The sequence below is a fragment of the Heteronotia binoei genome, chromosome 7 (genome assembly GCF_032191835.1).
Source record: "Heteronotia binoei isolate CCM8104 ecotype False Entrance Well chromosome 7, APGP_CSIRO_Hbin_v1, whole genome shotgun sequence".
Taxonomy (NCBI): domain Eukaryota; kingdom Metazoa; phylum Chordata; class Lepidosauria; order Squamata; family Gekkonidae; genus Heteronotia; species Heteronotia binoei.
Window position 1 is genome coordinate 57,993,025 of NC_083229.1, and position 72,089 is coordinate 58,065,113.

At 42.8% G+C, this 72,089-nt stretch overlaps 2 protein-coding genes across 3 annotated transcripts; both read right to left on the bottom strand.

The window, feature by feature from the left end:
• Nucleotides 1–6,442: 6,442 nt before the first annotated feature.
• ADHFE1 (alcohol dehydrogenase iron containing 1) lies at nucleotides 6,443–55,337 on the bottom strand. Of its 2 annotated transcripts, XM_060243681.1 has the most exons (14): nucleotides 55,177–55,337; nucleotides 50,236–50,273; nucleotides 33,355–33,398; nucleotides 31,584–31,637; nucleotides 30,616–30,770; nucleotides 28,212–28,408; nucleotides 27,437–27,514; nucleotides 25,596–25,701; nucleotides 22,967–23,119; nucleotides 22,167–22,265; nucleotides 17,774–17,852; nucleotides 17,444–17,540; nucleotides 15,776–15,933; nucleotides 6,443–6,832 (listed from the first exon to the last, which is right to left on the bottom strand). In XM_060243681.1, the coding sequence occupies exons 1-14, from the start codon at nucleotides 55,230–55,232 to the stop codon at nucleotides 6,749–6,751; spliced, it is 1,398 nt and encodes a 465-aa protein (XP_060099664.1). In that variant the 5' UTR covers nucleotides 55,233–55,337; the 3' UTR covers nucleotides 6,443–6,748. The 2 variants fall into 2 exon arrangements, with proteins under 2 accessions (XP_060099664.1, XP_060099665.1); XM_060243682.1 differs by lacking the exon at nucleotides 33,355–33,398 and having other exon boundaries at nucleotides 55,177–55,249.
• A 4,650-nt stretch (nucleotides 55,338–59,987) lies between these two features.
• Nucleotides 59,988–61,654, bottom strand: RRS1 (ribosome biogenesis regulator 1 homolog). Its single transcript, XM_060243683.1, has one exon. It carries the CDS (start codon nucleotides 61,558–61,560, stop codon nucleotides 60,484–60,486), a length of 1,077 nt encoding a protein of 358 aa, XP_060099666.1. The 5' UTR covers nucleotides 61,561–61,654; the 3' UTR covers nucleotides 59,988–60,483.
• Between the last annotated feature and the right edge of the window lie 10,435 nt (nucleotides 61,655–72,089).

The window sequence follows — 72,089 nt, forward strand, 5'->3', positions numbered from 1 at the left end:
ACTGTAATTTGTGAGTCAAGCTACAGTCTCAAACAAAAAGAGTTTAAGGGAATCTTTGCCTCATTAGTTGACCCTCCAAACCATGCCAGCAAATCTATTATGGTGTGAGGAAGAATGGTTGTTCTAGAAAACACTGGCAAGTTTAAAATGTTCAGATAGCGATCAATACAATCGGCTCAAAGTTCAATTAGTTTTTGATTTATTATGCCACATGTTCTGCTTGTATGACTGATGCCATTAACATCAGACGTGGCTGGCTTGTTCATCTGTCTCTGTCCACTTCTTCCTGAACACAAACACACTAAACAGATGGGGAATTTCATGGCCACAAATGGAATTGTTTATCCTTCCATTGTTCTTGTGTCAAGCAATCAAACCAAATCCATTACTGACTAATAAAAAGATCAGCCCCCGCCATCCATTCAGTGGTGAGCTGAGTGGAGTTTATGCAGAAGGGATTTCAGAGTTTTTGAAAATGATCAGAAATAATAGGGGCTCACATGAAACCACAGACAAAAATAGAAAGCTGTAACAAATTTAGTCTCTTTCTCCCACCTGCTAATTTCAAGGTACCCAGTAAGGAAAATGGTCACAAAAGAGCAATATTAATATTTCCATTAACATAAGGCAGTAGAATTCCCCCCCCCCCTTGGAAAGCATTTTTCAGCCTGTGTGGTACAGTGGTTAGAGTACCAGACTAGGATCTGGGAAAGCTGGGTTTGAATCCTCATTCTGCTGTAGAAACTTATATGAACATATGAAGCTGCCTTATACTGAATCAGACACCTTGGGCCAGTCATACCCTGTTTCAGCCTCATCTTTCTCAGAGGGAACTTCTTGTTAGGATAAAATGGAGGAGAGGGAAATGATGTGTTTCTTTAAAATGCCATTATAAGCAAGCCTTGAAGTCAGCAGGAGCTCACAGGAACAAAGCTCCTGAACCTTTCTGAGGGTTCCCCCTCCTCCTCCCCACCTACCTACCTTGTCCATTGAATAGTAGGTGCAGCTGCATAACAATCCCTGGATGAGCTCCTCCACTACCTATTTTTCTACAAAATGATCCCTGATTATAAGTATAGTGAACATCAGTTTAAAACTTCTATGTCCACTGATATGTGAATATTGGCTATCCCTTGGGTTCTTTTCCTAATCTTAAAGAGTAAATGTTCAATTTTCCCAGAAAGAACATTCCTTTCCTCCCTTATTAAGAAGAATCTGCAATTTTCTCACTGGTATAAATACAGGAATTTATCAGCTGATCAAAATCAGATTGTAGTCCACTGCTAAAGTACCTGTGTGGTTCTCTTGTTCTCACTATCAGTTATTAAAGGACTAATGGCAACAAGATTTGCATTGCAAACATAGGTGAGCATGCGAAACATATATAAAAGCAGTATCATTTGTTGTCAACACATTTCTATCAAATTTGATGCATGACTTTGCAAAAGAGCGATGCATGAGACCTAATAATTTTTCCTTATCGGTAAAACCACAACCAATCCTATCGATACAGATTTTTAGTTTATTAATTTTCTGTATTTTAATAGGTTGATTGCAAAACCAGTTCTAGCTAGGACTTGTGAATTTATATTGTTTCTGGGGGGAAAAAACCTACATGATGTTGAGGATGCTCAAATGTGCAACCAAGGTGCAACAAGCTATAGGTCAGAGCACTCAGCATGGGTTCTGTAAGGGAAGATCTTGCCTCACTAACCTATTACATTTCTTTGAGGGGGTGAACAAACATGTGGACAAAGGGGACCCAATAGATGTTGTTTATCTTAACTTCCAGAAAGCTTTTGATAAAGTTCCTCATCAAAGGCTCCTTAGAAAGATCGAAAGTCATGGAGTAAAAGGACAGGTCCTCTTGTGGATCAAAAACTGGCTAATTAATAGGAAGCAAAGGGTGAGTATAAATGGGCAGTCTTCGCAGTGGAGGACAGTAAGCAGTGGGGTGCCGCAGGGCTCAGTACTGGGTTCCATGCTCTTTAACTTGTTCATAAATGATTTGGAGTTGGGAGTGAGCAGTGAAGTGGCCAAGTTTGCAGATGACACTAAATTGCTCAGGGTGGTGAGAACCAGGGAGGATTGTGAGGCACTCCAAAGGGATCTGTTGAGGCTGGGTGAGTGGGCGTCAACATGGCAGATGAGGTTCAATGTGGCCAAGTGCAAAGTAATGCACATTGGGGCCAAGAATCCCAGCTACAAATACAAGTTGATGGCGTGTGAACTGGCAGAGACTGACCAAGAGAGAGATCTTGGGGTCACTGTAGATAACTCAATGTCAAGACGGTGTGCGATTGCAATAAAAAAGGCCAACAACATGCTGGGAATTATTAGGAAGGAAATTGAAAACAAACCAGCCAGTATCATAATGCCCCTGTATAAATCGATAGTGCGGTCTCATTTGGAAAACTGTGTGCAATTCTGGCCACCGCACCTCAAAAAGGATATTATAGCATTGGAAAAAGTCCAGAAAATGGCAACTAGAATGTTTAAGGGGTTGGAACACTTTCCCCATGAAGAAAGGTTAAAATGCTTGGGGCTCTTTAGCTTGGAGAAACGTCGATGCGGGGCGACATGATAGAGGTTTACAAGATAATGCATGGGATGGAGAAAGTAGAGAAAGAAGTACTTTTCTCCCTTTCTCACAATACAAGAACTCGTGGGCTGAGCAGTCAGGTTAAAACAGATAAAAGGAATTACTTCTTCACCCAAAGGGTGATTAACATGTGGAATTCACTGCCACAGGAGGTGGTATATATATATATATATATATATATATATATATATATATATATATATATATATATATATATATATATATATATATATATATATATATATATATATATATATATATTTGGCCACTGTGTGACTCAGAGTGTTGGACAGGATGGGCCACTGGCCTGATCCAACATGGCTTCTCTTATATTCTTACTGTGCTAGAAAAGGGTTCTTTCTCTCCTTTTCTTTAGGACCCCTTCCTTGATTAGAGAGTCTTTCTCCCATGAGCTGCTTTAAACCCAGGAGGGAAAAATGCCTATTTCCTTTCCCTCCCTGGACTTGGAAAAATAGGCATTTGCAATGAGAGAAACAGTGCAGGGGGTAAGTGCAGATTTTTCTGCACTCCTTCCCTACTACCATGGGCCAGATCCATATTGCCCCACAGTGTCTTTTTCCAATTCAATTACACATCTGGAGATCCAAACACTAATTCTCAGGATCACATGTCTCTGACTTTTAGACAACTTTAAAAATGTCACCAATACATCACATTTTTATTTGATCTGGACAGATTCACTGAACATACATACATCAGACAAATACTGCACTGAAAGAAAAAAAGGGGAAATCTGATTCTGGCTAGGAAAAAACAACACATGGCACATATTTTGCTCTAGGCATTGTGAAACTTGAAATTCAATTCAATGCAGAGTACTAACTACTATACAATCACGGCCAAAATTCAATTTCTAATTCCTAAATTTCAAGGGACATCGAGAAATGGTAGCCCTCATACTAAACATAATATTATTTAGGAGTGCTGTTTTGCCAAACGAGATAAAAACTGTGGTAAACCCTCCACTAATCTAACCATACATCAATTAAAATGTTTGAAATATTATTGCAGAATTAGCTTGCTTTTTCACACTTTAGGTACATTTCTTTGTTAAACATTTGTAAATAGCTCTGTCTATTTAAGCGCGTTTGAGTCAATGAAAGCTTATGTTAAAACAACAACTTATATATTTTAAGGTTCTCCACTACTTCTGTTTATTTCTGTCTGCAAGGAAATTCCTATCAATGACAGAACAGATCAAGCTATAATTCCATCTCTTATCTGATCACCCATAGCCTCTCTACTGATACAGCTCCAAAGAAGGCGGAAGTGCTAGGTATGTTACTGCTTTCTACGAATCTGGTTAAAGAAAAACATCTCAGATAACAAGATCTATAATGGGGCAATACATTAGGGAGCAGGATTTCCAATCTCATGTGCAAATGTTTGGGATAAATTGTTGGCTTTATGCCACCTGACCCCAATGTTGTTCTTCACTCCCCTAACGAGATCATCTCCTTTTGTCTGCTTCTCATGCCTTTCAAATTTCAAATTATGCATTCATTGTTATATTATAAGCAAATAGAACTAGGCATGGATTGAAGTCTGCATTTAGAAAAGCTGTGAAGTCTTTTGCCCCAAATATGCCCACACTGGCCCTGATCCAGATGCACACATGCAAGTAGACCTAATATGCATCAAATGCTGTTGATAGGCAAATCCAAGAAAGGCAGTCATTTCTCTGCCTCCAGAAGCAAGTATCTGCTTTATAGATGGAACATGGATAGCCCAACTGGGTGAAGTTGGTGACTATGTAATGATAGACGCATCAGCTGGATTCTGCATTGGTTAGTTGTGTGTTTGGGTGAAAAATACAGAAGATGGCCTGGCCATGTTTGGCAGGTCTCTCTACCATTGTCAGCTGCTTGATATATTGCTATTGCTTGACTGCAGTCACACACACTAAATAATGCACTTTCAATCCACTTTCCAACTGGATTTCTCTCAGTAAAATCCAGTTGGAAAGTACATTGAAAGACTATAGGTTTGGCATGTTAAATCATCTACTCTTTTTATACATTTCTAGACAGATGTAGGACCATGGTCAACAACATCTACCTCCTCATCCTATCTATGCACTTCAGAAATGAATCCATAGTTTATGTAACAAGCTAGTTTGGCAAATATAGAAACGGCATGCTTTCATATATATGCAGAATACATACAACCAAATAACCACTGTTATGGCACACAGCTCTGCAATGTTACCTTGCTCTGCTACAAAATGGTTATAGAAGCTGCAGGGCATTACAATAGCATTCTCACTAGAAAGTTCTCTTCAGTGCTGGGGATAGTAGTAAAGACAACTACTGCAGCTTTTATGACAGATCTTTTTATAAAGAATTAGATGAAGCAAATCTTTGGCAGAGGTTACTAAGACTGTGTGTTTGCAAACAAGAAGCAACAGAATTTTATTTCTCATTTCCTTCCTGTTGCTATTTAATCTAAATTTAAATTTAGATAAAAGGCCCCATATCCCCTCATCTTTCAGTTTTTCTGCAAGAAATATGTGTTTGCACGTGTGTAAATATAGCCATACTTTCTAATCTCAGTTTTGCACTACATGAAGTCTTTTTCTAAAGAAAGATGAATATGTACACACACACACACACACACACACACACGCAGGGTGAGGAATACAGCTGTGTCCACAGCAACACCGACAATGATTGGTGCCCTTCAAACACCGAGAAGCAAGTGACATTACAATGAAAAAGGGCAGCAGCATGTTGGAGCCCCTGACAATCAATCTTCAAGATGTGTTATCCATTTTAGCTGCAGCTGTAAATCAGCATCTGAATGCCAAGTAGTGAACTTAAGGCCTTTGAAACCAACATTCAAGTTTGTGTACCTCATTAAAAGTGCAAAATTCAGCTCATAGGTCATTGGGGTGACTGAGGACTCTGCTATATGCAAGTGAGACTTCTGACAAAGTGAATACAACCAAATAACCAAGGGTGAATGTGATTGAAACAGACAATGTTTTCTAAAATAACTGGACTTGAGACTGTATCTGTGTAAATCTATCATTGGAATTGAGAAACAAATTTGCAAAATGAATGACTCTTGTTAGGGCGCTGGCACTGGCTATAGCTTGACAATTATTTTTGCCACTGTGTGATCCATTAAGGGATCCTCAGCCTGTTGTTATGACACAAATAGGTTTCTTCCAGGCAGATGATTTTAAAGGATGAATTACATGTTGGAAGATCTGATCACAGGCCTACAATATGATGTAGCCCTAATACAACATTGGAACATTAATCCTGCCTCAAACCATTTGTCACGGCTTCTCTAGACAACTTTGTAAATGATCCCTTGTGATCGTTCCCCATTATAACTCTTAGAAAAGTATCTGTGACAAACCTGTTTTAAGTTTGCAGTATATCTCTGCCCTAACTCATCTTGAGCTGTTACCTACTATATATTTCTTGAGGCAGTAATGGTTTTGTATGAATTATTTTATTTATATAATTATCTTACAGATACTTATTCAATCATGTTGTACTAATTTTTAAAAAAACTTTTTTCTAAGGTAAGGCAGTGTGAGCCCAGGAAGTTATCAAAGCTGGCTGGTGCAGTTTGTGTGCCTGATACCTGCACAATCTGGGGATAAATAGACATGTTCCACCTCCTCCTCCTTCCAGTGTCCTTTACAAGCAATAAATTGGCTTTGAGCCCCACATCCGGAATACTGATGTACAAATCCCAACACTGAGTGGGTGGAGAACAGTCTCGCTGAGCCAAAAGTACAATGCAGTCGTAAAAGGGCTTCATTGTGTGACTGGTTGTGAACGAGAAACAGAATAGAAGGCAGCATTTTCAAACTTGTAAAGTTTTATTTTGTATCAGAGACTATTAAATGACATGCTAGAAAGTTCATTTAAGTACACTGTTTTTTGCATGGAAAAAAATCTCCATAGATTCATTCTACTAATAAGTAAAAGCAAGACAAGATTTTATCAGATTATACCCAGGAATAAGCATGAATGATAAAAAAAAAAAGCTCTGGATAGTGGGGTTGCATTCATTATCATCACTTCCCATTTTTTTTTTTGAGTTTTCTGTCACCCTAGAATGGCAACAAACTTTAGAGGTTTTTAAAAAAAACTTAAATATTTTAAGCTAATAGAGTTTCATAGAAGCTTCAAACAAGGCAGATAATTCTTCCTCAGTTTGGGGGCGAGGAGACAACTTAGTCACTCGTTCCTTAAAAAGTAAAAGTAAAGTAGAAATATATAAACTTTAAAGCAAATATTCATAGTTAAGAACATAAGAACATAAGAGAAGCCATGTTAGATCAGGCCAATGGCCCATCCAGTCCAACATTCTGTGTCACACAGCGGCCAAATATATATATATATATATATATATATATATACACACACATACACACTGTGGCTAATAGCCACTGATGGACCTCTGCTCCATATTTTTATCTAACCCCCTCTTGAAGGTGGCCATGCTTGTGGCCGCCACCACCTCCTGTGGCAGTGAATTCCACATGTTAATCACCCTTTGGGTGAAGAAGTACTTCCTTTTATCCGTTTTAACCTGTCTGCTCAGCAATTTCATCGAATGCCCACGAGTTCTCGTATTGTGAGAAAGGGAGAAAAGTACTTCTTTCTCTACTTTCTCCATCCCATGCATTATCTTGTAAACCTCTATCATGTCACCCCTCAGTCGACGTTTCTCCAAGCTAAAGAGCCCTAAGCGTTTCAACCTTTCTTCATAAGGAAGGTGTTCCAGCCCTTTAATCATTCTAGTTGCCCTTTTCTGAACTTTCTGCAATGCTATAATATCCTTTTTGAGGTGCGGCGACCAGAATTGCACACAGTACTCCAAATGAGACCGCACCATCGATTTATACAGGGGCATTATGATACTGGCTGATTTGTTTTCAATTCCCTTCCTAATAATTCCCAGCATGGCGTTGGCCTTTTTTATTGCAAACGCACACTGCCTTGACATTTTCAGTGAATTATCTACCACGACCCCAAGATCTCTCTCTTGGTCAGTCTCTGCCAGTTCACACCCCATCAACTTGTATTTGTAGCTGGGATTCTTGCCCCCAATGTGCATTACTTTGCACTTGGCCACATTGAACCGCATCTGCCACATTGACTCCCAGCCTCAACAGATCCCTTTGGAGTTCCTCACAATCCTCTCTGGTTCTCACCACCCTGAACAATTTAGTGTCATCCGCAAATTTGGCCACTTCACTGCTCACTCCCAACTCTAAATCATTTATGAACAAGTTAAAGAGCATGGGACCCAGTACCGAGCCCTGCGGCACCCCACTGCTTACCGTCCTCCACTGCGAAGACTGCCCATTTATACTAACTCTCTGCTTCCTATTACTCAGCCAGTTTTTGATCCACAAGAGGACCTGTCCTTTTACTCCATGACTCTCAAGCTTTCTAAGGAGCCTTTGATGAGGAACTTTATCAAAAGCTTTCTGGAAGTCAAGGTAAACAACATCTATCGGGTCTCCTTTGTCCACAAGTTTGTTTACCCCCTCAAAGAAATGTAACAGGTTAGTGAGGCAAGATCTTCCCTTACAGAACCCATGCTGAGTCTTCCTCAATAACCTGTGTTCATCAATGTGCCCACTCATTCTGTCCTTGATAATGGTTTCTACCAACTTTCCCGGTATTGAAGTCAGACTGACTGGCCTGTAATTTCCTGGATCTCCTCTGGAACCCTTTTTAAAGATGGGGGTGACATTTGCTACCTTCCAGTCCTCAGGAACAGAGGCAGATTTCAATGAAAGATTACAGATTTTTGTTAGAAGATCCACAAGTTCAACTTTGAGTTCTTTCAGAACTCTCGGATGTATGCCATCCGGACCCGGTGACTTATTAGTTTTTAATTTGTCTATCAGTTGTAGGACCTCCTCTTTTGTCACCTCAATCTGACTCAGGTCTTTCAACACCCCTTCCAATATTAGTGGTTCTGGGGCGGGCAAACACTTCTCATCTTCCACGGTGAAGACGGAGGCAAAAAATGCATTCAGCTTCTCAGCCATTTCCCCATCCTCCTTCAGTAATCCTTTTACCCCATGGTCATCCAAGGGCCCCACTGCTTCCCTGGCTGGTTTCCTACTTCTAATATATTTGAAGAATATATTTTAAGTTTCTTATCTTATGGTGAGTGATACTGTACGGACCTCTATTTGTTAGTAATTAAGCTGTGATATTCTCCTCAGTAATCTTTATGAAACCCGCTAGCTTACTCCAGAGAATGTGGTTGTGATACTAATGTGATGAAAACGATGGTTTATACATGTTCTGTTTCTCTTTTGTTACTCTTTGGCATTGTTCTTCAAAATACTTTCCCATCCAACTTCCCAACTGGGGCCTGAGTCCTTTGGGGGACCATTCAGGTAGTTTAATGAGTACAGTTCCATTAAGGTTTGCTGGGTTTAGGGGGGTTTTGGGGGGGAGGGGGTGTAATAGCATGCTGTGATGCAAAACATCCCAAAATAAACAATAACTTATTAGGGACTAGCTGGAAACCCGTATTTTGCTATGGTATTTAGGTACATTTAATTTAGGTACATTTGAATTCTGAGTGAGCTCCAGCCCTCACTTGGAGATTTGCAACAATGGTTCCCCAGAAGGAAATGGCTAGTTTGGAGGATGGAATATATGGCATTGTACCTGTCTGAGGACACATCCCTCCTCCAACCCCACCCACTCCAGGCTTCACCCCTCAAATCTCCTGGAATTTCTCAACCTGGAGTTGGCAACCCTATCTCATTCCCAGCTAGCCATCAACCTACTTAGATCTGGCCCTTTGACTCCAGCTTTCTATTTCCTCCCCCCTCCCCACAGCCTGTAGGAAAAGGACAGTTTTTCTCCACAGTGAGGACAAAGAAGCTTACATCATTCTCCTCTCCCCCTTTTGATCTGCACAACAACCTTGTGAGGTAGATTAGGCTGAAAGTCTGTGACTGGTCTGAAATCACAGTGTGGAGCAAAGCAGGACAGGAGCAACCTCAGCAGGATATAAGGGCACAGAGTCCAGCCTGCAAAGCAGCCATTTTCTCCAGGGGACCTGATCTCTGCCATCTGGAGACCAGCTGTAATTCTGAGTGATCTCAGCCCTCATTTGGAGAGTGGCAACAATGGTTCCCCAGGAGGAAGTGGCTGGTTTGGAAGGTGAAATCTATGGCATTGTACCTGTCTGAGGTCTCATTCCTCTTCAAACCACATAATCTCCAGGCTCCACCCCTGCAATCTCCAGGAATTTCCCAACCAGGAGTTGGCAGCCCTTTCTCCTTCTCAGCAGCAGTAGCACTGTTATTACACAGGTCCAAGAGTTTGGGCTAGGTGTTAATGAGTCAGTCAGGACATCTGTTTAGCAGCAGTAGCAATGTTATTACACAGGTCCAGGGGTTTGAGCTGGGCATTGATGAGTCAGTCAGAATACCTTTACAACTGTCTGTAGTCTCCATTAACTGATTTTCACAACAAAACACAGAGCTCTGCAGCTGACCAATCAAAGAGAGGGGTGTGGAAGCAAGTAGCACCCTGCCAGACACACAGCACTGCTTTACCCCTTAGGGAAAATATGTTACCTCTTTTTACCTCCTTAGGGGTCAAATTTCTAAAAATCTCTTTAGAGTGTGTGCTTTCATCATGGAAGGAATGCACTCACTGAATTTTGGGTTTCTAGGTCCAGGGGTTTGGGCTGGGTGTTGATGAGTCAGTCAAGACACTTGCTTTTATATATATATAGATGGGCATGGACCAGAAAATTGGAGGTTCATGAAGGTTTGTGGTTCATGAATTTCCCAAACTACAAACCATGAACTTCTATGGACTTTTCCGGTTTACAAACTAGGTTGTGGTTCGTGAGGTCCATAATGTGGCACAATCTGGAAGTGGGCTCAGAAGGCATTTAAATGCCTCCTGAGCTCATGACACCTCAAAGGGTTCCATAGATGCCAGCATACCTGGCCCATGGACCACTAAAAAAACAATTGTGGTCTGTGGATGGTCCATCAAAACAGATCATGAACTGGCCCCCAGTCCATGACAAAATTAGGTCCGTGGACTAGTTCGTGCCCATCCCTAACTGTTATGTCTGTTTCTAGCAGATGGCTCCACTCAATTGATCTGTGGTGTACTGCTGTATCTAAACAGTTTCCTTACATGATCCTGGAGTCCAGGATTCAACATAATGTCATAAGTGATCCTCTCAGCACTCAGATGCTTGGGCAAAAGCTAAGTAACCACTCTGTGACATCAGTGTAACTAATCCAATAGCAGCTAGCATTGTACCATTACAGCAGATCAGCCAATAAAATCAAGAGAGGCAGGGCAAGAAGAGAAGAAAGAGGAGAAAAAGCAAAAGTGAGAAAATGATCGCCAGGATGGAAAGTTAATAAGAATTCTCATCAGTTTGAATGTATTTTATAAAACTAAATTCTATTGGTATTGTACGTTTTATATAAAATATGTTACTGCTATTAGGGAATAGGTGGCCAGTAAAGAAATAGTGGGGGATACAGTGGAAAGTCAGGAGCTCTGTGGAAGTCATTGCAGGTTCTCCACCATGCAACTGGATCCAGCCTGGTTAGCTCCATGAAACAGGTTCCAGCCCAGTGGCCAGAGGCTGCAAGGGGAGGGAAGGAAGGAAGGCTGAAGATGGGGTGCAGCCAGTGGATCAGAAGGTGCTGTCTTCCTTGTCTTAGCCCCCTGCAATTGTTGTTTTGTCCCACAGAACTGGAAGGCCTTTCCCCCAGTCTTGAATTTGCCCTTCTTGGGCAAACTTATCGAGAGGGCAGTGGCGTCGCAGCTACAGGGCTTCCTGGAGGATGCTTCTGTCCTTGATCCCCGCCAGTCTGGTTTCCACCCGGGCCATGGGACGGAGACAGTGCTGGTTGCCCTGGTGGATGACCTTCAATGGCATCTGTATCAAGGCGGCTCGGCGGTGCTGATGTTGTTAGACCTATCGGCAGCGTTCGATACGGTTGACCATCGGTTGCTGGCTTGCCGCCTTGCTGACGCGGGGATTCAGGGGCTAGCCTTACAATGGCTTTCCTCTTTCCTTGATGGTCCGGGGACAAAGGGTGGCGATTGGGGACGAACTGTCCTGGAGACACACGCTTGATTGCGGAGTGCCTCAAGGGGCGGTGCTTTCCCCGATGTTGTTTAACATCTATATGCGCCCCCTTGCCCAGATTGCCTGAAGGTATGGGTTGGGTTGTCATCAGTATGCTGACAATACCCAGCTCTATCTACTTATGGCCGGCCGGCCGGCCTGCCTGCGCCCCAGAAAACTTGGACCGGGTGTTACAGGCGGTGGCTAGGTGGCTTAGGCTGAGTGGACTGAAGCTGAATCCGGCGAAGACAGAGGTCCTTTGCTTGGGTCGTTGTGGCCCGGGAAGAGAAATCCCCCTGCCAGTCTTTGACGGGGCGCCGTTGACAGCGGCGCACAGGGTCAAGAGCTTGGGGGTACTATTAGAGCCTTCACTGACAATGGAGGCTTAGATAGCAGCCACTGCCAAGTCTGCATTTTTTCATCTTAGGCGGGCGAGGCAGTTGGCTCCTTTCCTGGAGCACGACGATCTAGCAACGGTGATTCATGCCACGGTCACCTCGAGGTTGGACTACTGTAACGCCCTCTACATGGGGCTGCCCTTGTGCCGAACCCAGAAGTTGCAGTTAGTGCAGAATGCCGCTGCCTGGCTGTTATTAGGGCTCCCAAGATGGGAGCACATTTGGCCAGGGCTTCAGGATCTGCACTGGCTGCCAATAATATACCGAGTCCGGTACAAGGTGCTGGTCATTACCTTTAAAGCCCTATATGGCCTAGGACCTGCCTACCTTAGGGACCGTCTCTCCCCACATGTTCCCCAGAGAGTACTGAGATCGGGTTCTCAAAACCTGCTTGTAATCCCCGGGCCAAAGGAGGCCTGTTTGAAATCTACCAGGGATTGGGCCTTTTCGGTAACGGCGCCTTGCTGGTGGAACCAGCTGCCGAAAGAGGTGAGGGCCCTGTGGGACCTTGGGCATTTCCGCAGGGCCTGCAAGACAGTCCTCTAACTAACCGACTTACAACTAACCAACACTGGGGATTTTGGATTGTGGTAGTGTGCATTCTGACAGACCGCTGGTTTTTATGTTTTATTAACTTACTGTTTTAAACTGCTGCTAATTGATGTTTTAAAGCCAAACATGTTAGATTTTATATGCTGTAAGCCGCCCTGAGCCACTCCGGTGGGAAGGGCGGGATACAAATTGAAATATAAATAAATAAATACATACATAAAAATTAGCAGTTACTAGACAGCTGCAGAACAGTAATATAGTAATGCTGTATTGTTACTGTCTACTAGCTTATCTGAAAAAGTAAGTCTCTAGCCCTTTTTGCTGTGGTGATACAAGGGGAAAGATGAACCCCTTATATTTTTGCAATGAAAAAGGGCTAGAGACTTAATTTTGTTTTTAATGAAAGTTGGGAATTCAGAAGAGCTAGTCAGTCATGGCAATACATTGTTATAGCTTTATTGCATCGTAGCAGTCAAACGGCAGTTTTAAAAAGCTTCCAAAAAATTGCTGATAGTGGGATGTGGTTGAGGCAAGAGAGTACAGGAAAAACTGCCACGTGGATGGTCTCTGCAGTTATGAATTTGCAGCAGCAATGAAGAAGACTGCAGATTTATACCCTGCCCTTCTCTCTGAATCAGAGATTCAGAGCGGCTTACAATCTCCTTTATCTTCTTTCCCCACAACAGACACCCTGTGAGGTAGGTGGGGTTGAGAGAGCTCTCACAGAAGCTGCCCTTTCAAGGACAACTCTTGAGAGAGCTATGGCTAACTCAAGGCCATTTCAGCAGCTGCAAGTGGAGGAGTGGAGAATCAAACCCAGTTCTCCCAGATAAGAGTCTGCACACTTAACCGCTACACCAAACTGGCTCTCGGTTTGAAAACTACACTGATGATCACACCAGTACAGGAGCTCCAGAAAATAAAGACTTCTTTCTCCAGCATCTTTATTGCCATATTTAGTACTTTACATCATGTTTGAACTTCATCAGACCATTATTTTTTTGTAATGATTAGTTCAATATAGTACAATTTTTTCACTCAAAAGGAAGTCTTAGCCAAACTAATTCTGTCAGTCAACATAAAGTTCCAGTTTTGTCTTGATGGAGTTCAGACTTCCTTGTTACACTAACAAATTTGATATGGACTAGAAGGGTAAAAATCTGTATCATAATTTGTCAAATCCCCAAAAACCTTTGAATTAACATATCCTCAATTTATTTTCTTTCCTGATGGCAATATATTCCTGCAGTTAGAATTGTAATCTTATTGCTCTAAGCTATTTTGTCCTAATTTGTAAATGCTGGTTCCGTTCCAATGTCTCCCTCCTATCCAGTTCACACTGAAGATGGGATTAGAGAACCCTTCTGCAAGTAACTTAACATGAAGCCTTCATCTATTTAGCTTATTTATATATTTAATAGTGAAGGAGACTTTGAAATCAATAAACTCATATAGTATTTAATGCTACAGTGAATGTTCTAAATAGAAAAAAAAATCAATACCTATTAATTCAGCAAGATTTCCTTTGTAGCCACCCTAGAAAAATGTCTGGAATGTTGTGTTTCTAACAATTATGTAGAGACCAGTGGTTTCCATCAATAGTAACCAGACTATTATTATGTCTCTGCTCACCTGCCCTTCAATTCAAGTAGCACAATGAATTATTACTGGTTTGCTATCTGTTTAAAATTGGATTCAATTGTTTAAGGTATTATGATGTGGTTTTATGGTTCATATTTCTGTTATGACCAGTCCTGAGCCTGCTTGTGGGGGAGGGCAGGATAGAAATAAAACAAATAATCAACCAGTTGGAATGTATTGATGTGCTAGTGCATTGTCTATCTGATCATGCAAGTGATGTAATATGACAAATTAAACAGGAGCTAGATTCTGCCCTATGACCACTGTAGTGTGACCTTCCTTTGTCCATTCTCCAGCTTTCAACAAGAGATATCAACTATTTGTACATAAAGAAAGTCAGAATGGCATAGTGGTTATAGAGTTGCACTAGGATCTGGGACACACAGGTTAGAATCCCCACTCTGAGTATCCTTGGACCAATCATAAACTCTCAGCATAACCTACCTCTCAGGATAAAATGGAGGAGAGGATGATGATGTAAGCAACTTTGGGGAGAAAAGTGGAGTATAAATTTAAATTAAAAAAAAATAAAAACAGTGGAGATAGTTGTACTAATATTTTTGAAACAGGTTTCAGAACCAAGAAATTATAAATCAGAGACAATTTCTTTGCTTTAGCTTGGCTTATTCATCTCATAATTCTACTTTACAGCCTGTAAATTTGGTGTCTGACAAAAGTAGTTGTATGAATCAGCCTTTATTGATGGATTTCTGTCTGCTTTCTGATTCAGATGTCAGACAGAATGAATCAATAAAGGTTAATTCACTCAGCTGTTTCTGACATGGAAGAGTCATTCTGAAATGATTTTTCCCCTTGAAATTTCTCTGAATAAAATGTTCTTGTGAAAACTTCTTAATGTAGTAAAATTATAATGTACGGCAAATATCTCCAACATGATATTTTACAGGATGTAGTAATTTGTCAATTTAGCCCATGTAAAAAGTAAACCAGATGGAAAAAAATCTCACCTTCTAGAGATCTAAAAATCTCATCTACTTAAAAAAACAGGGTCAGGGCTAACTTCTCACAGAAAACTATATATATATACACACTTTTCTGTGAGAAGTTAGCTCTGTCTCTATTTTTTTAAGTAGATGAGTCTTTAGCAAAGCAAAGAATTCCTCACAGTAGAACCTTCTGGGCTTTCTTCCCATCTCTTAAGCATATCTGAGAACAAGAAAGAGTACAGCTGCACTGGTGTAGCCATTTTCACAAGATAAGATTATTTTTCATTAGCCATTTTTTCAGAACATAAACACATGATATGGGGGAATTTCAGAAAAAAAGAACTCCCTCTACTGTTAAGAAAATTCTGTTGCATAAAAAAGATTATAATTTTATCCCATATTTACTTTTACTTCTTTGCTATCAACAGGACAACAAAGCTGACAAAGCAAAATATATGAGTGAACATTTATTTAAAAGAAAAAGTCTTTTCCATTTGTCTTACCTGAGGTAGGGTGCCTTTGACTAAGGATGGGATGTCTGCTTTAGAATAACCCAGAGCAGCTAAGCCATCATCCACATGCAGATCAAACAATAATTTCCGGAGAGTATCTGCCAAAATAAGCCCAGCATCTTTCATTCTGGCAGTGCTGATATTAGCTCCTGAAATAAGAGAGAGGCTTTCAACGAATAAGAGGACATTCATGTAACATCAACTGAACATACTACTCGTCAGGCCTCAGGTTCAGTGGGAGCTCACAGGAGCACAGCTCCTGAACCTTTCTGAGAGTTCCACCTTCTCCTTGTCCATTGAATAGTACTGCAGCTGCATAACAATCCCTGGATGAGCTCCACCACCTATTTTTCTACAAAATGACCACTGCTACTCATGCACACCAGCTACTTGTGTAAAAACAACTTCAAGTGAATTTTATTTATTTACAAAATGTGTATACTGCCTTTCTGCCTCTACAAGAGCCACCAAGGTGGCTAGCAATTTAAAACATACATAATAAAACCACTTTTAAAAACCTTTACAATCAGTCCACCCAAACACACATCTGATTTAACCAATTTTTAAAAAGAGTTAAAATACATACAAATAATAAAAACATCAATTAAAACATTAGGAAGGAGGCATCACTAAGGGAACACCAAAAGAAACAAAAGTTTTCACTGCTGTCAGAAGATGGCAACAGAAGGGGACAGACAAATCTCTCTGGGGACAGAGTTCCAGAGCTTTGGTGCCTTGACTGAGTCCGCCAATCTTAACCACTGCACCACACTGATACTGTCATACTTTTTAGTTTCTTCTCTTTCTCTCAGGTTGCAACCCGCCTAATTTCAGATGGCAGGGTCACCCAAAGTAGTCTATCTGAAGATAATTGTAGTGGTCAAGCAGGTTCATAAGGGAGTAGGTAATGAATATCACATTATTCCTCAGATTAGTTTTTGTCTGTGTATGCTTGTTTAGGTTCAAAGTACAACCAACTTTTTATTCATGTTTGAACTATTCCTATTTTTACTAATATTTGAATGATATGTACTTCATTAATGTTTCTCTTTACTGTTTAACATTTTTGTGGGCTGTTTTCCCCTATTCTTCCCTTTTGAAATTTTATATTTATTTTTTTATAAAGTTAAAAAGCAGTTTGATTTTGGAAATTAAGTTGGAAGAACAACTTCAAAAACCAAATTAAATGCTCTTTTTGTGTCCTTTAGGCTTTTATTAGCAAAGTACTTGATGGGCAATGTGAATGATGGAGAGAGTGACTCACCCTGTCCTCTTGTGGCTCGCTGGTCTCCACAGAAACAAGCCAAATGCAAAGGTAAGGATCCTGCCCTGCCAATGCTTGCTCCTATTGTGCACAAGCTCTCTAGAGAATGGAGGGACCCAGCACAATAGAAGGTCACTGTGGGCTCTGGCTTTTCTGAGGTGTCTCTCATCATTCCCTACACATCCCCAGCTTCCATTCTGGAACTTTTGGGCAGTGTCTTCTTCGTAAAACTCCAGGTTCCTTAACTACTCCTACCTAAACTAAGCAAACTATTTTTGGGGGGTGGCATTAGCATGCTGTAAAGTCATAAAGCCTAAAATGGCTGAAAAGGTTTTCATCTACTGATTCTGAATGACTTTTCTTTGTTTTCTCATGTTTAAATAACATAAACATACCCAATATCTGGGCGGCCTCCAAGTGACGCTCAGGGCACATGGGTGCTGTGAAAGTAAATACTGCTGGAGATGTGAGCACCACAGAGAGACCATGTGGCTAAAGGAAAGCAAAGGATAAGGCATGTTAATCATAATTTTGATAAATCAGTAGGAGGATTTGGGATGACACCATGACTCAGTGGTAGAGCTCTCCAATTGCAGGTCAGAGTAGAAAATACCAACTCAGATAGACCAGCGGTCTGACTCACAATAAGGTGGCTTTATGTTGTACTTAAAGGTATCTCTAGCAATAACTATACAAATGACAAATAGATATATGCAAATTATTACCACCAGGGAATGATCCACATGATAATCCTTTGCTTTATAATTCTTCACCAAGCCGGAAATAGGATAAGACATGCCATGGCTATAGGAAAAAGAATTTTTTTTAAAAATTAAAATATTCAATTTTTTAATGGATTAATACAGTAAGCACTAAAAAGTGTGACAATATCAGTGTGGTGCAGTGGTTAAGAACAGCAGACTAATCTGGAGAACTGGTTTGATTCTCCACTCTTTAACAAGAAGTAGGTATTTTGGGGTAGGTATTTGCGAGTTTCCTGCATTGTGCAGGAGGTTGGACTAGATGACCCTGGAGGTCCCTTCCAACTCTATTATTCTATGATTCTAAGTATGCTGGGTGACTTTGAGTCAGTCACAGTTCTTTTAGAACTCTCTCAGTCCCATTTACCTCTCAAGGTGTCAGTTGTGGGGTGAAGAAGGGAAGGTGATTGTTAGCCACTTTAAGACTCTAGATCAAAGTGGAGTATAAAAACCAACTAATCATAACTAATCAGAGAAGGTGCAGGCAACTCTCAAGGGATCTATGAATAGTTCGGCTCAACACAGCTCATGTTTTAATGGGCCAATCGTTAAACCAGTGGTCTGGTGATGATGAAACAATAGCAAGAAATAATAATTCAAATACAAATAAAATTGGATTGCCTCATCCAAAAAAGTCTATGTGCCATAAAGATGTCTGCATTTGAATGTGAATGAAGCTGACAGCCATTTGTACCTGAATTCAGAAGCAAATGCCCATATATTACTCATCCTAACTGATGCCTGCTTTCAGACATACAAAGTCTTGCTTACTTTGAGGTAGGACTGCTCCCCTAATCCATGTGGTAACTTTTTAATTTCCATTCAGTGCGACAAGGCTACTCACATGGAAGGCAGATCATCTGCCCTTTCTCTATGCATAAAGGTTTTTGTGTTTTCTATTTCATGAGAATACACATACAACAGTGGATCACAAGTGTGGCCATAACTCTATTCCTCTCTCACTGACAATGAAGCCGATTGTGACAAGCAATCAAAGTCCACAGATATCTGAACAAATTTTTATTTTCACAGAATTATGGGCTGGGAACTCAGTGATGTTATGACTTATGTAAACACATTATCTCTCAACAAAATTAGAAAAGATAACATGATTAATCATTAAAATGTGTTTTCCTCCTTTAGATGTACCAATGTTCTATACAGATACTGTTATTACAACTTTGATCAGTTTTCAGAATTATTCTATATAATACAACTTGATTGCATTCATAGTATCATGAGCATGAATGTGGAAAGGTGGCATACAAATTCCTTAAATAATAACATTGAATATTCCCCTAAGTTTGTGCTTTAATATTCTTCTCAAGGGAGAAAATTTCTAATAATTCTGAAGTATTTTGTATGGGGGTCAGGAACTACAATATTTTTTTGAAAAATAGGACCTTATCATTTTATAGAATCAGATATTTTCTAATTAGATTATTTTAAATAATGGATCTCTTTAACTCACAAACTGCCTCTTTCAAGGGATCAGACATAAATGTTACATGGGGATTAATTAGAGATGAATTTATCAACAGGACCTAACAGAAATCTAGGATCCTACTCTAATCCATCAGAACATGGAGAGCCAATATTGTACAGTGATTAGAGTGTCAGACTAGGATCTGGGAGATCCATGTTCAGCTCTGCATTCTATCATGGAAACTTGCTGGGTGACCCTGGGCCAGTCATACACTCTCAGCCTAGCCCTAACCTACCTCTTTGGATTAGGGTTGCCAATCCCCAGGTAGGTGCAGGGGATCCCCTGGTTTGGAGGCCCTCCTCCTGCTTCAGGGACATCAGAAAGTGTGTGTGGGGGAGGGAAATGTCTGCTGGGCACTCCATTATTCCCTATGGAGACCGATTCCCATAGGGTATAATGGCGAATTGATCCCTGGGGCTCTGGAGGACTTTTTTTTTTAGTTAGAGGCACTGAATGTTTGGCATAGCATCCAATGCCTCTTCTCAAAATACCTTGCACATTTCAAAAAGATTGGACTAGGGGGTCCAATTCTATGAGCCTCAAAAGAAGGTGCCCCTATCCTTCATTATTTCCAAAGGAGGAAAGGCATTTAAAAGGTGTGCGGTCCATTGAAATGTGATGGTCAGAACTCCCTTTGGAGTTCAAGTATGCTTGTCACATCCTTGCTTCTGGCTCCACCCCCAAAGTCCCCAGATATTTCTTTACTTGGACCTGACAGCCCTACTTAGAGTTGTTTTAAGAATAAAATGGAGAAAAGGTGAATGATGTTGTCATGATCCTGGGGCTAGTGGGGCCTGCAGACCCCAGGAAAGCCTGCTTAGGAGTTACTGGGAAAAGCCTACATCTCCCAGGATCCCCTCTGTCCCTCTGATTGGGTAGCAAGGGATTTGGAGGGAAACAGGCTCAGAGAGGGGTGGGGCCTGAGTAGGCGTCCCAAATCTCCCGCCCTGGCGGGAGAACACTGGATTTTGAGCCTCCTCCCCCGGTCTGCAAATATTCGGAAGCGGGAGGGGGGACGATGCTTCCCCCTCACAGCGCCGGGCCGCCACCGCCGCAGCAACACCAGCGCAGCGCCGCCACCACAAGCGCTGCTGGCCCAGGCCCATCACCGCGGCTGCGGCCCGAGCTACAGGCTGCCAGTGCCTGAGGAGAGCGGCAGAGGGTCTCCTCCCCCCCCCTTTGATCCTGCCTTCTGGGAGGGACTTGCGAGATTTTTTTTTACAATAAATACCAATTGCCCTTCCTTCCGAGGAGCGGCTGTAGCTGGGAAGGAGCGATCAGGAAAGTCAAAGGGAGGAAAGGTAAAACAGAAAAACAACAACACCATGCAAGCCCCCCCCCCCCGTCTGAGGCTGCCAATTACAGGCCGTTTTCCAACTCGACCCCGAAGAAAAGCTAAAACCGGCATGAGGAAGCCCGCGCCTGCCTGCACTCTTTGCTTTCTTCCTGAGTGAGAAGGAAGCCGTCCACTTTCTTAACGCTTGCAAGGTCCGGGTCAAGTTAGAGAGTCCAGCGGCTCCTTTAAGACCAGCAAACTGCTATTCAAGGTATGAGCTTTCGTGTGCACGGCACGCACACCTCAAATACGCAAGGTCTGGGTAAATAATTTTAAAAGCACATTATGCGGTGGAAAAAAAGGCCAGCAAGGCATCACAACCAGCCAGGCAAGACTGCCTCCCTAGCGAGAGAGAGCATGTGACTTACCAGACTGGGGAGGAAACTGACTGCTGGGCATTCATTATTCCCTATGGAAACCGATTCCCAAAGGGAATAATGGAGAATTGATCAGCGGGTATCTGGTACTCTGGGGGGGGGCTGTTTTTTGAGGTAGAGGCACCAGATTTTCAGCATAGCATCCGATGCCTCTCCTCAAAAGACCCTCCAAGATTCAAAAAGATCTGACCGCGGAGTCCAATGCTATGAGCCCCCAAATAAGGTGCCCCTATCTTTTATTAATTCCAAGGAGGGAAGGCATTGAAAAGGTGTGTGGTCCTTTTCAATGTGATGGACAGAACTTCCTTTGGAGTTCAATTATGCTTGTCACAACCTTGCTCCTGGCTCCACCCCAATGTCTCCTGGCTCCACCCCCAAACTCTCCTGGCTCCACCCCCAAAGTCCCCAGATATTTCTTGAATTGGACTTGGCAACCCTAGGCCTGAGAAGAGAATATATAGGCCAAGCCCAGGAAGTGGGTGTTCTTTCCCTGGAGGCTGAGCTAGAAGTAGGTTGTGCCTGAAAAGCTTGAGCAGGGAAAAGCTCCCTCACCCAAGGGAAGCAGTGAGTGCTGGTTAGTAGTTTAGGGACTGTAAGTTAAGACACATTAGGACTTTTGTTTATTTTCCCTTCACCCTTTTACTGTTTTATGCACCTTGTTAATTTATCTTGCACTGAATTTAAAATAAACCCTTTTGTTGTTGTTCCTCTGCCTGGTCCTCATGCCTATTATTTGGCTTAAGCTACAAGAGGCCTGAAGGGCTTGGGAGGGAACTCTAGGCCTTCTCAAGGGGAACCCGTAACCCAGAGTGGTGGCAGCAATTGATAAGACCCCCCCTGAGTCTTGACAGATGTACATCACTTTGGGTCCCCTACTGGGGAGAAAGATGGGGTATAAATAAAGTAAGTAAATAAATAAAATTTCCACCTGTATACAGGCACCAACTTGCTTATTTTAAAAGTAAAAATATTTTTACAAAGGAAGTTATCTTACAGTACTGGTCATATTTTAAGCAGCCAAAGCCTAATAAAAAAAAATTCTAGTTTGCCATCTAAATGATTCCTTTGATAGTTTTTAAGATACTGTATTTTCATTGCATAATCACACAGAACAAAATAAGTGCAATGGAATGGTAGACGGGTTTGTGCCCCACTCACCAAAGGTGTACACCAGCATTCCCAAAGCCAATGCCAGCAAAAGCACTTGCAAGATGCATATTAGCCCTTGCTTCTCGATCCTCTGGGTCCCTGATGGCTCTGTGCATAATGGAAACATTTCACTCAAATAAGCAGATGTGTGTTCAGGGGGAAAACACATTATGCTGTAGCCTGTTAGAAATGAACCAGTTTGTCCTGGCCTCACCTTTCATGGGCAACAACCTACCTCAGCACCTGCTTAGAGAAAACAAGATTTGGGATCTTGCTTACCTGCTTACATGATGTTATAGAAATGATGTAGCAGAACAATGGCCTGCAACCATGCTAAGAATTTACCCATTTTCTTTGAAAAAAGCAAAGGCAATAGATTTACCTGCATCATTATTCAAAATCCACTAGAAAATCACTGAAATTAGTTCTGTGCCAATAATGGTCACAGAAAATGGCAGTATATTACATGATTTCTGGCAAGTGGTGCCTGCTGAACTTGTGCCCATGAAAAGTTTGTATGTTCCTTTTTACGTTTGAGACCTTATTTATGCAGCTTCCATGACATGTATTTGAGCTGTTTAGCAAATCTTCATGTTCTACTAAAACTTGTGCTAGGAAGCAAAATCCTCTAAGAATCATGTATTTTCCAATTAGTTGTATTTTCTATTGATCTATTTTCTGATCCACTCTAAGGATTTTACTTATCCTAACAAAATAATACTGTTATTTGAGTTTAGATTATTTTTTCCCTGTCAGCATAGCATGGGAACAAGTTTTACAGAGTTCATAGTTCATGAGATATCCTTTACCTCTTTAAATATTTGGCAACAATCTGCAGTGCATGGATGGCCCAGACATCACTGATAGGGTTACTTCCTTGATAAGCTGGTCGGTTCTCTGGATTTGAAGGACAGGGACTGCGCTTATTGTAGGGAAGAGCGGTATAGGATTCGAGGGCATGGCTGGCAGGAGAATGGATGGGGAGAATAAATAAAATGGAAGAGCTTGAATTCATTTAGTCTATCCTAGAGGATTTGCAAAATTACTACAAAGAAGGGCTAAGTGAGTGTTTCCAACTCTTCCATGTCCAAACACAAAAAATAGTCCCCAGTTTAGGCAACTGTTTTCAAGCATGATAAAAGATAAATAATTTTGAGTTATTAATCCACTATATTTAGTACACTGACTTAAATATAATCCTCCCTGCAGTCTGTGCCTGCATTGGCCATGTTGGGTCTGTTCGCAGCTGGCTGTTGTTAAAAAGGTAAAGGTAGTCCCCTGTGCAAGCACCAGTCGTTTTCAACTCTGGGGTGACGTTGCTTTCACAACGTTTTCACGGCAGACTTTTTACGGGGTGGTTTGCCATTGCCTTCCCCAGTCACCTACCCTTTTCTCCCAGCAAGCTGGGTACTCATTTTACCGACCTCGGATGGAAGGCTAAGTCAACCTGGAGCAGGCTACCTGAACCAGCTTCCGCTGAGATCGAACTCAGGTCGTGAGCAGAGGGCTCTGACTGCAATACTGCAGCTTTACCACTCTGCACCACGGGGCTGTTGTTACCTGATGTGTATTGTCCTGCTAGAACAAGCCTGAACTTGCTCTACCTTCCTGGGTCATATTGTACCCTGTGGCCTGCTCACAGTCAAGTTCTCCTATATGATGCAGTCATGTCTGTTGTTCAAATGTCTTCATTCTAGAATTGGTAAAAACTTGCTTCCTCCTTTCCACATAGCACTTCTTGCCGAAGAGGCAAGAGAAGACTTTCATTTTTAATTATTCTTTACTATGGGATCTCCTGTAACCAAGCAAGTTACAAACATCAGTGTATGTTACTTACAGCAAGCACTAAGTGAGAAAATAGGGATGAGGATGGGGCCATCTGGGCATGACAACAGCTGCATCACTACACCACCCCTAGAAGAGACCTGGAAGTGACATAAGATAGCTCTCTGAATCACCTGAAACTCTTAAAGAATATGGTTTCTAGAGCTACCCTATGTCATTCTTAGGTTTTCCCTGTAAGTGAATGTCACCATCATTTAAAAAAAAGTTTTCTCCTGCTGCTGTGCAGAGTAATAACAAGCAACTAGGGTTGCTAATGCTCCACTATAGCAGGAAGCCTGGCAACCTTGTTAGGAAAACATTTTGCTTTGCATTTCTTTGACTGCCACTTTATGCTTGCTATATATTTCAGAAAAGTCCTTTGAAGAACAAAGAGAAATGGCGCCTCTCAGTCCTGCTGGGGTTTGAAAAACCACCATGGCAGCTTGCCTTTGAGAATGTCCCATTATTACTCTTCTGGGTCCAACTGTCTTTCTATACTAATTCTCTTCAGGGTTAGCTTAGTAAGATATTTCCGTTTCACAATGTGTGCTTAGCTTTCTCTATCCATGGTGAATAAATGTGCCTTCTGCCAATTTTGCAGAGGATTCAGAAGCACTTCCTGGCTACCACTTTGAATGCTCCATGAAGTGCTATGTGTGTGTTAAGCAGAGACCTAATCATCCTTGAAAAAAAGCAGTAAGGCCAGAGCCCCGTTTCTTCTCCCCTCCAATGATTCAATGACAGAGAATCTGTTTGTGTAGTAGTTTAATGCAGCAGTGCGTGACAGATTTCACTCATTCAAACATCCAGTCACCTGCTTATAGTGATCCGGGTTGAATTCAAATAGAGGAGATGGAGAGGGAATGGGTATCTCTTGGATAAAGCATAACACTTTTGTTAAGAATTGCTGAGACACTTCTGGCCAAAATGGAAGAGATCTGTGGATCCACTCACCTCTCTCAAGACCTTGCTGACAAAAGCTTCAGTCACTTTCTGCTACTTCACCTAAATCCAAATTTTCCAGTACATTTTGAAAACTGTCTCAAAGGAAAGTAGGCAAACATTCTCTTTCGTGTGCAGGAATCTACAAATTCAGTCATTATTGGGGGTTACCACCAACTCCTCTATTCCCTAGGTTCAAACAAATCAGGGAAGAGTTTCTGCTATCCTTTTGTTAGGCCAGCTTTGTAATGTAAGAGTGTAATGTCAGAAATAAATGTGAGACATTATACCAACAGCTAGTAATATAGGAAAACACGTGGAGAGCATATCCACACTACAAACTTATATAAGTTTCAGAGCATATAACTGACATTACACCAACAACTCCTGAGAATTTTAGATGAGCCTGTTGAAATTCTATGTTTGACTCCATTCTCCTCAGGTTTCCTTGAGAAGAAGAACTAACTGTTACACTAAGTTTGTAGTGTGGGTATGTTCAGACAGCAAGAAGAACAATGAAACTAGGGATAAATACACAGAAGTACATCAACTGAAAACTCAAATGTCATTCTTTCTCAGAATGGCTTAGTGAAAAACCATCATCAACATATTCATCCAAGATATTTTAAAATATTAAAAAGGAAGAGTCCAATGTGTACCAAAGGTACTTACCAAAGCACATCAAAGCCACTGTTGGCTGTCACCCTCTCAGGCATATGGAGAGTATGCAAGGGATCAACAAGGCCCAATGAGGGCTTAATGGCTCTAGAAGCAATGCCTAAACACGGACATTAGAGGTGTAATTAGAAATAGGGACTCTGAAAGGATTTTGCAACAATATAAAAAGTGCCTAGTAAATGTTGAGCTGCAATATATCAGAGCTTCAAGCTACTGCTGCTGAAAATATGTACATGATCCCAGTAAAGATTTACCAATTTTTAAAAAAAATTATCCTAAGGACTTGTATATCATGGACAAGACTTTTTCTTCTTTGACAGAAATGCTTAGTTCTTAATAATACTCTAATTAAAACCCCACATACATTTCACCATGTCTAATAGATGTAAAATGCATTCAAGTCTCCTTTGTCATAAATCTACACAGATTTATGAACACGTCCACCCGCTCTCCCATTTAAGAAATCTCACTGATCTTTTCAAAACTCTTTTGGCTTCTCTTGAAATTCTTCCAATACCTAGCCCAAGGAAAAATCTCCAAGCTGTTCTGAATCTTATGATATCATCCTCAGAAATGTCATTGGCTTTATTAAAATATTTTGGCCTTCCTTGAAATTCCTCATATTTTCCATGTCAGGAGAAAACTTCAAATTCACTTAGAATTTCACCTGAAGCAATAGTGTGGCAGCAAACTGGGAAGCCCCAACTGGTGGCATACACCTGCATCAGGTACACACAGCAACCTCGACACATACATATTCATAGTGTGTATTATAAGGTACATATGTACTACATGAAATTTGCTACATGTAAGTCGAACTCAAGTACTGTAATGCCCTCTACTTGGGGCTACCTCTGTGCCGGACTCGGAAGCTGCAGCTAGTGCAGAATGCGGCGGCCAGGCTGTTACTGGGGCTCCCGAAATGGGAGCACATACAGCCGGGGCTGCGCGGACTGCACTGGCTGCCGGTTATCTACCGAGTCCAGTACAAAGTGTTGGTTATTACCTTTAAAGCCCTATATGGCCGAGGACCTGCCTACCTAAGGGACCGTCTCTCCCTGTATGAACCCCAGAGGGCACTGAGGTCAGCAAGTAAAAACAAAATGACCATCCCTGGGCCGAGAGAGGCCAGGCTCCAAAGCACCAGGGTGCGAGCCTTTTCAGTTGCGGCACCTGCACTGTGGAACCAGCTCCCGGAGGAGGTGCGGGCCCTGCGGAACCTCGACCAGTTCCGCAGGGCCTGCAAGACTGCCCTTTTTAGACGCGCCTATAATGATACGGACTGCTGAGTTGCAATGAACGAAGAACCACCATCTTTAACACCATTTAAACTGGCAGAACCAGCGCCAGAACAGCTATTACTGCCAGATATATATAATGTAATGTAAATTAAGTATTTTAATTGAATTAACGGGTTTTTATGTGTAATTTTAATTGTTAATCTAATGTTTTACTATTTATGTTAATATATTATTTACTGTTAGCCGCCCTGAGCCGCTTTGCGGGGAGGGCGGGGTAGAAATAAAATTTATTATTATTATTATTATTATAAGTAGCAAATGAGTCAAGCATGAAGAAGCTCTGAGTTTATTCAAAACTCAAACAAAAGATTAGGCTATGCAAAGTTCTCAACAACTCAGTTTCTGTTTTTGTTCTCCTTTCAACTGCAGTTCCAGCATCAAACTTATATTTAACTGTTATAAAACATCTGAGAAGACACTTCTTCTTGAGAGATCTATTGATGAATGTGGGGGGGAAATGGAAGTACTGAACATAAGAGAAAATAATATGCCACACCCCTGGAACAGAACCAAGATGCAATATAAAATCCTTACCAGTTTTTACTTTTAGTTCTTTGTAATCAAAAATAGCAACTCCAGTGGTTTCACTTCCAGTTCCAGCTGTTGTAGGAACTTCAAAAAAGAATGGATGTTTTTAACATACACAACAGTATAAGTCAGCCTCAACATGAAGACCACATGCTTGGTTTAATGGACTCTCTTATAGTTGAATTCTATGAATCTATTCCACTAGAGATGGTGCTTTCTTCTGTACGAGAAGTCTTCCCTGATTCAAAAGGCCTGTAGTAGAAAAGCCTTTTCTGTCTTTTGGGATCAGTATAGTGTAATGGTTAAAGTGTCAGACTAGGATCTTGGGAGACCCAGATTTGAACCCCTGCTCTCATGTAAATTTGCTGGGTGACTTTGGGTCAATTACACTCTCTCAGCCTAACCTACTTCACTTCCAGGGTTGTTATGAGGATAAAGTGGAGGAAAAGAGCCACTTTTGGTCCCCACTGATGAGAATTGTAGAGTATAAAAGAAGTAAATTAAATAGCAGAAGACTTCTTGAGTTGAGGGAAAGCACCACCACCATTACAGGTCAGATCTGTGGGGTCTAACCTATCATCTCTATGGCAGAGGGCAATTTGTGTGAAATTGTTTTATTATTAAACTCACTAAGGGCTTACTTGGAGCATCATGTAGGAAGTTCCCAATCAGTCTCCCAACAAGGCAAGTTAGCAATAGGCCTGCCTATATGACATTTTAAAATTAAAAACTACCACACAAATGTGCTTTACAAGCAAAATTTTAAAATGTACTTCTTTACCTGCAATCAATGGCTTGAGAGTGACTTTAACAGGTTTCCCTTTTCCAAGGGGAGCATTGACATAATCTAAGAACTCAGACCCAGGGCTGGATGCGTAGAGATCAGCACATTTACAAGTGTCTATTACGGAACCACCTCCTACAGCAACGTAGGAATCAAACTCTCCTTTTTTAGCGAACTCAATGGCATCCGAGAAGCTTGGAAAGAAAAATATCTTTTGATTTATTTGAAGATTTATCCTGCTCCACCCAACAATTCACAGCATGTCATAACATTCTCAAAAACTAAAAGAGAAAAACAGAGCTAGCAGTTCAGACATTACAAGTACAGCTAGGAATCACTTGCATTGGTGATTCCTAAACCTTGATATCTGTGAAAACATGACCAAATGTAGATCACAAACTAGCAGAAAAACTCATGAACTCTTGGATGGGTCTATATCCTGTTCTTTAACTGAAAACATGAAACTGTACAGATAGATTTGCTGAGTTTTACTACAGCTAATTCCCCTCAAGATTCTCTGATCAGGATATCTACTGGCCTCCCCATGTAGCTGGGCCTTTTCTGTGGTTGCCCCAGAGCTCTGGAAGCCTTTGGACCTAGGGTTGCCAAGTCCAATTCAAGAAATATCTGGGGACTTTGGCGGTGGAGCCAGGAGACATTGGGGGTGGAGGGTGTGACAAGCATAACTGAATTCCAAAGGGAGTTCTGGCCATCACATTTAAAGACACCATATACCTTTTAAATGCCTTCTCTCCTTTGGAAATAATGAAGGATAGGGGCACCTTTTTGGGGGGCTCATAGAATTAGACCCTCTGGTCCAATTTTTTTGAAAAGTGGAGGGTGTTTTGAGGAGAGGCACCAGATGCTATGCTGAAAATTTGGTGCCTCTACCTCCAAAAACAATCCCCCAGAGCCCCAGATACCCATGGATCAATTCTCCATTCCATATGGGAATCAGTCTCCATAAGGGAGTGCCCAGCAGACACCCCACCCCCCACTTTCTGATGATCCTGAAGAGGGGGAAGGGCCTCCAAACTGGGGAATCCCCTACTGGCAACCCTATTTGGATCCTACTGCAACAAGAATTGTGCTGAGGCATGAAAACCTTTCTGTGTTTCAGGACTTTTAACTGAAATGACTTTAAATCTGTTGTCTGAGTTTTTAAAGGTAAAAAGGTAAATATTTTATACTTCCACTCTCAGAAGAATACCTTTATCTTTTCATCTTTTAATTATTGAAATTTAAACACCATTTCAATGGTTTTATGGCTGTCAAATTTTATCTGTTGTACGTTGCTTTGCATTTTTGAAAGGCAGCTAACAAATCAAATAAAGAAATAAGCACTTTTAAAAAGCAACCTTTAGTGAAGAGGCAGTGGGAACCTACTATTCAAGAAGGCTGGGGAAGCATACTGCAGCTAATAAGTATAAAGGTTAGCATATACGTCTTGCTTCACTACAAACTGCATTCTGGATCCATTCTTCAGAAATGTGGCATACACAGCTTGTAGGAAAACTGTACAGGAAATATTCTCATTGCAGTGTCCACCTCTTATGATCATATTCACTATCTACTGTACTAAGATACATAATATCTAATAAGAATAAAACTTTAAGGAATAATCAGATTATAGTTTTCATGATTAAGGAATAATCAGAGTATATTTTTCATTTACTCTTTATACTCTACCAATCTAAATTTACTTCTGACAACTAAGAGACAACCTTCTACTGAACTTTCAGAAGTCAGACAAGAAAGTCAACAAGTATACAGTCATAGTAGCATGTTAGAGATGAAGGTATCTCATAGCCTGAAAATCATGCTGGTCTCTAAGGTGCTACTGGACACAAATCTAGCCCTTCTACTGCAGATCAAAATGGCTACTCCCTGAAACTACAACAGATGGTACAGTTGTAGAAGAACCACAAAGCAAATAGTATAATCAAAAGGTCAGAATAACTGGCTTGGATTCAATAACTACCTTGTGCTAAGTGAGAAGTCATCCTGCAACAAAGAAAGATCACTGGAAGAGGTCTTTTGATTGTAGGAAGGAAATAATTGGATCTGTGTTGTTGAGAGACTCAGTGCAATTCCATACAGAGTAACATCCTTGTAAAACCACTGAAATAAGTGGGCTTAGGAAGAGTATAATTCTGCCTAGTACAGCACTGTAGGAAGGAGTCTGTTTCTTATAGTGGACTTCAGCTGTTTAGAACTTGTACTAGGGAACTTATGTACCTCAAAATATCAGTGTATTAAAATTACTACTGAAACAAAAGGTAGGTAAGATGATGTTGATTTCTGACCAATGCAAACATCAGTAGCTCATGCAAAGTGATCATGTAAATAGAGATCTACTTGGCAAGAGCTGGTTGACACAAATGTTTCAAAGCACCAGTACCTCTGATCTGTTGGTTCCACTCTTACATTGTCATATATCTTGAAGGTTATCTCATTTTTTGTCAGGGAATCCAAGACTGCTTTCATGGGAGGCAGCTGACAGAGGTTTTTATCAGTCATCACACAGACTTTTCTGACACCCATATTCTGCAGGTCCTAGTGAAAAAAATTAGTTAAAAAAGATAAGAAACCCCATGTTGGGGTGTGTTTATTTTACTGGAACTGTATTTAAACTTCTTTAATAAAAATTTAAATTGTAAAAAAAAAAAAAGATAAGAAGTCAAAATCCTAAACCAATCTAAACAATGCGAGTACTTAAATAACAAAACGCTAAATATCAAACCTTGAAAAATTTTAGCCAGACTGCCTAGAGGGTCCACTACCTTTTGAGCCTGCAGCCATCTGAGAAGGGGTGGTTAGTGCCATCCCAAAATGGCTACCACAAAAGGCAGAGCCAAACTTCAAATGGCTGTTGCAGGAGGAGGCACCACACATGACGCCTGTCTCCTTGCTTCACAAAAGAATCACAGAAGGGGAATAAAAAGAAATTAAAGAAAGCCCAAGAGAGGGTGGAGGGGGTAGAAAGTGAAGTTGGGGGAGCGAAGGCCTGAAGGTGAACAGCACCACACACTGCCTATAGGAAGTCTAAGAACTTACCTCCAGATCCTACAGTGGTGGTGGTTGCTATTGCAGAAGAAACCCATTTAATTTGAATGAGGGCAGCCAATAACAAGTCTTGCTTTACAGTAGCCATACCCACTTTCAGAAAAGATGTTTCAGCAAAACATCTGAGTTGCTAAGCAGCAGGTGCACAGTGGTTTGCATGGTCTCATCTTAAGCCCTAAAAACAAGTTCTAAGATTTTACAGTACAATGTCTGCATCTTTGCACAAAATCACTGAAATTATCCATTTTTTTAAAAACATCAAAGAAACAAAATGTACAAGAAAGATGTAAAATATCAGCTTACCATTCCGACTTCTTTAGTAACCCCCTCTCCATATCGGATATTGGAAACAGCCATCTGCAGATATTACAAAATAATGCAGTTTGGAAAAGCAACTATATGAAGGTAGGATTACAACAGTAACCTTTATAAACACTTAATATGTTTTACACTCAATAAATAATGGCTTTAAATGAACAAAATACGGTTTTGCATATGTACTAATTAATTAAGGACTAAACTACGTGCTTTTTAGCAAGGCAGATGTTGCGGAATTTATTTTGGGTTGGCCTTCTTTATGATCCTAACTATACTCTTTATGATTTTAAACATACTCTTAAACATACTCTTTATGAAATTGGCTATAAGAACTCTTTATGAAAGTTGCCATGCTCTTATGAAATGAGCACTAAGCTCTTCAAACACCTTAGAAGCTTCTATATTTCTCTATGATTTTTGGATGCAGTTATAGCATTTGGCCACCAGAGGTTTCAGTCTCTCAGCATCATGGAGCCTCTATGGAGGGCCAGATGGGGTAACTGAGTACAAGTTCAACGACTATGGCAGCCATTGGCATGAACCCAGCAACTAGATTTAGGGAACCGGTTGCCTGAAGTGTTCCCAGCCATTATTGTTTATTATTTCCATTTGGCTGCAAAATTGGTGACATCAGAAACACAACTGAATTACACATGTAGCCGGGTGTGTGAGGTCATTAATGCCTATATAAACTGTGGATTTTTCCGCTCACACTGCTGATCTGGACCAGGGGGTGGCTAGAGACTCCCTCTGTGTCAGATTATGCACATTAATTGGGACTTAGAATCTTGGACTGCTCTCCAGAGACAGTTTCTTCTGCTGAACAGCCTAAGAGAGAAAACAGCCTTCGCTGATTTAAACCACCTTTGGTTTGAGATCTCAAACATAGAGAACACACTCAGACTTAGAATCTAGAGCATAGCATCTACTAAGACATGGAACTTTGATTGTAAATGGGAAAATGTAACTAATAGAGGAAGTCCCTGTTGGGGACTTTATTATATTGCTTTATTGTATTTTATGCTTAATGCTCTATTTAAACTGTTTTTCTGTTCTGCCTTTCTATCCATATATCTGAAGCCTTCTGTCTAAAGAAGAAACTGATATGTACTAATGGTATCTAAACTGTTTGCCTTCTGTCTAAAAAGAAATTTGGAGTCTAATAAACTGTTTTTCCTTTGAGAAGCCTGGAGTCAGATAAAGTTTATCTATGAGGTCTTAACATTAGTGAGAATGTATTAGCCTTCTGATAACTGCAGGTTGTTGTGGTAACTGCAGGTTTTGATTTTGGTGTTTTATATTGTTGGGGGTACAATAGAAATCCCCCAACATCAGGGACTCTTGATTTCTCCACAGTCACACAACTGCTGTGGGGAACTGCTTTTTAAAGCACAACAGTGATTGTAACACAAAGTATTAATGTTTTTAGTGATTGTAACAGATTTTAATTAACTGTAATTATTTGTTATTTATTGTATATTGTATTTATTGAGTTTTTGCTGTTAGCCACCCTGAGCCGCTTTGGTTGGGGAGGGCAGGATACAAATAAAATGTGACTGACTGACTGAACAGTGGTCTGATTTGGCTTGGGACTGCAGTATGAGAGGAGAAGGAGCTTTACTTCTCCTGATGCTGTTTTCCTGACTCCAAACTGCTAGAGTGGCATTATTTGCCCCATTTTGCAGTTGTACGTTTACAGAATACCCATACTAGACTTGTTTAAAAAACACATCATGCAGTTTGACCCTAAGCTTACCTCAAAAGCATAGTCTGTTTTCCTTAAAGCTGCACTTTCTGTCCCTAAAAAAAGAAATGATATACTAAATGTTGTATGGAGAAAAAGAGATAAACCTATGTTTTATTTAATAGGTAACAATTTAGTAAATTTCTAGGCCATTTTTAGCCATATCTAGTTTGCATCATATAATTTGAAACCAAATGGCATGAAATTAAAAACCCATACAATTAAACCAATAAATGACAAGCTATCCCACCCACCCGCATTGTACCAACCATACCCTTCACTGTGAATCCAGGGCCCTCAAGCAGAGCCGGAATGTGGGAGTCAGTGAACTAGGCAACAGCCTGGGGTGCTGGCTCCCACAGGTGCGGGTGGGGGGTAGACGCCCCCTCCCCACTCGTGCCGTCCCTGAGCCTTTCTCAGCTCAGAGGGGTTGGAGGAGCTCCCCGGATCCCTCGCAGCAGAGAAAGAATGCGGCTTCCCCAGCCCAGTGTGCTCCGAGTTCGGAGCATGCTGGGCAGGGGAAGGCGCAAGTGCTCTTTCCGGGCTTTCAGAGATCAGGGGCGCTTTCCCAATCCTTGAAAGGGCAGAAAGAGTGCGGCTTCCCCTGCTCAGCGTGCTCTGAATTTGAAGCACGCTGGGCAGAGGAAGGCACGAGTGTTCTTTTTGGGCTTTCAGGAAAGTGCCCCTGATCCCTAAAAGCCCAGGAAGAACACAGCTTTCTCTGCCCAGCATGCTTCGAACTCGGAGCACGTTGGGCAGGGGAAGGCACCCAGCAGCCCTGTTTCACTTTATAATGAGCTCTGCGGGGGCTGCGGGGGGGGGCATTGTTTCTTCGCTTGGAGCAATGCCCCCACAGTCCTTGCTCAGCTTGTTATAAAGTGGGACAGGGCTGCTATGCAGGCGGTGCCCCGCCACAATGACATCACTTCTGGATGATGTCATCATGGTGTGTAATTAGTACTGGCAGGGGGCGCCGGCACAGGGTTCTGCCTCGGGCGGCAGAAACCCTAGCGCCGGGCCTACTCTCAGGGAAATAAATAGTCTGTGGATCCTTTTCTTTGAAGCATAAACCTTGAGGTGTTATATTGTGTTTCTCTTTCTTCTAGTATTTCATATTTTGATAGATCCAAAATATATCATTAGCATCACGGAAATCTATCACATTTCTATTCTGCGTTCCTTGTAGAAAATTTCTCCATTTTATGCATAAAACACTCCTTTAGTTAATCCAGAATAGTCCAGAAACATCCAGTGAAATTTACAGCTAAGTGGAGGTTGGATCATCATCATAATAATAATAATAATAATAATAATAATAATAATAATAATAATAATAATAATAATAATAATAATAATAATAATATTTTATTTATATCCCGCCCTCCCCGCCAGAGCAGGCTCAGGGAGGCTAACAACATCTCAATCCATACAATAAATTATACAACAGGTTTTAAAATCACATTCACTTAAAAACATTCCAATTAAAATTAACATTCCTAGTGCTACTCTATTAGGTGTAAATACTACGGCGGAATCACTTAAGGCGAATCATCAGTCATTCAGTCAGGTAAAGGCCATCTTAAAAAGGAAGGTTTTGCAGGCCCTGCGGAACTGAGCCTGCTTCGGTGGGGAGGGCGGGATATAAATAAAATGTATTATTATTATTAACTGTTCAAGGCTCTGCAGGGCCCGCACTTCTTCCGAGAGCTGGTTCCATAGGTGTGGAGCTGCAATGGAGAAGCCTCATGTACGGGTGTTCTTTAATTTTGCCTCCTTCGGCCCGGGGATAGTCAGCTGGTTCTTCCCAGCTGACCTCAGTGCTCTCTGGGGTTCATATGGGGAGAGACGTTCCTTCAGGTAGCCAGGTCCTCAACCATATAGGGCTTTAAAGGTGATAACCAGCACTTTGTAACGAACCTGGTATACAACTGGCAGCCAGTGCAGTCTGCACAGCCCCGGCTGTATGTGCTCCCATTTCGGGAGCCCTAATAACAGCCTAGCCGCCACGTTCTGCACCAGCTGCAGCTTCCAGGTTCGGCACAGAGGCAGCCCCATGTAGAGGGCATTACAGTAATCCAATCTTGAGGTGACCGTTGCATGGATCACTGTTGCTAGGTCCCGACGCTCTAGGAAGGGAGCCAACTGCCTTGCCCACTTCAGATGAAAAAACTCCGACTTGGCAGTGGCTGCTATTTGGGCCTCCATTGAAGGCTCCAATAACACTCCCAAGCTCCTGACTCGATGCGCCGCTTTCAGCAGCACACCGTCAAAAACTGGGAGAGGAATTTCTCCTCCCAGAGTGCTGTGACCCATGCAAAGGACCTCTGTCTTCGTCGGGTTCAACTTCAGCCCACTCAGCCTAAGCCAACCTGCCACAGCCTGCAGTGCCAGGTCCAGATTCCCTGGGACGCAGTCAGGCCGGCCATCCATTAGCAGATAGAGCTGGGTGTCATCTGCATATTGATGGCACCCAAGCCCATACCTCAGGGCAATCTGGGCAAGGGGGCGCATGTAGATGTTAAATAACATCCTAGCATCTCATCCAAAATCAACACTAACTCAGCGTTGCGATGTAACCGTAGTTCATGGAATTGCTCTTGTGCAAGCACACATGGGTTCTGCACTTGCACAGGCCTGCCTTTGGAGAAAATTTTTCTCTATCTCATGGACATGTGGGTCCACGGACAATATCCAATCAGCCCGCTTACCACCAAAATGGGCTGTTAAATACCCGGGAGCTCCGCACACCTCCTTAGTTCCACTAAGCCACCATTTGGATGTAGAAATCTTGTAGGGAAGCTTAGCTGAACTATGCCTGCCGTAGGTCTTGTATAAGTTTGCCAAGTATTAGCTGTAACTGCTCGTGGGGCAGGTGGGTGGGATGTGTGCCTGCACAAGAGAAATTCCATAAACTACCGTTACATCGCAACGCTATAACTGTTCATGGTCATTGCCCATGTGCAGTCTCACATGGGAGACTACCAAGCTTTACAGCTGTTGGTGGTGGGATGAGTAGTAAACTTCTGTATGAAGCACATGACTGCACTTCCCACCAGTGTGTCCCTGTAAGGTGGTAAATCCACTCTGTAATGGGCTGCAAATGTATCCGCAGTAGCCCATGTTGCCGCTCTACATATATCGTGTAGAGGGACACCTGCTCTAAAAGCAGTGGTGAATACTATAACTCTGGTAGAGTGAGCTCCAATATTTTGTGGGATTGGTAAATTCCTAGCTTCATATGCTGCTCGTATCATGGAGACAATCCAACGAGAGATGGTTTGTGACATGGCCGCTTTTCCTTTATTGGGGCCTGCATAGGAAAGAAATAATCTAGGTGTGTTTCTGAATTGTTGTGTTCGAGCTAAATAAAAGAGGAGAGCTCTTTTCACATCAAGTGTGTGTAACCCTTTTTGTTCGGGTGTGACAGGATTGGGGTGAAACACTGGCAATACAACCCTTTGTGCCAAATGAAACTTGGAAACTACCTTTGGTATAAAGCTTATGCTTGGTGTGAGCTCGACTCTATCTGCAAAGACTTGCAAAAAAGGAACATCTGCTCATAAAGCTACTATCTCTACCTGTCTAGCTGAGGTAACTGCTACTAGGAATACTACTTTTAAAGTTAAGTAATGTAGATGTACTGAGTGCAGTGGTTTGAATGAGAATGAGGTTAATACCTCTAGTACTACCGTTAAGGACCACTGTGTGTTGGTGGTACTGTTGAGGGGAATGTATTTTGGAGACCCTTTAAAAATGCTTTCGCTATTGGATATGAGAAAATCAAATGCTAATCTGGAAGATTTTAAATGCCAAAGAAAGGTAAGTATTGTAGATAATGGAGTGCTGGCTGGGTGGACGTCTGGTGGTAACTTGAAAAGGTAAGAACGTCTCAATGACTTGCAGGCATTTATTAGGACCTGTGTGATGGAATATCTTGTGGATGCATATTGTCTGGAGGAAAGTACCATGTGGTCAGCTGCAGCCAGTGAAGATTGGGTAAGTTGCCTTCCGGAATGTAGAACGACGGTGGCAGGTAAGTGTCTGTAAACTCCTTGGCACCTTTGCAGAAATGCTGGGAACCACACTTATCTCCGCCAGAACAGAGCGATGAGGATACATGGTACCCTTTCAGTGAGATTTCTACAGTCTGCCTCAGTAGAGGGATTGGGGGGAAAGCATACAGGAACTCCCCCTGCCATGGGATGTGGAAGGCATTGCCTAATGATTCTGGATCCCAACCTTCCCGGGTACAGAATCAGGGCAATTTTAAATCTATTGTGGGGCATCCCCATTTGTTGCAAAGGTCTTGGAAAATTGTCCAATCTAGGGACCAGTTGTATGGGTTGTTGCTTAAGCGACTGAGGGCATCCGCTAGGCTGTTCAATTGACCTGCAATGTGTGTGGCCTGTAAAATGGCCTGATGTGAAATTGGCCAGCACCAGATCTGGATTGCTTGTTTGCAGATCATAAGAGAAGTTGTATCGCCCTGCTTGTTCACATAATACAAGGCAGTGGCATTGTTGGTCAGTCTCAGCACTTTCCGGCCCTGCAAGATATCTGTGAAATGATTAAGGGCCTTCAGTTCTAAGACATTAATGTGCAAGGTGTGCTCGTAGGACGTCCAGAGTCCATGGACTGTGTTGGTGCTGACATGTGCTCCCCATCCAGTGAGGGAGGCATCTGTTGTTATTGTAATATCTGGTTTAAAAACACCAAATGGCATTCTGAAACTCAAATTTGCAATGTTTAACCACCAACATAAGCTGTGCTGCACATATCTAGGTAGGGATAATAATTTTGCACTGCAGTGGTTCTGAAGTTTAAATGATCAAACAAACCAGTTTTGTTCTCATGTGTAAATATGCAAATGGCACTACAAAGACTGATGAGGCAATGAGCCCGAGTAATACTTGAATGCTATGAGCTGAGTGTCGCCTTATGGTGAGAAAATTCTGAACCATGGCCCGAATCTTTTGCTTCCTGTTTTCTGGAAGGAACATTCTGCCTCTTTCAGAATCTATGTCAGCTCCAATGAAAGATACCTTGTGGGTTGGAGTTAGATAGGATTTGTGTCAATTGATTTGCAGTCCTAACATGGTGCAGCATTTTAATGCGTATTGAATTTGTTGTGACATCTGTTGTTTCAATCTTGCCACAAAAAGCCAGCCATCCAGATACGGAAAAATCTCAAATGAGCTATGATTACTGTTACAAATTTTGTAAATACCCCAGGTGCAGTTGCTAACCCAAAGGGTAGGTAAGTACTCATATACCGATGTGCCCAGTATAAATCTCAGGTATTTGTGGTGGGCAGGAAATATGGGTACATGGAAGTATGCATCTTTCAAATCAATGGTGGCAAACCAGTTTCCCTATAAAGAAAGTCAGACACTTTATTAAGTGAAATCATTTTAAATTTTCTTATATGCAGAAACAAATTTAACTGCCTTAAATCTAAAATGGGGTGAACCCCACCATCACTTTTTGGTGCCACAAAAAAATGGGGAATAAAATCCCAATAAATTTGTTGTGGGTGGCACTTCAACTACTGCTCCCTTGAGCAACAATTCTTGTAATGCATCTTGAACCATAACAGCCGGTGAAACAGTTGAATAATAAGGTAAAGCTACAAGTGGTAACTGCACAAACTTAGTACTATACCCTTCAGTTACAACAGACTACCCAACAATCAGTGGTAATGTGTTGCCATTTCACTAAATATGGTAACAAGCCTTCATACAAATGAAAGTATCGTTGTGGGCTGTGAGAGTCAGAAGAGTGGCTTGGGAGGTTGTGGGCGGCAACGTTGCTGTTGTGACTGTTGGCCCTGAGTGGCTCTCCCCCAGTTACCTCTATGCTGTTGCTGAGGCTGAAGTTGGTGTGCTGTATTAGGAGGATACTGGAACGGTGCTGGTGGTCTCTGCTAGTAAGGTTGGTATCTGGAATAGGAATACGATGGGCGATACTAGTATCACAGTTTGTATTGATTCTGTTGGGGTTGAGAAACGCCATACGATCTGGCTGTCTGTTGATCCTTGCGCTTTTCTCTGAGGAATTCATTGGTCGAAGTGGAAAAGAGCGACTCCCCTTCAAAAGGCAAGTCTTTTATGTGGTTTCGGGTGTTCTGAGGTAACACCGTGGATCACATCCAAGCATGCCATCTTAGCACTATGGTGAAAGCTAAGCCTCAGGTGGAAGAATCAGCAGAGTGCTTGCTGGCATTTAGCTGCTGCTTTGCCAGTTTCGTGGCTTCTGTATGCAAGATCTTAGCCATTGCTCTATCTTGATCTGGTAAAAGGTGTAATAAAGGCTGCAGTTTATCCTGCAGGAAGAGGGAATAAGCAGCCATAATAGCTTGACAGTTTGCTATTTTTAGATTTAAAGCTGCCACAGCATAGGCTTTTCTTGCTAATACATCAATCTTTTTTCCCTCTTTATCCACTGGAGTTGATTGCAATCCAGACCTATATCTACCTTGCATCTCCTCAGCAATTAATGAAGGGGGGGATGGGGTGGGCGAATAAGTAGGCACAGTTTTTGGGGTGTACCTGATACTGATTATCAGCCCTGCATGAAGTGGCTGCCAGGGAAGCAGGTTTCTTCCAGAGTTCCTGTGCAAAGTCTGTGATTTCCTTGATGAGGGGAAAAGCCATGAGCTGCAGTGTTTCAGGGTAAAGTTTACTCATAATTTTACCCTTCGGCTTTGTTTCCAGCAGTGGAACTGGAAGGTCAAGTGCCTGAAACATTTGGGTCATTTGATTGTATGATAAATGAAGGTCTTCAGAGGGAGAGTCTAACTCGGCATGTCCTACCAGCAAAGTTGATGGTCCCTCCCCTGGAGAGTCTATAATAGAAGCTGCGTCCCTTGTACATTCAATGGACGAGCGGTGGGGTGTCCACTGTTGAGTTGGATAGGGCTCAGTTGGCAGGAACGGTGCTGAAGTTCATGAGGCATCATCCCTATCTAGCCATGCATCAGCTGGGTGCTTTTCCCACAGGAATTACAGGGGTCTTGGTTGACGCGAGGGATATGGAAACTGTCTTGGTGAAAGTATTATTGGTGAAGGTGTTTGCTGAGGGGACCGCCAGGATGGTGAAGGATCCCTTTGTGGCATTCGAGGAGGAGGTGGAGTGCCCTCTGCCTCCTTCAATCGGTGACTAGACCAGGAGCTGCTTGACTTGTGCTTTGTTTTGTCTTTATGTTTTTTAGGTGGGGGCTTGGAGCCAGAACAGGTTGGTACCACTGGCGGCTGAGGTCTGGGTTCCTGGCCAGGAGCTGGCAGGGAACGGTCGGAACGTACCGATGCTGTTCTAGGAGGAGGTAAATCAGCTTGGGATGTAGGTGGAGTCGGGTCTGCCGGTATGAGTACCTTTTCCCAGAGGGGTGCTCTGAGTTACGCTCATCTATCCAACCTAGTTTTGTTGGTGAATTTTTGACATAATCACACAAGCCCGCACGGTATGAGGCAAATGAAACATAAATCATGTTTGTCAGTTTTGGTCATACTTGCTGTGCACTGAAACCAACCATTTTCGGAGTAGCCATTACCTCAGTATGATCAGAGAGCAAACAGAGGTCTTTCCCTAAAGGTGGCGAAAGAAGAACTAAGGGGTGTGTGTGGAGCTCCTGAGTACTTAAGAGCCCATTTTGGCGGGAAGCAAGCTGATTGGATATTGTCTGTGGAGCTCTGTCCACATGTCCACGAGCTAGAGAAAATTTTTCCCTGAAGGCAGACCTGCACAAGCACAGAACCCATGTGGGACTGCACAAGGGCAATGACCATGAACCACTATACCACATTATCTCTGTAGTACATCCCTATGGCGGTTTACCTCACAAAAGCAATATTTTAATGTGAACTCAGCTCAGCACCTGATTGCAGTTCTATGTGCTCATGAGGAACTCTCAAGAGTAAAGGAGTAAAACTGGGCAAAAATATTACTACTTTGTGTGTAGGTGACTGTATAATATAAAACCTATATCTGAAATATGTGTATTTCATTTAATACAGCTATTTTCAAAACCTTCCTTCTCTGCTTTGTTTTTTAAAAGGCATACACCTTCTAAATTTTATTCTTCTAACACTTAAACCTTCCAAACGTTTCCTTCAAGAATTTCATGTTGGCCCTACATATATACAGTTCTCTGTGTTTCTCAGTCTGTGTGACTGAGGTTGCCAGGTCCCCCCTTGGCCCATAGGTGGGCAAGGGGGGGGGGAGATAGTGTTGCGAGCCAGGTTGGCAAACCCATGGAGATTTGAGGATGGAGCCTGTGGAAGACAGAAACCTCACAGGGATCTAATGCCACAAAAAAAGGTAAAGGTAGTCCCCTGTGCAAGCACCAGTCGCTTTCGACTCTGGGGTGACATTGCTTTCACAATGTTTTCACAGCAGGCTTTTTACTGGGTGGTTTGCCACTGCCTTCCCCAGTCATCTACACTTTCCCCCCAGCAAACTGGGTACTCATTTTACCAGCCTCAGAAGGATGGAAGGCTGAGTTAACCTGGAGCCAGCTACCTGAACCAGCTTCTGCTGGGATCAAACTCAGGTCGTGAACAGAGGGCTCCGACTGCAGTACTGCAGCTTTACCACTCTGTGCCACGGGGCCACAAAGTCCACTCCCAAATGGATCTGTTTTCTCCAGGGGAACTGATTTCTGTAGTCTGGAGATGAGCTGTAATTCTGGGAGACTGGCAGGTCTTTCCTGGAGGCTGGCACATTATGTGTGACTAATATTTTGAGGAAATGCACAGAAGTTTGTTGGAACTCTTTCTATGAGACTGGTAGAACATTCTGGCTAAGAGAAGAAGAAACAATCCCCACGGAAATAGAAGGTTGCCCTTTTTACACTCCCTCCCCCCTGCCCAGCCATAGAGCACACTGCTCCTTCTGTCTGGTAGCTGAATTAAATATTTGCTGTTTGGATTCATGGTCAATGAGTGATGCCATGTTGAATAGTCTACATATACTTTAGGGTGCACAGGAGTGGTGACCCAAATAATTAAACACATAAATATATATTTTAAATCCTTTTTGTATTCTCTGTTCAAACTCAGGCCTGCCATTTTTTTCCACTGTCTCTCACCAGCCCTGTTCATGGTTGACTTCCCCTAATGACTAAGCCTGTTGTACATTTGGTAATTAATCTGACATCCCAAAGACCCTCCAAGCCACTTACACTATTTTCTTTTGATAGCCAATAGATGTCCTGCTGTTGTATTATTCGACGGAGCTAAGCTTTTGTTAAAGACTTTATTGAGCTTGGAAATTTTTATTGTTTCCCTTGGAATATACATGCTCATCAAACATAAGTTGGTTTTTAAAGAGGAGTCACAGTAAAGTCACGCTTTTAGAATCTCATCACTGTGGTTAAATGTGCACTTTGATTCTTCCACAGAATTTGTTTGCAAATGCCCAACTGCACTACATTTAATGGCACAAATATAAAATGTGTTAATAGTATGATTCCTTTTAAAAAGCAGATTAACCCAGGACTCCTTGTGATTCATGTACTGGTGAAGTCATGTCTGCACTACTTTATGATAAAGTACTCTCATGGCAGATATAGAGCAACATTCTGGTCCAGCTAAAGTCACACTAAACAGGTTTAGTTCCATGTTTTCTTTGTGAAACTCTACAGTTTACTTCCTAATAGATGACTAGTGTACACCATCCCCAGAACTCACAATCTTCCTTGCCTGTCTGCTTTCTTCTACCAAAAGCACACAGGCTCTTTATTACATAAGCCGAGAGGGAGGGAAGGGGAGTGAGAACCAGTGAAAAAAAGTTGTCTGGGTCCAACCCTAGATCACAATTTTTGAGTTGCCAGGTCCAGATTGGGAATTCCTGCAGATTTTGAAGGTGGAACCTGGGAAGGGGCTATAGTTCCATAGAGTCCATCCTCCTCCAAAGCAGCCTTTTCCTCCAGGTAAACTTCTCTTTTGCCTGGAGATCAGTTATAATTCCAAAGAGATCTCTTTGTCGCACTTGGAGGTTGGCAACTCAAGAGAGACACAGTCTCATACAGTCATTATAAGGCCAGCAACATATCTGAACATTCAGTTAATCTTTACAGTATTTAGAACACTGAACACTGGGTTAAAACTTTACAGAATTTAGAACATTGAACTCGTTATTATGCTCATGCATATTAATTGTGGACATTAGTCATGTTTCAACAGTGCATATTTTTTTGAAAATACATTGCATCTATCTACATACTACAAAGATTTTTCTTCTCCGCCCATCCCAGGCCTTGGATTCAGTGGGAGTTCAAAGGAGTGCAGCTTTCTGAGAGTTCCACCTCCTCCTTCTGAAAGTTCCACCTCCTTGTGTAGGGGTACAGGAACAAGTATCAGACATCACGCTGGCAAACCACGTGACTTGCCTGTGCTACCTGTACCCTGCAGGGCCCCAACCGAAACTGCTTCGTATGCATTGTACTTTGCCCTGCCATGGCACTGTTGTAAAGGGTATCAATCATTACCTGAGCCAACGCCTGGCTTACAAGGATATAAAATAAAGCACCGCTCCTGGCCCGACAGAGCAGCTTTTTACCCCACGGTCATCTCGTCTGGTTTCTTGACTCCCACAGTATCTTGACTCCCACGGCTCCTTGACTCCTACAGCTGGTGACCCCGACGTGATCAGCTCCCGGCTCCTGCTCACCCGACCCTTCGGTCTTCACGGTGCACCAATTTCAGGTGAGTATGGGGGAAACGTTGTCTAAGGAACAGGTAGTGCATGCAGATGAACTAAGGAAATTATGTCAGTCACAGCAGCCAGACAGATGTCCGTCAGGGAAAGAGATCCTTGAGCTCCTGCGGGAGATAGACTGCCAGTGTCCATGGTATCCACAATGTGGTTCCATGAAGCCCAGTGACTGGGGGAAAATCGGAGCGGAATTAAAGCAGGAACCCCGTGCTCCTATGTCTCTGCTCATAACCTGGCAGCGGATTCATCATGCTATTTGCCAGTTCACTCCGGCTGATAACATCCTCGGTAAGCCCCCTGAGACGTCGGGTGAACCCCCTCCTCATCTCTACCCGGCCCTGGCCCCTTGGCCAGGGGTCTCAGCTCCCGCGGGAGCCCCCCAGACGGTTGTGTCTCCCAGTGAGCCGCTGGGCTCAGTCCTCCCAGTGCCCCAGTCCTCTCCCGCCATCCTTCTCAGTCCCTTAGAATGCTCCTTGGCTCGAGCCCGAGAGGCTATTCAGCAGCAGCTCGACAACATCGAGGCGCAGAGCGAACTGCTGGCTAAATTAGGCTATGAAAATGCTAACACTGATTGCAAGCGGGTGCTAAGTTCAGTTATAAGCCGCCCTGGGTATACATTGGCTGACATGCTAACCGCGTGTGCAGAGGTTGGGTCTAAGCAGCACGAGATGGCCTTACTGGCAGCTGCCCTCCGAGGTGGGGGGCGACCCAAGAAACCCACTGGCAATTGTTTCCAATGTGGGAAACCCGGCCACTACAAAGCTCAGTGTCGCTCCCGTACTGTGCAAGGAGGTACTGCAGCTAACAGGCCTTCCAAGAAGTGCCCAAAATGTGGTAAAGGATATCATTGGGCCAATCAATGCCGCTCTGTCCCATCAAGCAATACGGAGCAAAAAAACTCTTAGGCGGGCCCTCTCCTAGCCCAAGCCCAAAGGGAGAGTCGCTCCTCTGGACCTTGGTGACTGCGTCTGCTGTTAAGCAACCCTTGCCAGGAGAGGTAGTCACCTTGCCCGTCCTTCTGCCCTCTGAATTTCCTGCTGAGGCAGTGTTGATCTTACCCTTACAGGAAATGGGGGAGCAAGGAGTGTTCATCATCCCTGCCTGCGAGGAGGCCCCTCCCCCAGGGGTGCCACTCCTTGTGCAGGCATGGAGCCAACTCCCTTTTTCGTTTCCTTCTGATACTCCTGTTGTTCATGCGCTCCCCATAAGGGGGCGCGAGGGTGGTTTTTCTTCTTCTTCTGTTTTTCAGATCGCCCTGGTGCACCAGGATATTCTTGCCTCCAAGCCTGTGCGAACTTACTTGATCAACGGAAAACCCTTTGAAGGCCTTTTAGACACTGGAGCTGACGTCTCAGTCATAGATTCCGCTCAGTGGCCCGCTGAGTGGCCTCTAGACGCTAGTCCAGCGGTGCATGGTGTTGGTGGGACTAGGACCGCCCGACAGAGCCAGCGTTCTCTTTCTGTCAAACATACAAGTACTAAAGTGCTCCTTGGGTACATCCGGCCAGTAGTAGTTCCACTGGGCTTGAATCTGTGGGGTCGAGATTTACTCACCCAATTGAAGGCGAGCCTCATTCTTGATGAGTGATGGCCAAGCCTTCTGCTGTAACGCTTACTTGGCTTTCTCAGGCTCTTCAGCTTCCAGACCTCATACTCTTGTTTTTTGGCAGAATTCCTGAAAGTTCTTGGTCTCCATTAGAAATCTGGATTCCTCAAATGTATTTCAACTATTGATATCTTCATTTGCCCTCTGCATGTCATTTGTAGTTATGTTCCATCTATGATCAATCTTCCCCTTTCTAGCTATTTGGTGCAGCTTGAGTTTTAATTGTTGTTTAATCCAGTCTGCCTGTGGAAAGAGGTATCCACATGTTCTTAAAAGGCCCCACCTTGTGGGCTCAGTATATCTTGTTAGAGTCAGACTTTTCTGAGTGAACACCCTTTTCTATTTTCCATGTTCTCAAGGAAATGAGCCATAACCTGTTAGATTCTTAATGTAGATCCCTCAGGGTTCATTTCTGATCATGATTTTCTTCTTGCTACTAAATGTCCTTTTGTGTTATTTTTGCCTCAATAAAGGCCCTTCAATTTAAGTCTTGTTGTATTATGCTCCACTTTTGGTCTCCTTGGTATTTCTGACAGCATGTTGCCTTCCAGCAACACATTCTTTGCACTCTGTGTATGCACAGAGGAAACTCATTCTCTGGCACAAGCCTTACACCTGGAGCATTGTGCCATCATCCTAGTTCTACCTTTTACTCCATAAAAGGTCTCTTCTTAAAGGGATATGCTTTCGTGCTTCTAGTCTTTCTTTTGACTTGTCCTTGCAACAACTCAGCATTTTAATCTTGGTCCTACAGATGCCTTGACACATCTTTTCTCTTTTTATGCATTGTTTTAGTGTGTCTATCAAGGTATTAACCATGATTTGATTTCTAGGATTTTGTAACCGTTTTGTTAAGTTTGCTCATCTTTTCTTTCAATATAGATGTGCAGGGAATCTGGACCTGCACATCAAGTCTAATGCCTGCTCAGTAGTTCTAAAGATTGTTGATAGTCCTGTTAAAAATTGTTTTATGTATGTGTAACCATTATGTTCCTTTTCAGAATTCTGGTTTTGTTAAGTTTTTGTTGAAATCTGTGCTCACATGTGAGATCATTTTAGCTGACCTAGCCCAGAGAAACACTGGATTTAGTGGGACCTGATCACCTCACTTATGTCCAGGTTTTTAATTTCTCTGATCTAGCTCACCTATCATATAAAGCTAGCTAGCATTGTTCTATTGAGGCCTCAGTTTTTGTTTTTGAAGTTTTTATATTGTTTTGACAATTTATTATATTCCAAGGCTATAGCAAAGGTTTTCTTTTGTCTCTTTTTTATGGAACTATTTTCATCATATGGGGGACGCCCCAAACTATGGTCATTTTCCTGGATTGTGCACAATGTTTTATTTTAAGTTTTATGTTGCAACAAAGAATATTTTGGGTTGTGTTTTCTGTATTGTGTATGTTACTTTCCTCCCTTGACAAGGAAGAAGCCTCCTGAAGTCCTGAATGCTTAGTGTACTAGGCAAACCTGCCCGATGCAGGCCCCTAACATGACATATGTAAGCTTGTGACGTAAAAGCTCACTGGTCACCATACTCTGGCCAGGAAGACACTTCACTAATAACTTTTTAAGACTCCTTTCTTCATGGTTGAATGTATGCATTTTTGATCTGCTTTCACTGCTCCCTACACTGGTACGGAGTCCTCTCCATGTTGTCATGTGTGAATGTTTTTGGTTCCTTTTTGGTTTTTTTTCCTCAAGCCCCCTGTTGCTGTATGGACCATCGGTGATACCGGCAGGACAGCACCGTTGCCAATTCTATGCTGGGTTACAGGAAGAATTCCCTTTTGGCAACCATACAGACACATTTCATTGGGTGCTAGGGGGGGTGGGCAGGCTCTTTAGTTCACCCTCCCCTAGGACTTTCACATACCCAATAGGTCCATGGCAGAAGATCCTCTTCCAACCCCAGTATGAGAAGCTTATCAACGAGGGGAGAGCGTGAAACGGGTTATTTCTCATTTTGTCCGCGCCATGGCTGTTATGGGTCGTCCTGCCACCCTCAAAACAGACAATGGCCCTGCTTCCTGTAGCTCCGCCTTTGCTGCATTTCGTGGCCACTGGCACGTTCGGCATCTCTACGGTATTCCCTTTAATTCCACAGGTCAAGCTATTGTGGCGCGTGCCAACCGTACCTTGAAAGCTGCCCTGGCTGTTCTTGAAAAACAGAAAGGGGGAGAATCCCCCTCCGCTGTTTCCTGTGACATGCTCTGAGCACAAACCTTTTTATTGTGTGTTGTTGGTTCCAGTCAATGCAGAACTCGTTAATCAGTTAATCAGTCTCCTCCTCAGAATTTGTGGGTTCGACACGCTGCGTATATGTTTTGGCATCATGGTACTAATGTTACACTTGTATATGAACCCCCCATGTCTGTTTCCTCTATGTCTTTCCTGCCCACCCCCTTTCAAGCTCCAGAAATAGTATTAGCCCAATTGCAGGATTTAAACCGCTCCTATATGTTTACCAACCCATTGGAGGACGATGTTAATGCTACTCGCTTTCGCATGTTTCATTACCAATATGCCTTACCAGGACTGTGCTTTTGCTGCGGCGCTACAAACAACGCCTTTTCCAAGTGGAAGGGACTTGCTGATGGGAACAAACATTGGCTTAGTCGCAAGAATCAGACTCATTGTAGTGATCGATTCTGGGTGGGAGGCGGTAATAACATGAACTGTAATTCTTCTTATAATGTTAATATTTCCCTCATGAATTCTACTTGGGACATGCTTCATGTCACTTTTCCATTCTTGTTTCCAAATGTTTCAACCTTTACCCCCGGGTCCACTTGTAGTGGGTGGATCATAAAAGACCCCAATTTATGGTTCTTCTGGGGTACGGGGCGGGCAGCCGCTGCAAGTTTCACAGGCATTTTCACCTTAGGCGGCTATTCTAACATAGTAGCACAGGAGAACCGCGCTTCCATCATTGGACTCACCTGCCGTCTAGAACAATCCATTAATGCAACTACCTCCATTATTCGTGACCTACAGAAGGAAATCTTCAGTCTGCACCAAATACAGTTGCAGCACCGGCTTGCCCTGGACTATCTGTTGGCACGCCAAGGAGGGTTTTGCAAGATTGTTGGGCCAGCAGCCTGTGAGGTACGGTTTCAAGACTTCAACCGGACCATCGAGGAAGAGTTGAAGCACTTGCACAACCTCATTGCGGATAATGCACTCCGTCCTGATTGGGACCCTTTCGCTTGGCTAACCTCCCTGCTCCCAGACCCTACTTGGCTCCGACAATTGATTTGTGCCATAATTGTAATTGTTGTTCTTTTAATCATTGCCTGTTGTTGTATTCAGTGCCTTCCTAATTTGCTGCAAATGTGTACACGTTCTAAGGAAACATGGCAACGGCGTGCATTGTATTATGCTTATCATCAGCTTAAAAACAAAAAGGGGGAGATGTAGGGGTACAGGAACAAGTATCAGACATCACGCTGGCAAACCACGTGACTTGCCTGTGCTACCTGTACCCTGCAGGGCCCCAACCGAAACTGCTTCGTATGCATTGTACTTTGCCCTGCCATGGCACTGTTGTAAAGGGTATCAATCATTACCTGAGCCAACGCCTGGCTTACAAGGATATAAAATAAAGCACCGCTCCTGGCCCGACAGAGCAGCTTTTTACCCCACGGTCATCTCGTCTGGTTTCTTGACTCCCACAGTATCTTGACTCCCACGGCTCCTTGACTCCTACATCCTTGTCCATTGAATAGTATATGCAGCATAGCAATCCTGGATGAGCTCCACCACCTATTTTTCTACAAAATGACCCCTGCCCCCTTCCACCTCTCTGATGTAAAAAATTAAGATACATGTGCTAAGGAAGCGTAGAGTGCAAAAATTTGCAGCTCTCCCTTGTAGAAAATAAAACTAAGATATTTATACTTTACATTGCATAAACATACCACATATTTCACTTATGGATGCTAAGTCACAAATAGGGATGCTGTCCCCCTGGTGGGACAGGGCATCCTCAGATTTCCAGCTTCCATTTGGAGCAATAGTGGGAGAAAAAAAAATGACTGATGGCATGAACTTACTTCCAGGACAACCAGAAAGTTTCATTATGACTATCTAGGAATTGCTTGAAACTCTATGGCTATGGGAAAATCAGGAAGTGACATCAAGCCATTGCTGTGACCTGCCACCCATGTGGGGTCTCCTACTAGGCACCCTAGTCACAAATTATTTATTTTATGTTTTAAAGCAGTACATTATGTTTAGATGGATATGAAAATCAGTATTGCACATGGCTTTTTTTGTAGCAGATACTCCTTTGGATATTAGGCCACATACTACAATGTAGCCAGTCCTCCAGGACCTCTAAGGCTCTAAGTACAGGGCCTACTATAAGCTCCAGGAGGATTGGCTACATCGAGGGGGGGGGACTGGCCTAATATCCAAAGGAGTTCCTGCAAAAAAAAAAGCCCTGGTATTGCATGTATTTCATTTGCCCTAAAATGTCATTAAAAAAATACATCACAGGGTTTTCCCATTTCCAGCAATTTTCATCTCTTATCAGAGGATACTCTTTGAACACACAAAAAAGATAGCCTTACCTTGAGAATAAGTGTGGGAGTGAGCAGGGCACATGCATCTAACAAAAAGAGAGAGAAACATGGCTTGTATTACAATTTTTCCACAACAGTATCCTGCCATCTAGTGTCATAAAGTGGTAATGATCTCTCCTTACTGAAAGTCTTTTTACATGTGTATAGAGCCAGCAGTATGTAGATCGGGAACTACCAGAAGTTTAAGCTGGGTTTCGGAGAGGTAGAGGAACTAGAAATCAAATTGCCAACATTTGCTGGATTATGGAGAAAGCACGGGAGTATCAGAAAAATGTCTATTTCTGTTTCATTGACTATGCTAAAGCCTAGTTGTGTGGATCACAACAGTTTGTTGTGTGTGGATCGCAACATACTGTGGTAAGTTCTTAAAGAGATGGGAGCACCAGACCACCTCACATGTCTCCTGAGAAACCTGTATAAGGGACAAGAAGCAATGGTCAGAACGGGATATGGAACAACTGATTGGTTTAGAATAGGAAAAGGAGTTCAACAAGGATGTATATTGTCACCCTGCTTATTTAATTTATATGCAGAGTACATAATGCGGAATGCTGGCCTGGATGAAGCAGAAGCCGGAATTAAGATTGCCGGGGAAAACATCAACAACCTCAGATATGCAGATGACACCACTCTAATGGCAAAAAGTGAGGAGGACCTAAAGAACCTCTTGTTGAGGGTGAAAGAGGACAGCACAAAAGTGGGCTTGAAAACTCAACATCAAAAAAACTAAGATCATGGCATCTGGCCTCATCATACCTCGGCAAATAGAAGGGGAAGACATGGAAGTAGTGACAGACTTCACATTTTCTGAGCTCCAAGATAACTGCAGATGGTGACTGTAGCCATGCAATTAAAAGACATTTGCTTCTTGGGAGGACAGCTATGGCAAACCTGGGTAGTATAATAAAAAGTAGAGACATCACCCTGCCAACAAAAGTCTGTATAGACAAAGCGATGGTATTCCCAGTAGTAATGTATGGCTATGAGAGCTGCACCATAAGGAAGGCTGAGCACAGAAGAATAGATGCTTTTGAGCTGTGGTGCTGGAGAAGAACCTTGAGAGTCCCTTGGACTGCAAGAAGATCAGATCAGTCAGTCCTAAGGGAAATCAACCCTGACTGTTCCCTGGAAGGTCAGATGCTGAAGCTGAAGCTCAAATACTTTGGCCAGCAAATGAGAAGGGAGCACTCCCTGGAGAAGATCCTGATGCCGGGAAAGACAGAAGGCAAAAGAAGAAGGGGACGGCAAAAGATGAGATGGCTGGACAGCATTACTGATGTAACACACAAAGATTTGAGCAGACTTCGGAGGATGGAGGAAGACAGGAGGGCCTGGCATGACTTTGTCCATGGGGTCGCATAGAGTCGGACTGTGTGACTGAACAACAACAACAGATCCAAGTGGGCAGCCGTGTTGGTCTGAAGTAGCTGAACAAAGCAGGAGTCAATTTGTACCTTTAAGGCTAACCAAGTTTATTTAGAACGTAAGCTTTCGTGTGCTCTCTAAGCACACTTCATCAGATGAGGGGATCAGGTATTGTGGGCTGAAATACAAGCAGTTGATTAAATATGCAGACTGATCACATGGTATACCAGTGTGGCTTGGCCATTTGGTCTGGATAGCCATAAAAGGTAATAAAGTCCTCTGCCAATTGGTATTTCAGTAAATCTAGGTGAATCACAAAAGGACGTGTATTTCCTAGTTGTAGTCCACCTAATTTTTACGTGTGTGTTCCAGGCAAATTACTAGAAACTATAATAAAAAATAGTTATTAGGGACACAGAGGAACAAAGCCTGCTGAGGGAAAATCAGCATGGTTTCAACAAATGCAAGTCCTGTCTCACCAAGCTTTTGCAGGTTTTTTTTTTTTTGCAAAAGTGAACAAGTATGTAGATAACAGTGACTCAGTAGACAAAACGCTTTTGACAAGATACCTCATCTAAGATATCCCTCATGGTGTAAAAGGACAGGTTCTCTTACGGTTTAAAAACTGGTAAATGACACAAAGCAAAGATTAGGAATAAATGGACAGTTCTCACAATGGGGTACAATACCACTGGTATTAGGGCCACTACTATTTAATTTGTTCATAAATGATCTGGAACTAGGGGTAAGTAGTGTAGTGTAGTGTAGTGACCAAGTTTACAGATGACACAAAATTATTCAGGATGATGAAAACCAACAATGACTCTGAAGAGCTCCACAAATTGGGTGGACAAACATGGCAAATTGTTGATAAGTGTAAGGTGATGTACACTGTAACAAGAAAACCACCCCAAAACGAAAACCCAGCTTCAGGTTCAGGCAAATGGGATCTGAAACTTGCTGGGACTGAGAGGGAAAAAGATCTTGGTTCTGTAGTAGATAGATCAAGAGAAGCATTAACCCACTGTGCTGCAGCAGTGGAAAAGGCAAACTCCATGATGGGATTATTATAATGACCCTATATAGATCAATGTTGCAGCCTCATTTGGAAAACTGTATGCAGTTCTGGTCACTGTATCTCAAAAAGGACATCGAAGCTGGAAAAAGTACAGAAGACGGCAACCAAGATAATTAGGAGGCTGGAACACCTTTCCTATGAGGAAAAGTAGAGCAGTCATGGACTTTTCAGTACAGAAGAGATGACTAAAGGGGAAACGAGAGGTTTAAAACATTATGCATGGGGTAGATGGAGTTGGTAGAACTTTTTCTTGCAAAATACTAGAACTCAAAGGCACCAAATGAAGCTGAAGTTGATTCAGGATGGATGACAGGAAATACTTCTTTACCCATCAAATGATTAAAATGTGGAATTTGATGCCAGAGGATGCACAGTCAGAGACAGCTTAACAGGGGACTGGATAGATTCATGGAGGTTAAGTCTATCAGTGGCTGCTAGCTGTGGTGACTAAAAGGAACCTCTGTGTTCAGAGGCAATAAACCACTGAATACCAATGCCAGGAGGCAATATCAGCGAAGGCCTCAGCCTCTATTCCCTGTTGGTGGACCTCCAGAACTGGTTGGCAACTGTGTGAAATAGGATGTTCGACTAGATGGACCACTGATTTGATCCAGCAGGGCTCTTCTTATATTAAGATATTGGGTAAAACCGGGCTTTTAAAAAGGCATCTTGTTAAACAGAGGTTCTGTGTGAAACGCTGAAGATTTGTTAGAGCTATGCATAACCTCACTTCCTGACATTTAATGGATGGCTCCAGCTCCTATGGCAGCCATTCTATGGCTGCACCCATCATTCTGTGTTAGAATTCCAAAGGTGCCTGCAGGCCAGAAATGTTTGGGAACCCATGGTAGATACTACATTAGGTGCATTGTTTTCAGAAGAACTTAGCTGTTACTTTCAAAGGAGAGTGCTCATGTGAAAGCAGATCCTATGACTTTGATTCCTTTGTGTTCCTTTCTTGAACACAACAGTGACACATAAGGTTGCCAACTCTGGGTTGCAAATTTCCTGCAGAGTCAAGGGTGGAGCCTGGGGAAAGCAGGGCTTGGGGAGAGTAGGAACCTCAGCAGTGTTCTAATGCCATGGTGTCCACCTTCCAAAGCAGTCATTTTCTCCAGGGAAAGTGATCTGTGTAGTCTGAAGATTGCTTCTAATTCCAGAAGAATTTCAGGTCCTGCCTGTAGTACATCCTACACATGTACTACAGAGAACCCAGATAGTGAAAGGAAAACTTAAGAGCCAAACTACAAATGACAACAGCTATGGGTCCATCCCATAGCCACCAACACTATTTTAAGTAAGTAAGTAAAGTAAAATTTTATTTATATCCCGCCCTCCCCCGCCAAGCAGGCTCAGGGCGGCTAACAACAGCAAAATAACAATACATTTAACAAAACATTAAATTAACCCCAAACCGATTAATACATTAGTTAAAACAGTTACTAAGTCTAAAAACATTAAACATTTTAGAAACACGTGTAGTTTTTTTTTTTAAATTGCTGCAGGACACCAAGCCAGATTGGATGTGCAGTGGCCCCAGGTGCAATTGTTTCTTCCCCCTTTAGCTTTCACTTCAAAAAGCACCAGTGTGTGGGGAGTGGAAGGGGAGAACAAGAGTTCCTGAGGCTGCTGCACTACACAGCTGATCAGGATTGGGGTCTCACAGCAATTTTTTAAAAAATCTACAAATGCTTCTAAAATGGTGTTGGTGGTCAGAGGATTGACCAATGGCTGCTGTCACTTGTACTTTGGCCCTCAGTGTCCTAGATAGCAACTGGAAAAGGCAGAGTGAGAAAATGTTTTAAAGAATGCATCTCCAGCTCTGTGTTATATCAGTTAATTAAATAAGTTCAAAAACAAACAAAAACCTGGAAAACTTCCCTAATAAAACTGAGGGTTCTTCTCCAGCACCAGAAACAGGACCCCCCCCCCAAAAAAAACAAAACACAAAACTATAGTTCACAGACTTCTTTGGTAACAGTTTCATAAATTTGCAACAGGAACATTTTGATCACATGCTTTATAGTTAGAAGCCAGAAATTGGGCTCAATTTCTGTTAATGCACACAGAGCTGTATTTTGGCATATTAAAGATTTCACAAGGCAAAAAGTCATAGTTATATTGAAATATTACTAGGTCTGCAGTTACGTTTTGTACCCACAAAAGCCTGCTGTAGGCCTAAATTGAACCTTCTGTGACCAAACTCCCTACAAACACCAAAGTCCATTTCTGAGCTCTCTGAACTTCCTTTTGCTAGTTGTTTCTCACAGCAACAAGGAAAGTGAAAATGGACAGACTAGAGATAAGATAGCACATTTTCCCAACCACATCTAGTTCCCACACATTAAGATCTGTAGATTTATCAAGACTTCTCTTGCAACAAATGATCGCTGTGATTCTTCATGTCTTAAAGTTTCTCAACCTGGAGAAACTCCAAAATCTGAGAGAAAGTGGAGCAAATTCCTGCAGAAGCAGCAAACACTCACGATGCACGTTGCAGCTGTTTCAGCAAATAAGCCACCCTCTCTCTCCCTCCTGCCATTGCAGCGGCTGCTTGGGACAGCACAGCATGATGGGAAAGCAAACTCAGGGCCAGGAGCTTCTAACTGTAAACAAAGAGGAGGAACCAAGAAAGTAGTCGCTCTTTTACATTCCCAGATCTTTTGGAAAGTTAGTTCATTGCAGTTTTTCACTGCTCAGGTTTTAAATGCTTAACAGAGCAAGTTTTCAAGACCAGGCAAATTTTGTAATTGGTTAATTCAGGCTGTTTATTCCATTGGTCATTCAGTAACTTCTATTAGGTCAAGTTTTTAAAACTTTATTTCTCAACTGTTTATATGGAGACATGAAAAATTATAATCCTCAAAATGGCCTATTTGCTGAAAGATGTCAGAAAATAATTGTCAAGATTTTGCTATGTGCAGAAAAGCTCAAGTCAGTAATTCTGATGCACTAAATCAAAAGCTCCTTTAGCATTCTTGAATATTTGCACAAACTTGGCATTGAACACACACAAAACAGTTTGCTGGCTTATTTAAGAAATGTCAAAACTTTGAGCCATCTTTTATTGCCGTGGTCACACTTGACTTAATGGACATTCTTTGAAGACAGATTGAAAGACAGTTCAATATATTTCTGCCCCCAGATTCACTTATGGAAAAGCTGAACCCTGGACAAAAGTACTCTCCCTCCTTTCTCCACAGTGCTTCTCTATGCAAGCCAAAGCATGGGTGCTGGGGCAGAGTGACTGAAATACAGAACACAGAAAAAAAACTTTGGCAAAGACTCTGACAGTATCCACCTCCTACATATGGGGAAAATGAAAGACTTTGGGCCTTGTCTTAAGTTCTTGTGTTCAGGCACATAAGTAGGAATAACTTTGGGTGTGGATATTTAATAGATGCAAGGATCTGGCTCTGGTGCCCTGGCATATATCAAATATCTAAGAATGGTCTAATCCACTGTGTGGAAAAGTAGAAAGAGTAGCGGAGGGCAAAGCAGTTGATTGGGCAAAAAGATGGAGAGAATGAAATTCCCCCTCCCTTTTCTATTTTAGAGAAATTTTACCAAATATTTGAAACAAATAACCCACATTACCTGGAACATATCTGGCTTGCTGGAATTGATATTTTGTGCAAGTTTTCTACAGTTAAAGTCCCCTGTACAAGCACCAATCATTTCCAATTCTGGGGTGAAGTTGCATCATGACGTCTTCATGGCAAACTTTTTATGGGGTGGTTTGCCATTACCTTCCCCAGTCATCTACACTTGACCCCCAGAAAGCTGGGTACTCATTTTACCGACCTCTGAAGGATGAAAGGCTGAGTCAACCTTGAGCTGGCTACCTGAACCCAGCTTCCACCGGGATTGAAAAAACTTTTTTAAAATCTCAATTTAAGGAAATTGTGTTAGCAACTGTTTACAAAATTTCAGTAATTAAAATTTTAAAAGTTTGTCTCCATCTTCCCATTCTCCTCCTTTTGATAAAAAAAACACCGACTAGAAAAGCAGCGGTGAAACAGATGGAGGTTTATCATTGCCTGTCTCTGCATTGCTACCTTGCTAAGTTTCTAATCTGATGTGACTGGACTAGCTTGGATAAGAACATAAGAGAAGCCATGTTGGATCAGGCCAACGGCCCATCCAGTCCAACACTCTGTGTCACACAGTGGCAAAAATTTTTATATATACACACCCACTGTGGCTAATAGCCACTGATGGACCTGTGCTCCATATTTTTATCTACACCCCTCTTGAAGGTGGCTACACTTGTGGCCGCCACCACCTCCTGTGGCAGTGAATTCCACATGTTAATCACCCTTTGGGTGAAGAAGTACTTCCTTTTATCCGTTTTAACCTGTCTGCTCAGCAATTTCATCAAATGCCCACGAGTTCTTGTATTGTGAGAAAGGGAGAAAAGTACTTCTTTCTCTACTTTCTCCATCCCATGCATTATCTTGTAAACCTCAACTAGATCAACTAGAAAGGCACACATCTGATATTTTCACAACCACATGAGCTAGAGCAGGGGTGTTGAACTCATTTGCTATGAGGGCCTAATCTGACATGAGACCTTGCTGGGCCAGGCCATGTTGGGTTGGGCCCGAGCCATGTGCGTACCTATTTAAGATTGGGTAGCAGAGATATAACTTTATAAAGGGCACAAACACCATTAAATATTGTTTTTAAAAAACTGAAAACATGCTTTAATTGCTTTAAATATGCTTTCTTTGTATTTCTCTCATGGGATCCAAGGAACTAGGCAAAGGAAGCTGTGGCTTTTCCCCTCCTTCCCCAGGGCACTGGGGGAGGGGAGCCTCAGCCAGTAGAAGGAAGAGAGGCTTGGTTCAGTAGCTCTGTTGTGCAATTCAGAGCCTGGCAAAGTAAGCTATTCCTCCCCTCTTCCTCCCTGAGGAGCCTCAGCCAATGGAGAAAATAGGTTTTGCTCTGTAGCTCCTGTGCTATTGAACAAGCCTTGCAAAGCAAGCTTTTATGCAGAAGGAAGCATGTAGGGGAAAGGAAGCAGATGACAGCCAATTGCTCAGGAGCCTGACTGACTGTGGACTCACATGATTAATGAGAGCTACTTGGTCCTCTGCTGAAGCAGCCCAAGTGGAACCAGACATATTTGACTGCATCCTTCGGCATATTCATGTCGCCAACTACAGCCTTCAGCCAGACATCTGCTGGCCATCCCACCAGTTAGGGCAGCCTGTCTGGTACTGATCAGGGCCTGGGCCTTTACCACTGTGACTCCTGCTCTATTGGGTGGGCTCTCTTAAGAATTGGGGGGGGGGGTCACTGGACATCTTCAGAAGGTACTGCAAGCTTGCTTCTTTACCAGGGCTTTGAGGAGGAGGGGCCTGAATGGCAGGCATCTTTAAAGGGTGAGGGAAAGATCTAGGATTTGTTTTTATTCAGCTTTTAATTGAAAATAACTATTGTTGAACCATGAGGAAAGACAGGGTATGTTTAAATAAATAGATGTAATCAGGGCTTTTTTGGTAGAAAAAGCCCAGCAGGAATTCATTTACATATTAGGCTACACCCCCTAACATCAAGCCAGCCGGAACTGCGTTCCTGCTCAAAAAAAGCCCTGGATGTAATATAGGTAGAAAGCAAATACCCTCACAGGTTAAAAAAACAAAGCTGATTAGGGTTCATATTACATCTGAGCTTGAAATACTAGAGTTGTAACTTTTCTAAGGATCAATATGGAATTCAGAGGCAGAACCATCTGCAGAAGGTAATCTCCAGGACATTTTTGGTAGGAAAGGCCCAGCAGGAACTCATTTGCATATTAGGCCACACCCCTGATGGCACCATTGTTTCACATAGGGCTTTTCTGTAGAAAAAGCACAGCAGGAATTCATTTGCATATTAGGCCACACCCTCTGACAACAAGCCAGCTGGAATTGTGTTCCTGCTCAAAAAAAGCCCTGGTAATCTCAATAAGGCTATGCAACCACTAATTACCTTTACAGATGTCTTTTCAAAAGATGTTCAAATAGATACACCATGAAAAATGTTTTCTAGAAAACATGGAAACAGAACAAAACTGCTCTATAACCAAATACACACCATAGTTTCACCAAGTTTCCCCTTGTCGCAAACTTTGTCACTCAAAATATCAAGTAAATTTCAAATAGTGTGTATTATGCAATTGAGCACAAAAAAATAGACAATACTAAACATATGTAGATCTCCATGGTGCAGAGTGGTAAAGCTGCAGTACTGCAGTCCTAAGCTCTGTTCACGACCTGACTTTGATCCCGGCGGAAGCTGGGTTCTGGTAGCCGGCTCAAGGTTGACTCAGCCGTCCATCCTTCCGAGGTTGATAAAATGAGTACCCAGCTTGCTGGAGGTCAAGTGTAGATGACTGGGGAAGGCGATGGCAAACCACCCCATAAAAAGTCTGCCATGAAAACGTTGTGAAAGCAATATCATCCCAGAGTCAGAAATGCCTGATGCTTGCACAGGGGATTACCTTTACCTTTTTAAACATATGTAAAACTTGCAGGTAGTGAGTGTTAGGTTTTGCAAAGGAAGCTACTTCAAGTGCATGGAATAGACTTGGCTTTTCAATTCGGTTCAGGGAAGATTTAATGCCCAGTCTGTATAACAGGACAGCAGTCTTCCTCTCACATAATTAAATGTACTAGACCCCATAGCAAAATCTGTCATTGGAACAATCCACTTTCATTTTAAAAAGCTTCCACAATGCTTCTTTGAATAAAACTGACAGACTGGCAAAGATCACTCCCACATTCCATAGAAAGTCAAAACAGCTGTCTCTGCTGAGACATCCAAGTCCCACAAACTGAGGATTTCTCTAGAATAAACAGGATTGGATTCAGTGACCCACTTGCTTGTGGGATCTGTGCAGAATAAAAGTCATAGTAATAATCAGGCTGTGGTGAGAAGTGGGCCATCACTTTCCACTGGAAGATTGATGACTGTCAGCTCTTTTCTAGGTTACAGTCTTAAAAGTGTTATCATTGGGTTTCCCAACAATATATACTTTCAAATTAGGAAATTATTTTAGCAGTCTATTCAATTTAAGAGAGATATATACTTTTTTGTGTTTTTAGGTTCAGCATATAAAATGTCAACCTTTACCTGAAACTTGGATTCATGTCTGTCTTTAGTCAAGTCTTTAAAGTCGCAGCTGTGAATAAAGTTTCATATTATATCTAACACCAGTTTGCAACTGATGTATGAAAGCAGCACTCTATAGGCATATTACACATATCTTCAAAGGGCTTTTACTTCAGATCTCATTAAAACCAAACACATATTAAGGTAGTATATTTGTTTCTTTTTATTCTGTATGAAATAGAAGCTTTCGAACATATCAACTCTATACCCCTTGCAATGGCTTTACTTCTTTGGATGCAAGATAAACATCAGTCCAAATCACAGTAAAATCTAAAAAATGTTAACTGAACTGGAGCTCCATCAACCTTTTTATAACATGCATTACCTGCTTCACACTAGCACTGGTATGTGTCCTAGGAAAACACAGCACTCCTCACCAGGTGATCAAGCCCCCTCCAGTTATGGAAATTACTGACTGTTGAGGGGCAGGAGCTTCTTCCCTTTTTACTAAATCCCAGGAAGTCTGTCTCTAAAGCCCCAGTCCAACAATAGGGGAAAGCGGTCATAGCTGAAGGCCACATTCTCTTTTGGCCATGTGCCAGGAATCAGCAGCTGAGGCTTTGCAGGCAAGCATCTCACCGGCAGCAGGAGGCTATCACTGGGGCCCATTCAGTCTCCCCCACCCAACCCACGGCTCATTTTTTCTTCCTCTTGCCTCCCATGCGTCCAGGTCCCCCCTGGCTCCCTCTCCGGGTGGCTCCTCCGCTTTTCTTGCTCTTGCTGCTGCCGGGTCTTTGCTGCTGCCGCCGGCCCCTCTTGCCGCGCTGGCCGCGCTTCTTGCCCTTGGCAGCCGCAGCCTCGGCGTCTTCCTGCCGGAGCTGCTTGTTGACTGCGCGGGTCAGGTCCAAAGGCGACTTTTTGGCGTTCAGGTTCCGGACCAGTTCCAGCTGCCGCTTCTTCTCCCCTTCCAAATCTCCTAGCACCGGTGCGAAGTGGCGCTTCTTCCCACCTCCGGGGTTCTTCGCTACGGGCGGTTCCTTGGGCAGGCGAGGCTGGAAGCGGCCGCGGGAGGCAGTGGCGAGGCGGGCGACGGCGGTGACGCGCCGCAGCTCAACCCGGTCTTGGTGGCCGGTGGGGTGCAGCTGCGGGGCGGCTGCGCGGTGGGCGCGCGCCAGGTTGCGCAGGCGGTTGAGCTCGTTGCGCGCCACTCTCTCGCGCTTCTCCTGGCGCCGCTTGGCAAACTGGTCTTCCAGCGGGTCGGCCGTCTCGGGCACCTCCAGAGCCCAGTCGCGTTTAGGGTCAGTCCCGGCGCGGCGGTAACCCCAGCGGCGCCGCCATTCCTTCGCCGCCTCGTCCCAGACAAGCGTGCCGCGCTTCTTGCGTGTCGGGCGGATCCCTTTGAGCCGGGCGAACTGCTCCCACCGAGTGAGCGGCCGGGGCTTGGGCAGCGGCTTTTCCCGGGGCAGGCGGGTCGAAGGCTCGGGCAGCTTGACCACCACCGGCCCCGCCCCTCCTTCGGCCCGCTCCGCTGGCAGAGCCCACAGCTGGCCCACCAGGAGCTGCGTGTTGTCGCGGGCCAAGGCTCTCAGCAGGTCCTCGCGAGCCTTACCTTCACGCGCCAGGGCGCGCGACACAGGGTTCTTATCCACCACCAGCAGGTTGCCCGCATCGAACTCCAGGTCCAGCTCCTTGTGTACCGTCACGCTGCGTAGCGTCTCGGCCTCGCGCTCCTCGGCGCGCGCCAGCAAATCCTCCACGTACAGTGTAGCCATTTCCAGCCCTACTCTGCACGCCGAACCTCTCTCCTCCACGTGGAGAGAAGTCTACCACGCCGGCCCCCGGAAGGCTCAAATAGATCAGTTCCGCTCTAGAAGCAACTGACTTCGCCCTCTTTCCTGGTTTTTCTAGGCACTTCCGGTATAACATGTGACTGCTTGGCCGCTCTACCTTCCAATTCAAAAGTAATAGAGCTCTCACCGTAAAGTTGGAAGGGGGCGGCTCTCTATAGTTGCTACTGGTGGCTTCTATTTTTGCAACGGACGTTTAGGCTTGCGTCTTTCATGCCACAGAAGAAATATGATTTTATACAGGGAAAAAATAAAACGGGAGTCCTATGACACCATAAAGACTGATACAATTTCTTCCAGATTGAACTTTGGTGAGTCAGTGTTCACTTCAGTGCGTCCGATGAAGAGCGCTCTGACTCACAAAAATTTATGCTGGGATATATTACGTTGATCTTGCAGGTGCCGCCTGGCTCGTATTTTATTATGCGGCTACAGACTGACACAACCACCCACTTGGAATTATACGGTCGATAGGTTCCAGATAGACTGGATTCTAACAAATAATTATTACAATACAACAGTGAATGTTGGAGGATGTAGTCTTTCCGGCATGGGGACTGCGACGGAGTGAAAGGTTTGGCGCCCTGCATGATGGGATTTGTAGTCTCTGCGTGACCCCTAAACTGAAAGGTAGGCGATAAGTGAAGCAATAATGAAGTGCTGGACTCAAAACAATAACGGAATGCTAAGTTTATTCGACGTAGGTAGGTGGTTCTGTGTTACTTCGGTGAATTCACGAAGGAGTTTCACTGACTGCATGAAGGAAAGAAAGGAACTTCTGAATGTGCTTGAACCAATCCAGATGCCAACTTTGTTGGCACATATAATACCCATTTAGCGTAGTTCCTTCCCACAGAAAATGAAGATTCCGTTTTAGTGTGCTTTTGAGCTCGGCCCTTTGTGGAATGCTGTCAGTTACTACCAGATGGTATTACACAATTAAATATTTCCTCCATTTCTTTTGAAAGTCTGGAAAAAAAGTCAAGTTAAAAGAGGATAATTACGCCTCTCCCCTCCCCCCGCACCCACAACTGAATTCCAATATCCCCTACACTACACATTCTGAAATAAGGCAAAATATTGCCAGTTAAATTAAATTTGGTTTTTAAATACACAGTTGCAGCTCAGGATCAATTTTAAAACTGTTTTCAACGTGTTTTCACTGTTTCAATTTGGTTTCATTTGTAAAGCAATACTGCTTATTACCACAAGATGGTATTGCATTTTGTCAATTAAACGTTTTATGCACGCATTGTACAGTTGATACTTTCAACCAGAATAGAAGGCTTTCAATTTGCTAGTTCAAAGGAACTGTACTAGGGCCTCTGATTGAGTAGCTCAGTTAAATGGGCTTTTGTATATTACAGTGCAATGCTAGGCAGAGTTAAAAGGTGCAAGCACCAGTTGTTTCTGGCTCTGGGGTGACATCGCATCACGACGTTTTCATGGCAGACTTTCTATGGGGTGGTTTGCCATTGCTTTCCCCAGTCATCTACACTTTTCCCCCAGCAAGCTGGGTACTCATTTTACCAACCTTGGAAGGATGGAAGGCTGAGTCAACCTTGAGCCAGCTACCTGAACCCAGCTCAGGTCGTGAGGGTTACAGCCTTCTAAATCCATTAAGCCCCAATTTGGCTAGCCTGGTCTCATAAGATCTTGGAAGCAAAGGAGGGTTGGTATTTGGATTACAGGCCACAAATGAAGGGTTGTGACACCTTGGCAGGCAATAGCAAACCACCTCTGTTGTCTCTTGCCTTTAAAACCTTACAGGGTAGCGATAAACTGGTTGCAATTTGACAGCACTTTCCACCACCAAATCAATTGAAGTTGATGGGTTTAGAGGGATGTATCTCGGTTTAGGATGGAACAGTATTACGCACTATTGCCTTCTTGGCTCAGGATGGTCACATACAACTCAGTTTGCTTTCTCACTTTGGAAGCCTGGTCTGAAATAAATCACAATACTGGTAGTATTTGAGTAGAGGCAGGATGCAGAAGCCTGCACACAGTGTCTGGGAAATAGGGTATCCATACTGTTTAAGTGGCAAGTGAGGACTATGCCTATTCTTTCCTATGCTTATTGTTTACTGCTCAGCGAATCAGTGAAAAGAATTGCTGCTCTTGTGCCTTAAGTCAACAACTTCTGTTCTTCCTCCGCAACCACTGAGTAGTCCCAGTCCCCATGAACATAGATGCTATATGTACTCCAAGCTGCCACATAAGTTACTTCTGAGTATGCATAGCCTATGAAGGAGGACTTAATGTTGCTGGATACCCCAATGGGAGCAATAAAGGATTTTAGGTTGCTGCACCATGATTTTATTTATTGCGGTATGTCTGGAAGAAGTCCTCGTCTGGATGGCCCAGGCTAGTCTGATCTCATCAGATCTACTTGAATGGGAGGTCACTAAAGAAGGAGAATGCCTAGGAAGACCTTTGATGATGAAATATTCATTGGTATGGTGAATTGCGGTGCATTACAATTAATAATATTTGTGGTTTAATAAGAGGCTGTTCTGTATATCCAGGGTTTATAATAAAAATTAAGAAGAGCATTTCCTGAGTTATGTAGTGCAGCTTCCTGAAGTCAAATTCCGTATTTAGATCCCTAATGTCTCTAAGCAGAATAAAGAACCCCTCTTTAGTATTCATATTATAGGATTGCCTTAATTATTGTAGTGAGCCCCAAGCAGAGATTGGCATGCAATGCAAAGAAACACTTCATATCATAGCTACACGGGGGAAAATGTATTACCTTCTTTCTCTTAACCTTTAGTCTTTCCTGACTCATGAATAATCTATGATAAAATAAATAAATAAAAATAGTCCCATCTAGGTTAAGCAATAGTTTAACTGTGCCTTTGAAACAGTACTTAACAGGTATTGCATTCCTCCTGATTAAAAAGTGCATTCCATCATCTGTTCATTTAACTGCAACTGGAATGTTCTTGTAAGATAAGCATAAGATATGAAGCAAATGCTACCACCTTCACTAATTTGTTTTCTGGAGTGGCTGCTAATGAGCGTTGCCAACTCTGACTTGGGAAATTAGTGGAGATTTGGAGGCCATGCTTGGGAGGGGGCCTGGGATGTGAATTGAATTTAAGAAGGGGATCAGCAAAAATGTAATATCATAGAGTCTGCTATCTGAAGCTTCCATTTCTTCAAAGGGAACTGATTTGTGCAGTCTGCAGATCAGTTGTAATTCTGGGAGAACTCTAGGTCCTGCCCAGAGGCTGGTAAACCTGCCTCTAATGGTTAAGTATTGGCATCATACATTTTGATCTTAAATGTTTATGTTGACATGTTTGAATTGTAATACAAATTGTAATCAATTGAGTTTAAAGGTAAAGGTAGTCCCCTGTGCAAGCACCGGTCGTTTTTGAGTCTGGGGTGACGTTGCTTTCACAATGTTTTCACAGCAGACTTTTTACAGGGTGGTTTGCCATTGCCTTCCCCATTCACCTACAGTTTCCCCCCAGCTATCTGGGTACTCATTTTACCAACCTCAGAAGGATGGAAGGCTGAGTCAACCTTGAGCCAGCTACCTGAACCCAGCTTCTGTTGGGATCGAACTCAGGTTGTGAGCAGAGCTTAGGCTGCAGTACTGCAGCTTTACCACTCTGTGTCAAGGGGCTCTTACAATTGAGTTTATTTCTAGGTAAAAGTGGTTAGGACCAAGGAGTAAAATACTCTCACTCAGCTGAGCTCTATCTCCAAATTAATCTTTTCTTCCAAGCCTGTACACTCCCTGCTTTTAGGCTGCTGTTCACATCCCTTCTCATCCATTCCCAGTCTTTTGTCTACCTCCTGAAAGGGCCACCTTTGCCCAAACCCAGTCACACAGTAGGGCCTGTGGTTATTCCTGATTCTTCCATTCTTCTCTCCTTACCCCTGTTTTGTAACTATTGAAGGAGGTGTACAGCAGTATTTTCTCAGCTCCAGAATTCTGTAATGAAGGATAGTTATATATGACCTCCTAGCTATCCATCACTCACTTCCTTCAGTGTGGTTCCATGGGCACCTGTATGGCACCATGGTATGCTAACATCTTTATGGCTGATTTGGAGCAACGCTTCCTAAACTCCTGCCCACTCACATTTCTCCTATACCTATGTTACACTGATTACTTTTTATTGTCTGGACAAATGGTAAAGAAGCACTGGGCAGATCTCAGCAAGCGTTATTAGCCTATGGTCACTCAGATAACTGTGTGGGGATTTGAATGAGTCTCCCTAGCACTCTAAACCAGGGGTGTCCAACTCACAGCCTTCAGGCCACAACTGGCCTGCCCAGTGCTTTAATCAGGCCCATGACTAGTTTCTCTCTCTCTCTCCCCCTCCTGTCCTCATTCTTTGAAGCTCCAAGGCTGCTGAAGTTCCCAGCTTCTTCTGCCTTGTCTTTGCCTGCTTCAGCAGGAAGCTCTTCTGGGGTTGCAGAGCTAAAAAGAAAATGCAGAATGGATTTTCCATTAAGGTTTCTAAGCCCAGATACCTAAATGGAAAATCCATTCCTCATCTTCCTTGCAACTTTTGTCTGTGCTGCAATGTATTTCAATGGAGTGGACTCAAGTAGTTTCACTTTTCAGCATTTGTATGGCCAGTTGAAACTGTTGCTTGTGGAGTTGTCTCCTTGCAAATAAGGGGTGATGCTTTGAGCCAGCTTGTCTCTGCTCAGTAGACCTGAGAACTGGTGCCTAGTGAGTATTAAGTTGGCAACCCACAGCCAAAGGTGGACATTACACTGGAGAGCCGTTGCCAATTTGAGTAGACGGGGTTGGGGGGGAGAAACTTGCAATGCTCAGCCATTTCATGTTTTGCTAGGCTCAGAGCATTTTATAATTTTAGTTTATATTTTTTTGTTTCTTCTGTGATACTTGTAATTTTTCTTGATGTTTTATTTTTAAAAATTACATTGCCAATTCCCACTATTTTCCCACCTTTCCATTTTAAACAAAATATTGCAAGAATGTTTAAACATGTTTGTATTTTAAATAAAAAATTAATATCTTTAATTGTTTTTGTCTGCATCTTTATAAAGTTCTATCTCCACTGATGTGCATGGCCCTGTTCCACAAAGTCCCATTTATATCAGATCTGACTCTCGTAACAAATGAATTCAACACCCCTGGTCTCAACACTACACCACATTGGCTTTATTTAATAGAGCCAAGCACTAGGCATTCATCAGACAGCAATACCTGCCCTTGCAGCTGTTATTAGTAAGGGGGAAAACACGGGTGCAGGAAAGATATCTGTCCTCAGGTTTGCAGTTTTCCAAATTTCAAAGACCAAGAGGTTCTGACTGCAGCTGGCAAATAACTGTTGCCTTGGTAGACTTCTTGTGCCATTCCTGTTAGAGTTGAGAAGATTTTTTTTTCTCCCCTTCTCTTGAGCAGAAGGAGCAAAACAAGAATTATGGTTTTGGATGCCCATGTGAAAAGTGGGTGGTAGAACCGCCCATCTGTTATCAGCCAGGAGGTACTTTCTCTCATAGGAACTTGTTAAATCATATTGATTTCAGATGCTTTAGATATTTTGAACCACTGAAGTTAGGAAAGTGAATCTTTATTGAATTTGTTAATCAAGAAGTCTGGTAAGCTCACTCCTCAACATCCCTCAAGAGTCTGATAAAAACAACTTCATTTCATAACTCTGTGTCTGTTTTTACAATTTTTGGGTTGTAGTTTTTCTTCTGTAATTTTATTGCTGAAGGTTTGAAACTATTATTAGTAATTATACTTTTAAAAATAATTTAAAATAATTAATCAAACTCACATGAATCTGTTTTGGCAAATAATTCCATAGATATGGAGCTAAAACAGTGTCCTCATCTGAACCCTAAGTAACTTTGTTTCTTTAATACTGGAACAGGAAAAAGACCCCCCCCCCCCATAAGCCCTTCTGAAAAGGCAGATGAAGGAGAATCAAAAAGAAATTTCCTCAAATACTTGGTAGAAGTAATTAATGATTTCCCTGTAAGCCTCTCCAATGGAGTCATAGCGGCACAAGTATGCCAGTCAGTGGAAGGGAAACTAATGGAAAAGTACTTTAAATAAGAATTTGATGTGGGGGGGGGGAGGAGAAAATAATGATTAAAAAAAAACTTATAAATTTTATTTGAAAAATCAATCAGGTTATACAAACAATGCAGAATGAATGATTTGAGTGCCTGCATTTCCTTTATTCCAGTTTACTCAAGTGAAGAACAGCCTTGGCTAGAATGCATTCTCATGTTTTTGCTGATTAGTGAAATTGGTATGGGAGTAAATTGTGGATACTCAGAAGTCCTGGGGAAGATTACACTACAGGATAGTACAATAGGAAAAAATAATCCAACATTAAGCCTATATCTGTAAAATTGAACATCAACACTAGCATCTGTCTAAAAAGAATCAATGATAGATATACTCATGCCTTTTATTCTCTTATAGTCAGCCTCAAACAAATATATTAATCTGTGTTTGTAATCCATTTAAACCGATTTATCATATCAGTGCCATACAGCAACCTTCCCCAACCTTTTTGGCACCAGGGACCGGTTTTGTGGAAGACAATTTTTTCCATGGACAGGAGGAGGGGAATGTTTTTGGGATTATACAATTGTTCACTTTATTTTTATTAGTTTGGTGTGGTGGTTAAGTATACAGACTCTTATCTGGGAGAACCGGTTTGATTCCCCACTCCTCCACTTGCAGTTGCTGGAATGGCCTTGGGTCAGCCATAGCTCTTGCAGAGGTGGTCCTTGAAAGGGCAGCTTCTGGGGAGAGCTCTCTCAGCCCCACCCACCTCACAGGGTGTTTGTTGTGGGGGAGGAAGGGAAAGGAGATTGTGAGCCACTCTGAGATTTGGAGTGGAGGGCAGGATATTAATCTAATGTTGTAGTGTTATTATTGTTACTACATTGTAATATATAATGACATAATTATACAACTCACGGCCCAGTTGCTAACAGGCCATGGACCGGGGGTTGGGAACCCCTGCCATGCAGCACAGTTGCCAGTGCCCCCATGGAACTGAAATTTATGAGAGAGTTCCCATTCCTGTCTCTTTTAGTTCAAGTCAAGTTAGCCTTTATTGGCATTATATATATATTGGTTTTAAAAAAATTGGTTTTAAAAAAAAGATAAAATGGAACGATTGCATACATATACATCAGGAAAAGCATAAACATAAACTATTTCTATGAGATTCTCTGGCGTGCCTTTAAAACAGAATAAAGAAACTTAGCTACTTTCTCAGTGACACTAGATGAAGTATTGTTCATAAAGAATGGCAGAGGGCATGGCATTGCATCTGGCAAGGGAAAAAGCTCTACGCTGCTGTGGCACCTGCAAGACGGATAGATATGAGGCCATTTTCCCAGTATTAAGAGAGATCTCAAAACTCAGTGGGGAACAAGTTTTCTTAGCCAGACTGTATAGGTCTTGGCGCTCAGTATCTAGCAACCTGTTTTTAATTTGTTGGACTGCGGTGATGAAGGACAGCATGGACAATAGTTATAGGGATAAATCCATTGCTTTTATTTTTCTCTCAATTTGTGCTGACCCATTTGACAATTAAATTCAGAGAGCATTTGAGAGATATAGCTCCCCAGTTCAGAGTTGTAGTGTAAGCATAGCCAGAATTTGAAGGTCATAAGCCATGCACTAGTAACCATTAAAGACATGCCAGTTTCTAAGCAGATAACTGCATATGGGACACATTTTGGCATGGCCAGAATTTTATACAAGAATTTGGATTGGACACGTTCAATAGCATCTTCATAAGATCCAATCCAGATTGGGATGCCATACAGAAGTTGTGAAATCACTTTGGCTTTGAATATTTTTATGGCAGCTGGCACAAATTGGTTACCTCTGCCATAAAAAAATGAGCTATGGCAGATGCACTGATGTTAGCTATCTTCACTGCATACTTGCGATGGGTAGACCAAGTCACATTATATTGAAAATAAACACCTAAGTATTTAAAATACTTTGCTCTGTCTCTTTACCATCAATAACCCATTTGTAAAGTCTCTACTTTTTGAGAAAACTAAGATTTTGGACTTCTCATAACTGAGCTGGAGTTTATTACTAGTAAAATACAGAACACAACGGGACAACAGACGTCTTAAGCCCATTCTAGAGCAGGACAATAGCACCATATCGTCAGCATAGAGTAACAAGGGTACATGTAATGCACCGAGTTTTGGACTATAGCAGTCAGGACCAGACAACTGAATAGCCAGGTCATTAAGGAAGAGATTGAATAAAAAGGGAGCCCAAATGCAACCCTGTTTGACACCCTTATTGGCAGCAATCTTCGATGTTAGGTTGCCTGCTAATGAGCATTTGATCTGGCAGGTGGTAGAAGTGTGTAATCTCTTAATAAGCATAAGGAGTCTTTTATCCATATTTAGTTTATCTAGCTTAATCCAGAGGAGGTCCCTGTCAACTGAATCAAATGCGCCTTTTAAATCTAAAAAAGCAACAAATAATTTCTGGTTATTATGCACAGTGTACTTGTTGTAGGGTTGCCAAGTCCAATTCAACAAATATCTGGGGACTTTGGGGGTGGAGCCAGGAGACTTTGGGGGTGGAGACAGGAGACATTAGGGGCGGAGCCAGGAACAAAGGTGTGACAAGCATAATTGAACTCCAAGAGAGTTCTGGCTATCACATTTAAAGGGACAGCACACCTTTTTAAATGTCTTCCTTCCATAGGAAATAATGGATAGGGGCACCTTCTTTTGGGGCTCATAGAATTGGACCCCCTGGTCCAATCGTTTTGAAACTTGGGGAGTACTTTGGGGAGAGGCACTAGATACTATATTGAAAATATGGTGTTTCTACCTCAAAAAACAGCTCCCCCAGAGCCCCGGAAACCTCCAGATCAATTCCCCATTATACCCTATGAAAATTGATCTCCACATAGGGAATAATGAAGACGTTTCCCTCTCCCCCCCCCACCGTTTCTGGCAAATCTGATGCAGGGGATTGGCCTCTCTACTCACAAGTTGCTGCCAGCTTCTTCACAGCAACACAGACACACCATTCCAAATTGAAGCCTTTCAATGAAGCCTCCGGAGGTGCAAAGGCACATGGTCCTTTGTGGGCAGGGCTTCTCCCCCCCCCGCCAGCCAACAGACTGGGGGTGGGAAGCAGCCTGGGAAAACGGAAGAACGGCTGCTGCGATCGAGGCTGGGTGGGAAGGGAAGGGCAAGGACAAGCTGCTGCGATCCGGGGTGGGAAGGGAAGAGGAGAAGCATTGCGGATTGGTGGGAAGGGAAGGGGCGAGGAGAAGCTGCTGGAATCAGGGCTGGGTGGGAAGGGCCACCATTCCCCCTCCCCCCCGCTTTCCGGATTCAAATCGGGGGTTCCCCGCCCAGGCGGGGGATTTGGGAAGCCTAACTTGTTGACTAGATGGGATAGGGTAATGCAGTGGTCTAAAGTGGTCTTTCGTTTGCAGAAGCCCAACTGTTCAGGGCCTGTAATTTTTTCCTGCAACATCCAGAGATTGAGTTTGACTAATAGATGTTTGGAGTAAAGCTTGCCAATGTTGGAGAGTAGGCTGATCGGCCTGTAATAGGCAGGGTTAGTGTGATCACCCTTTTTTATAGCGGGACCACTATTGCATTCAACCATGCCAAGGGAATTATGCCAGTTCGATCTACAATTGTAAACAGAGATGCAAAATTTAGTTAAAGAGATCTCATGTTGGCAGAGCTGGGAAAGATCTCCACCTGAAGAAGAAGACGATTACAGATTTATACCCCGCCTTCTCTCTGAATCAGAGACTTAGAGTGGCTTACAATCTCTTATATCTTCTCCCCCCACAACAGACACCCTGTGAGGTGCGTGAGGCTGAGAGAACTCTCACGGAAGCTGCTCTTTCAAGGACAACTCCTGTGAGACCTATGGGTGACGCAAGGCCATTCCAGCAGCTGCAAGTGGAGGAGTGGGGAATCAAACCCAGTTCTCCCAGATAAGAGTCCGCACTCCTAACCACTGAGGCATTGGAAAATCCACCACGAGGCATAATAGATAGTACTAGGTTAGGTGGATCATTTGATTGATTTGTCATAAAGCAGCTTCATCATAATGCCATAATGGGGATGGAACCAGTTGTGCCTGATGAGGTGCCAGTTTCATTAATTTCATAGAATCATAGAGTTGGAAGGAACCTCTAAGGTCATCTAGTCCAACCCCCTGCACAATGCAGGAAACTCAATGCAGAAAATCCATGCAATTAGCTCTTGCCCACATGATTATATCATTCAGATGCTGCATCCAGCTACATTGCTTTAGTTAATGGAAGAGCAGCTCTCATATGGCTGATGTGTCTAAAGGGTGATGTTGAGATGGCTGGAAATGGTCTCAGTCCACTTTGATGACAATTCTGTTTTCTGCAATGTATATTTGATAATCACAGGGTTTGATTTCACCTAATTCCTCATTTTGACCATGTTTT

Excerpts from the sequence above, each read along its gene's own strand:
- ADHFE1 (XM_060243681.1), bottom strand. The coding sequence starts at position 55,232 with ATGGCAGGAGGGAGAGAGAGGGTGGCTTATTTGCTGAAACAGCTGCAA. Across the intron at positions 17,541-17,773 it reads ATGTGGATCATTCCCTGGTG|CCACATGGTCTCTCTGTGGT; the intron begins GTAATAATTTGC and ends GCTTTCCTTTAG. Across the intron at positions 6,833-15,775 it reads TCAAAGGCACCCTACCTCAG|GAACGAGTGACTAAGTTGTC; the intron begins GTAAGACAAATG and ends TTACTTTTTAAG.
- RRS1 (XM_060243683.1), bottom strand. The coding sequence starts at position 61,560 with ATGGCTACACTGTACGTGGAGGATTTGCTGGCGCGCGCCGAGGAGCGC.